Source organism: Harpia harpyja, chromosome 15 (assembly GCF_026419915.1).
Source record: "Harpia harpyja isolate bHarHar1 chromosome 15, bHarHar1 primary haplotype, whole genome shotgun sequence".
NCBI classification, from domain to species: Eukaryota; Metazoa; Chordata; class Aves; order Accipitriformes; family Accipitridae; genus Harpia; species Harpia harpyja.
Window position 1 is genome coordinate 26,931,289 of NC_068954.1, and position 72,089 is coordinate 27,003,377.

General features: G+C 38.7%; 1 protein-coding gene across 1 annotated transcript; it reads left to right on the top strand.

The window, feature by feature from the left end:
• The first annotated feature begins 2,417 nt into the window (after window positions 1–2,417).
• Window positions 2,418–48,591, top strand: TINAG (tubulointerstitial nephritis antigen). Its single transcript, XM_052809256.1, has 11 exons — window positions 2,418–2,902; window positions 7,210–7,273; window positions 8,311–8,400; window positions 9,812–9,926; window positions 16,456–16,579; window positions 18,779–18,929; window positions 26,136–26,316; window positions 26,776–26,821; window positions 31,838–31,943; window positions 47,253–47,298; window positions 48,372–48,591. The coding sequence occupies exons 1-11, from the start codon at window positions 2,533–2,535 to the stop codon at window positions 48,480–48,482; spliced, it is 1,404 nt and encodes a 467-aa protein (XP_052665216.1). The 5' UTR covers window positions 2,418–2,532; the 3' UTR covers window positions 48,483–48,591.
• The last annotated feature ends 23,498 nt before the right edge of the window (window positions 48,592–72,089 follow it).

The window sequence follows — 72,089 nt, forward strand, 5'->3', positions numbered from 1 at the left end:
AAATGTGTGGTGCTTTTTGAAGCTCAAGGGTAGACATCAGGTAATGCTGAAACAGGTACAAGTCAGATATTTTTGTATTTAACAGTGCAGACTAGAAGTAGGACTAGGACCCTAACTCAAAAGCTTAGCAGAGCTGTTATGCTTGGAATAGGTTAATCTTCAATAGAGAAAAAGGATCATGTTTAACTGTTTCTAAGTAGTTACAGGTAAGTCAATGCGTACTTTTGTACAGTGAATAGAGAGCTACTTTTGCTTACAAAGGAAACTACTGAAATAAAAATATTTTCTGGACCACAATAGAATAGATTCATGGGTTTTTTAAGGTTTGAACACATGTCAACAACTGGGAAAAATAGAATTTATCAAGTTTCAGCGCCATTTCTTGTGTCACAAAACAAAGCTGTTCAGAAACAAAAGTTACATTTTCGCATTCCTTTAAAAGAAATTTCATTCCTTTGTAAACTAGCTCACGTCATTTCCAAGGAAATCCCTCGCTTCTAGTTTATCATCAGCAAGTCTTTAAAGTTGAAAAATAAAATAAAAAAAACCCCACCAAGCAAACCCAAATGAAACCAGAGGCATGTAACTTAAAACACAGATATGCCTGTTCACTTAATCTGACTGGCTGATAATATTTATCATATATGGTAGCTTTTTTCTTTGTTATACTTCCAGAGCAAGGAGATAACTCTGTAAAAATATTTCCAAAGATCTATCATAACAAAGAAGATTTGCATTTTGCTAATGCCAGTGCAAATCAGGAGTAATTCTCTTGGAATTGATGGAACTGCGTAGACATAAGGAAAAGAACTGGATTATCATTTTTAGTGAACACTTCACCGGAATTTCCATGAACATGTCTTTTCTCATTTTCCTCATGTTACATTTGATGCATTATAGCATAAGTGACAGACTTAACGTTTTGCAGATTTTTGTCTTATAAACAAAACTTAATAAAAATACCACAGAGCAAATTTGAAGGCTAAGATTTATGTCCTTTTATGTGATGTACAGTGATTGCATGTTGCTGACCTCGGCCTTTCTATTAACTTCCACACAGAAGATTGCTTGCAACAGAGCAAAATAAAAATCGTGTGGTCTGATGCAATTTTCCCTCACCTGCAGTTCTTTAGCTATTCTGTGGACAGTGTGGGAGGCAGGTCTAATAAAAACACTGCGGTCAAGAAATTGTATTAAAGACTTGAACATTTGGATTACAAGCCCATATATATAAACATACACACATACACACATTTCCTCTTAATGTCTCTGCCATTCATGGCAATGCATCCAAACCAGCTGTACTGCCAGCGGTGCTTTCAAAAGTTGCTGCCCTTCGATGCTATGACTTCTTGTAGCACTGAACAGCCCAGCTGAAGTCACAAAGAGAATGATCCCCTTCATTCCCTAGAGAACAATCTGCCATCAACTTCTCCAGGTTCCTCTCATTTACTACAAACTGGAGACAGAAGAATGATTGGTTTTTACCTCTGCTTGTTCAGCTTTGGAGACTTAAACTGTCTTGTAACAGTTCAGATTTGAAACTATGATATTTTTTGCAATTTAGCCTTACATGCTATCTCTAATAGGAACTTCAGAGTTCTTTGCTGCTTTTTTCTGAATCTTTTAAGTTTTGGCAACTGTACCATATATATTTCTTCAGGTCTGCTGTTCAAAAACCTGGAGATCATAGATCAAGTAGTAAAGGCTGTTAGACTTATCTTTTAATATCTGCTCTGGTTTTCTTTGTGGTTTTATTAATACAACCATTTCCTTTTTAAATAGGAATGAGCACTCATCAGTGGGTATTTTTTACACCATTTGCAATGATTGCCAAGTTCATTTTGACTAAAGAAATGCAAACCTTAAAGGAATATCTTTGGGTAATAGTTTATACTGAATATCACCTGACTTTTTCAGAATTTGCCCACAGTAAAACAGTGCAAAATGAAACATATAAAGCTAAGCTAGATCACTAGAAACAAGACTGAAATGGAGGATGCAGGATAAGTTTACTGCAGTGATGTAGCCCTGCATATCAGAAAGGAAAATGTAGATGACATGCAATTCAAGTGTTACATAATTTCCAATCATATGAACATATTAGTTACAGGTAAATGAAGCCTGAAAGAAAGAGAGCTTCCTTCAACATCATGTACTCATTCCTCGCACTGTTTTGATTTTAGAAGTTAAAAGTATAGAACTAAAACATTGGACCATGTATATTCTGCATATTCTGAAACCCTTACTATAAACTTTCTCACTTGCAAAAGAATGGACCCAGCGTTTCATAATGATGACTACACAGTCATGGCTCTGAGTGTCTCTGTATCTTGGGCAAATAAATCAGTTTGCAACATGTCTGACTAATAATTAACACATACAGAGTTTTCCTAGAAAACTGTACTCTGCAGCCTTCTGTTCAGATTTCTTTCTGAATACTAACTGAAGGTATTACATCTACAGTAAATGAACATTTACTGATAAAGTGAAGCACAGAGAGCCTCAAAAAAGGCTGCTTGAGGCAGAAGAATGTGGCTCAGAAGTCAGATATTGCTCTTATATTGCATTGCAAGTGAAGTTTGGATGGCAAAGCAGCTTGACTCTAGAAGAAATTTCCCCCGAGGACTTTACTCTGTTGAAGATGGTGGTTCTGCAAAGTGGAACAGGCTAAAAAGGAGTCTGTATCAGGGAAGGTCCTGCAGGGTACGAGGCTGTTGTACAGGAAGAGATGATGCCTGCAGCTTTAACATCGTCTCCAAAGCAGCTATATGTTACTGTGACCAATTCTGTGCCTCAGGTTCTCCTGGCCCTGTAGACTGTTGTGCCGACTACTGGGATGTCTGTGACCACCCTGTTGAGCCCACCAGGTCAGATGAGCCTTGGCCACCTCCAACATCGGGTAGGTATAGAGAAAATGCTCAGTTAGTGCATCAAGATAAAATATACTTGGAAGTAAAATTACTGATTAATCTTTAGAGTGTATACATCCTAAAAATGTGACTGAAAACATAGTGGACAAAGACACTGAGTATGAAACTGGAGTAAGAATTACATTTGCTGTTATTCCTTTGTCTCTAGGGACATATTTTTAGCATTGGTTAGATCATATTTCTGTTGGACAGAATCTCTGTTTTACCTGAAACTTCTCAGAGATAACCTCATGGGGTCAAAAATAGTGTAATCTCAACAATTTCAATAGAGCTTCACAGATTAACATGAGATGAACAGCAAGCTCTAAATTTTTGTATCTATCAGTACAAATAAATCATCAAGAAAACTGAGGGTTATCCTGAATGATACTGTTCTGAGGTATTCTGCAACGGTTTTGATCCAGCAGAGCTTTCCTATGGGACACTTATTTTTCCTGTGACAGCTCAGGTGCAGGACTAGGTGAAGGGTTGTGGTTAGGACAAAGATTTCTGGCATATTTTAGTTTCTTACTAGTTAGTTTGAAGTGGAATTTCCTCCAGGACTACTCTAAACTCAGTGTATTTTTTTTAGAACTGAAGATTGCAAAAAAACTATCTACAGACAGCTGGTCTTCCCTTGGTTCCTGCAGAGGCCAAATCTCTGCTGGTGAGAAAAGTTTAGAATTGTGGATTTTAAGACTCTGTAGCTTCTTACTATTGGTAGACCAAATCTGGCTGAAAATGAGGAGACCATACCAAACTTTCAAAAGCCTAAAATCAACAAAAATACTGCCACGAATTTTTAAAATTAACTGTTTCTTTGCAATAACCCTGCTGCTTGCATTCCAGCACCCCGATCACAAGCTCTTCAGGAGGCTATGCTCTTAAGTCAGGCATGCAGCTAAAATCTGATAAGTGGAAGTGACAGAAATGCTGTAAAACAAATATGATTTTCCAAAGCGTTTCTAATAATCTAAACAAATGTTCTATGATTTATGTAAAGACATTTGTTTCATATGTATTTGGTGCAGTAGTACATATTATTTCCAACAGATCAGAGGGTTGTTGTCGTAAGCTCCACATAAACATTTAGCAGCATTTCTGCTCCAGAGCTGACAGCCTGCAGGTCTAGTCTGGCAAACTCTTTCTTGGAAAAGAATCACTACGAAACCTGCAGTAGTTTGCCATGTGGGCCCTGCCCATGTAGGTCTACCTCTAAAAGGTAAAAGTGTAACAGAAGGTTTAGATAAGGGAATAGGTGAGGGGTAATATTTTTACTGCCTTAATCAAATTTTTTTGTATGTGTGTTCACTGTTTTGTAACTCCTGGACTGTACATACCTGCCAGAGGTAGCAATTATGTTTATTCAAGCACCTTTATTTATCCTATAGGTGAGCTTATATCTTTGTTTTATATCTCATCTCAGAAGAAGATCCTGTTTCTCTGATCCTTAAATTGCTTCCTTGATGGAAAGTTTGCAGCTTTTTAAAATCTGCTTATTGGATATTTGTTATGTAAGTAATTTAGAGGGTAAAAGGAGAATAATAAACCAGCCAAAATACAGCAGGAAAAAAACCCCAAACCTCTAAAGGAACTTTACAGAACTGGAATGTCTGAGGAACAGGGAAGAGAGAATCTAATCAGAAGGAGAAAATGGAGAAACAAAAAGGACTGAATGTCTGAAGATTAATCAAACTATGAAACATTTTTAGAAATGACATAAGTATATTAGCTGACTTTTAGTAACTGAGACTACACTTCTGCATTTGGGTAAGAATTATTTAAGCACTAGAAGACTACATACGCCAAAGTACTTTTCACCTGGAAGATTTTGATCTTTTGGTTGCCTGTGGTTTTGCTCTCAGTGCTTCCTGAGTCATATTTCCTAAAATAAATGAATAAACTGAAGTGCTTTACATGAACTGGAATGAGCAGCAATAAAACTACTCAGTGCTTTATTTCTGGATTCCATTTATTCACTGACTTGGTGCATGGCAGCAGTAAGCTACACTGGGACTTCTTCCATGGGTGTGCACCATGCTGAGGGCCAGTCTTGATTTAACTATGTGGAACTGCTTTGACTTTACCTTTATGAACCCAGCATTCAGTATGTTTTGATGGCTTTCCTGTGTAGTTTCAGAGGAAACTGTGCATATTCCTGCCTTAGGTAACGAATAGAAGCTCTGGATTTTTTTAGTATTTTAATTTTAATTTTTGTTATTAGAATAACTGCTAGATTTTTATTTATTGATTATATTTGTTAGATATTTTATCTTTTTGTTCCAATTACTCTGATGGTACAAAAAGCCCTGTCAGAGTCAACACACTAGATCTCACCCTGGTGGTATAAAAGTGACATCCAGAGAGTTTGCTAATTGCTTTGACACTTACACAGTCAGGATCTGGCCTACAATTGAGTAAACCTGGAGACATTTCACTGATACTTATATCAATACTGGGGGCAAATGACTTAAGAGCTGTGGGGGTATAGGAACGCTTGACTTGGAGGGAAGTCCTTGTTTTTTAAATACTCTTCCTTCCAATCATGATTTTCACATCATATAATCCTATTCGTAAAGTCATCAGGCTGCAGCTTCAAATTAATTAATTTCCCACTTAATATATTCATATTCCAACCTAATATATTCAGGGCCAGACAATCTTGCTGTGTTCTCATGCAGACAGTGTCTTTTAGCTTAGATATATCTGCTCTCTGCCACTGATGCCTCAGGCAGCACTCCTGGCTAGACTAAAGGAACTGTATGGTTTGAATCTTCAATTCCCTAAGCATACATTATTAGAAAGCTGCTTCTGTACTTGCCCAGGTTTGCATTTTTTCTCAGGCCTGGGTGGTGAGGCCTGCCAGCGGAGCTCCGGTGAGGCTCTGTCCTGTCTCTTAGATGCTGCATCAATATTTCCTTCCCTTGATATATCTGAAATATCTTGCTTGGTGCCTCCTTCCAGCTACTGTCTGATGCTGACTTTGTGGCAAACTGTGACAAACTGTGACACTTAAGTAATTTGCTTTGGGTACTCTCTGAAAAATATCTTGGATCTTAGCAGAAGCTGTATGAGAGCAGACACATTGGGCCTCAGACTGCTTAGGTGGCATGTATCTCACCTACATCTGCACTAGCTAACATAGCCTGCTGTATGACTAACAGGGAAAGATAGGCACTTATAATTAATTCATCAGCTCGAGTCTACCGCTGCACTTCAGTATGAAATTAGCTATGGCTTAGAAGTGCATATGTCTCTCCTGCCAATAAAGGAGGTCTAGGCAGCCGAGGCATACGTGTGTATGTCTGGGCAGACAAACTCCAGCCCTTGCCATGAGAAGGGGATGGCCTTCCTTTTGGTGGGAAAAATGCAAGTCAACACTATATTAATATGAAACATGGTCTAAGCTTCTTGAACATGGAGAAGAAAGAACTTGGGGGTTCTGGCTCGAAACCCTTTCAGTGGGGGAAGGAACATGATCCCTGCCTGTAGGCTCACCAGTGGAGGAACAGTGAGAACAGGGTGGAAAACAAAGACCCATGCGGTGAACATACAATGTTTGTTATAGACTTGATCCAAAGCCCTCCACAGGCATTCTGGATCTTTCTTTTACTGGAGCTTTGACAATCAAGTGCACTGAAGAAACAGTTTATGTGGAAGATCTTAAAACACACATCAAGTCTTTCCTCAGTGACGTGTCATCAAAGAAAAAAATTAGGAGGCATGTATTTGTTTGGAAAATACACTCAATCAATTTAGGTTTTATACTGGGTTTTGGAGAATGATTCTATGATTCTAAACATCCATTTGCCTTGAAACATAATTGATCTGTCTCTTTTTCAGAGAGGAATGAAACTGGCAAGGAAAAAGAATATATTATAGTAGGTTTGGAATAGTTATTAGTTTTTTAAAGTCTATAACTGGAAAAACTTGTTTCTATTTTAATTGCCAATTAGAAAATTATTTTTATTAGAAATGTATTCTTTTTTTAACTGGAAAATAACTTTATTTGAAGCATTATATTTATTTACATGTAAGATAATCATTTTTCCGTGGGTGTTTTGAATCTGTTGCTGATTTTATTTACTATGAATGATAATGTACCTGGTAAAAAATTAAAATACATCAAACTGCCTTCATTACTTGGAAGAAACTGGAAATAGATGTTGCTGACTTTCAACTAAATAATTTATGCATACCACACACAACCAATTAATTCAATAGTAGCAAGAGTTTTGAGTTAATTCACTTAAAAAATGGTTATTTTTTTTCACACATCTATATGTTATGTTGGCAGGTTGTTATAAAGATGGCCGATATTACGGAGAAGGAACAATAATTAAAGACAACTGCAATTCCTGGTAATGTTTCAGAGAACAGCAAATTGAATTTTATTTAGCATATGTCATGAAATAGGAATTAAGGTAGTGAGCATCTTTAAATTCATATTAAACATGTAATCAAATCAAAACAGCTAGAAGAGTAGTGCTGTATTAAGGTATTGTAGAACTAGATCACAGCCAATTTAGAAGAATGGCAAGAGGTCAATGGGCTTTCTAATCAAGATATGAAAATGAGAGTATTAAAATCTCCTCCTCACTGGCCTAATTCTGTTCCTGCTCAGTCAATCTGCTGGCTCTGACCTGAGTCGAAATGGTTTCAGCCTAGACCTTGGCGTTGACCTGAATGCAGGCAAAACAAATATCATTAAAGTTTGGGGGATTATTTTAGAATGTCTTCCTCTTTTTCTTTGGCATAAGTGATGAGATCTTACATTATTTCATAAGAGAAGAATATATATTTGTATATTTATGTAGGAAAGGGATGAACTGTTTGAACATCCCTTTCTCTGCCTTGGGACAGGAGCAGACAGCACAGGCAGAGGAGCTCTGCTGCTGGCCCTGGCAGTCAACTGCCTGAGCCGTCTCCCTGTTTCGCTGCTCCAAAAACCAGCCCTGTACCTGCAGCCCCAGGGCAGCCTGGGGGTCTCTGGCAGCACCCAAACAGGGCTGGGGCCCTCACTGCCCTGACTTTAGCCCAGGGACCTTGGAGCAAGGTATTTACAGCCATGTGGCTCCTTTCTGGGTTTCCAGAGTGAAACTTCCTCAAAACATCTAATTTACAGGACATTGCCTTGCTTCCATGGTTTGGTCTCACAAAGGTGGAAGCAAAATTTTTCAAATATGACCTTTCCCACAAGCTGTAAACCTTCCCACTTTGTTCCAGTTAGGATTCATTAGGTAGTGAAGTAGTGAGAAGTAGCATTGTGTTTTCATAAATACTATGTGACATTTATATTGTTTATGCTTTTTTCCCCTCCATCTTCCTTCTGCTGTTCAGGTGCATATTTTTCCTTTGACAATTCATTTTCTGCTCAGTAATATTCTTGCCCTTTCAGCAAATGCTTCCAAAGTCTCTGGAAGTGTTCAAAAGAACTATGCCTTGTTCGCCAAGACTTAATTCAGTACATCAATTCTGGAGATTATGGGTGAGAACACTTTTATTTTAAGGTTTTGTTGTAAACCACTGTATTGCTCATTGTATGTATGTGCAAATTACAAGTTAATGCAGTCCTCCCTACCCCTTCCTTCCCCAATTACATTACAGCAATTTGACAGTAAATGTACATCTGTGAAATTTTCCTAAATGTCTGGCAGATTATAGCTTTAAATGGAAAGATATCAAAAGTTTCATGCTAGTAAGAGTTGACATTGTAAACATCTATCTAAAACATTCTCCAAATTTAGAACAATTTTTTGCTCATGAAACACTATTTGGATCATCTCTTATTCTTCACTTTATTTATTACTTGGGATAGATATTTAAAGTCATTTTTTCTCCTCCCTCAAGAGCATTGTTCCACATAACAGAACTCTAGGTAGCATTGGAAGAGGAGAGGATGGGCCAAATGGGGACCAAGATATCAGAACTTTGTGGGGCTCGGTGTTTTTCTTGCTACCAGTTCTCATTCCCTCCAGGTAGTGCAGCAGGATTAGGGACACCGGAGTACTGGAGCTGTGCCTTGGGAGCCTGCTGGCCATTTATGGACAGAGATACAGGGGTTGCGTCCCTAGGAGCTGAGGTGCTAAATTCACCAATGAAGCCCACACGGATTTCAAGCTGTGACTCAGTGCTGAAACATTTTTTACTTCCTGGGAGACATTCAAACCAACTGAGCTGGGATAGACAATTAAGTTAGGCACCTGGAGCCCTTCACCTCTGTCTTGTCAATGGTAAGCAGTAAGGTTTACCACAGGGTGGTTAAGCCCACCTGAGATGTGACTCAACTTCTGCAGGTGCTTTTTTTCTGTCCTGCATACAGTTTGCAGGGTTAATGCTACAATCTGAGTCTAGTCTACCTGAGAGTAGGGAGGGAATAATTAAAGAGCCATTGGGAGCCCTTTCTCTCAACCTGGCTGTTGGTATAAAACTCAGGAAGGTATCAGCTGGGCTTTCTGCTGGGTTCAACAGTGTCTTACTGCTGCTGCACCAGAGCTTGAAGGCAATATAACTCATTACATGAAGCTGTTAGTTCTCTGTGGGCATCTGAAGCATAATCTGAGCATAACTCAACACAGCAGTAATTATGACTGAACATCTTGTTTTCCAGTACTTTTCTGAAGCATTGCATGCTCATCTCCTGCAGGCTGACATGATGCTGACCTCAAATCACCACTTTTCATATACTGCTGTGTTGCTCCATCCTACACTCATTTGTAGTGGAAAATCCCATGCTAAATATTTTCTCATGCATATCAAATACAAGGTTTTGAAATGTAATTTGAAAGATTTCTTTCTGGATGTTATTGTTAGCGGTGCTCTTACAAAGGAGCAAGGTATTAATGTGAGTGGTATCTCTAACCTGGGTTTTGTTTGTTTGTTTTATGTCTGTGAGGAAGATGGAAAGCTGACAACTACAGTCAGTTCTGGGGAATGACAGTGGAAGAAGGTTTCAAAAAGCGCCTGGGCACCTTCCCTCCATCTAATTCCTTGCTGAATATGAGAGAAGCTCCAGTAAGTGTCATGTATAATTGTTAATTGTTTAAATAACTTTATCACATGGAAAAATAATTGTGGACAATTATAAGATTATGAGTCAGGGATTTAACACTAAATGCTTCCATGTTGAATATGAAGCTCCCAGAATAGCTCTCCAAGCCATAGAGCATGTGGTCCTATTGATGGAAATCAAACAAGGAGGAGCAAAAGCAAATGCTAACCATTGGGAAGCTGTGCACCAATATTGACTTATCATTGTAGATCACTGGTGTTTGAAATCTTTGCTTCTTCAGGATGGTTCCATACCATCCTCTCCATTCGCTAATCATTGCACACATAGCTGTAACCATAAAAAAAAAAAAAAATCTGGGCATAGTTCATTAAGGCTAACAGCTGAAACTAAACAGCAGTCTTTGAAAGAAGCTCTGAAAGCCCATAGGATAAAGTAATATAAAGATGCAGTAGGAGGCTGGGGTTTTGGCCAAATGGAAGGAAAAATGATGGGAAGCATGGGAAAATGAGATGGTTCTCTACTATCAGCTTTCTAAACCTCTTGGCCATGGCCATTTTCATGGCAGCCAAATTAAATTTCTTATCATACATTTATGCTCAAATTAGTTCTGCAGCAAAGCAAATATACTTTAAGTTATGCAGGTAGATTAAGCAATTAAAGAAGAAATGCATAGTTATTGAATCCAGAGTAGATTTTCCAATGCTTTGGATCAGTTACTTAGCTTCTCTCTTAGAAGACCTAAAATTATGGGAATCATAGACTGAAAAAAATAACTACCTTACCATAGTGAAATTAGAAAAATTGCAAGAATAAGTAGAGAGATCCTAGGATTGCAAATGACATTAAATATAACAGATTTTTATCTTTGGCTTCTATACAGTTCAGGCAAGTGATGCCATTTGATTATCTATTTGAAGTCAATCGTTGATGCTTGTTGTATATGTGTATGGCAGAAGGGTTTCTGTATTTCCGAAGGCCTCGTGGGGATAGCATTGCAGAGCTACCACTTGACAGGAAATTTGGGAAAGAGGGGGAGGGCCATGTGCCTCTGTAACAATTTTAACAATCCTGACCCTTGTGCTTAATGCAGACTGGTTCTTTGTCCCACACAAAGTCAGCTCCCTGCACCAGCGTGGCAAGGCATTGAGCTGTGGCCCAGGTTGGACAGCTTGCTCAAAATTACACTATAGAGGGTTGGTAAAACAATAAGTTGACAGAAATTAAGCTTTGGAGTTTTGTGTTGTATTATTTGCTACACTACTCTTCGCAGCCAAAGAAGGATCCATTTCAGTTGAAGATGGCAAGTCAAAATAAGACAGTGACATAAAAGAGTTTTGTGCAATATTTAGTAGGTATCATCTGCCACAAATTACCAGTGAACTGCATTGAAGCTCAAGAGAGTTGGGGTGGATTTGTTGTTGTTGTTGTTGGCTTTTTCCTTGAGGAATACAAGTGTGATACTTATATAGCAGAAGCAAAAAGTGGGTATCATGCACCTAGTTCAGAGACTGATGTCTACATTACTAGGTATCTAGCTAGCTGAGACAAATCCCACCTAGGAAAACAAGAAAGGGAAGGTTACAAGAAATTCTTTACAATATTTCCTCTTTTCCATAGAGTTTGGGGTAGCTGGTCACTCAGTGGTCCTGCATTATGTCCAGCCTATTGAATCATTGTTATTAAGCTTCCTGTAGCTTCTTTTGACTGCTACACTACTTACAGCCTTTGCTCCACTGATACATTTCTCAGGCATATTTTCTTTATCTGCTATCTTTTTATGAAATCTGTGAGCTACAACCCAACTGCCTTTGGCTCTGCTAGACACCTGAGGAGCTTCAATGCATTCTTCCCCAGAAATGTAGCTTTGCACATTCATGCATTTAGGCCCCAGGAAGTCTTACATGTTGCTGGAAGCACAAGCTTTGGACAGGATTCTAAGAAATCTTTCTCTCTACTTACAAAAGCTAAAAATATAAAATAATAATCTCTGTATGACTTTCTCCCCTTCTGGAGAATTCTTTGAGCTTGCAGAAAATTGCTCTGAATTGTACATGAGCCCATCTCCTACCTATGGTTTCTCTTCAGAATTATTAGAACTTTCTTGCTCTTACCCCTGTGGTTTCTGTCTTAGCTAGTCTTGATGTAAAAATATTTTTCTCTGAAGCTTCCTGCGAAGCTCCAAATCTCCCTGATTCTGTCCCCTTCTATAGTTTTCTAGAAGAACATAATCTCTTTAGTGTCCTTGTTCTGCCTCGGGAAATTTCCTATCATCAGCCACATTTTAATACTTCACAAAAACATTAAAAAAGAAGGTTTTCTTCACTCATAGCCAGTTCCATATCTACCATCACTGCATGATCCAGCAATTTCATAGCCTGGATTGGGCTCACCAGGGTTACATCGACAGATTCTTCCAATTGGCAAACCAACAGTAGTCATGGAGTTAACTTCCAGGAACTTTTTAAGATAAGTATCTTACCAGATTTTCAGAGACATTTGCCCCTGCTTTGACTTTCATGAATAATTTTCAGTCACTGATATTTTGTGAAGCATACTAACACATTTACGAAGTCCTAAGTGATAAAAAACGAATTTTCATGACAGTGTTTTCATTAAGCTTCACTTGTAACTAGGTGACAGCTCAGAAGAGAGTAAAAAGATATGAATGATGAAATTTAGAAATAATGAGTTTTTAATATTTTTCAGAGACATTCTCCAAACCTTAATGGCTTGACCTTTAAGTGGCTTTTTTGAGACTAATTCACCTGCAAGCCAGGCTACTAGTTACTTACTGTGGATAAATTGGCACTAATCAAATAGTCATGCATTCTCTGGGATTATTACTGCCTTTCCCATTTTGCAAGTGAGAAAACTGCAAGTCATTTGCCCAAAGTCATATATTTAGTTGACAAAAATGCTACAATTACTGTTCAGGAGTTTTTGTCTCTATCTTGTACTGACCTGATTAAAATCTGGTAGCTTTGCTAACATAGGAAGAAAACCATAGCTACCCATTCATTAAATACAATTTTTTTTTTTACTTTAAATAAAACCTTTTCTTCAGGATGCTACTGGTCTACTATTTAGGCAATAAATGACAGTTTCTGGTACCTAAGGGTGTGATGTTCTGATTATTTTCTACTGTCTTTTGGGATTGCTTGAGAGAAGCATTTTTGTGTAGAAGGGACTCCTTACACAATGGCATGGAAAAAAAGATTCAAGAACGTAAAGCCCTTCTGTGTTAACCACTTTACATCTACAGCAGAGTCTTAGTTCTCAGCAGTGTTGAAAAGTTTGGTTGTGGAGTAGAGGCTTTTTAGTTGTTTCTTTGACTGACATATGCAACTACAAATATAGCTTCATAACATTACTTCAAATTAAATGGTGTGACAGAGCTACATTTCATCTTAGGGAAAACACAAACTTATTGAAGTTGCTCATAGAGCTTTTAAAAGCTCTGCTATTAATAAAAGACTATACCTGCTCAATAAGGTGATGCTTATGTCTGGAAGGGTAGTTTAACATGATGGCACATTAGAATACCTAAAAGACAATGATACAGAACAAGAACTAAATCTGAACTGAGGATCCTCTGCTGCAGAGTATGGCTAGACCTGAACATAGACTGACAGCTAAATACACCACTAAAACTGTGGTGATGCCTGGCAAAGCTGAAGCTCCCAATAGTGTCAGATGTATTATCTGAGGAGACATTTTGAAAGTGTTTACTCACTGCAGGAAATAGTGCAATCATTCTTGAAGTTCTACGTAGCACAAAAATAACTGCCACGCCTTTAAGACACATTGTGATGCGAGGTGGTATTCTGTCAGTACATGTTCTGGCAAGAGGTACAATGCAATGATGGGGTTGGCACCTGCTGGCAACAAGGTGCTCACCTAAGTGCCATCTTACAAGAAAATGGAATACATAGTTTAGTAATAAGGCACCATTTTGGATTAAGTATCAAAGAACTCATAAAGACAATGTGAAGGTATATAAGGTACACCAGCTATTCCTCTGATATATGGCTTTTCATAGTAAAAAAGCTCAGCAGTTGTAGATCTCCCTCTTGCAAACTGAAGCTCATGCATGCCCATTTTGTCTTCACAAAGCAAGTGATGTCCAGAACCTTCTTCCTACATTAAAAAAAATATTGCTTTCCCTCCACATTTGCAAATTCAGTAATCTTCAGCCTTTTTTCTCTGATGAGCCATCTAGCTTTTCCAAAGAAGTCATAGCTGAAGTACAAGTATTCTTTTATATCCACTTACCTTCCTGCTTTGGCCAGACTGCTAGCTTCACTGCAGACAATACATATGAAGGTTTAAAAATAGTTTGCCAGTCATTTTACTGATTGCGTTGTGCTGTCTGATGCTGGTCTGTGGAGCATATGTTGGGAAACAATTGCCTAGACTTACTATTTGTCACAGAACAGCAGTGCTTCTCAATATCAGGGTAGCAATTTCTCAGACAAAAAGCTAGTGTTTCTGGCTACAGGTCAATCCCGCATTTTTAAATGACAAGGCTGAGGGTTAATGAGGGATTTGCTCTGGGATTTACAATATGAGGCTATTAAATACATTGGCAGTAGTTTAGGAATACATAAAGTAACACATTGTCTCAGACCAAAGATCTATTTAGAATTTTGCTTTTTTCAACTGCCTCATTTGTAGCATTATAAGTGGTCATTGCCCACATAAGTGTGCTAAACAACCTTTGCCAGATTTTGCTTGTTTACTGGTTGATAATGAGCAGTCTTATCGTGTAAAAGAAACACTATTTGTCTGGGATTTCGCCTGTATGATTTGTCTTCAAAGTGAATCTTGTGCTTGTGCTAGCTCATTAATAGTGAACATAATAATAATTTAGCAAGATATTCTTTAAATTAGTTGTTGCTTTCTGTGTGTCATTTGAGGTTGCAAGTCCCATGTATCTAACAAGCTTTTGAATAAGCAGACTTTTGAAAGTGATTAATCAAAATATTGAGATTAATATTTTAGCAAGATTTAAAAGATTACTGGCTTGTTATGGGCGGAGGTAAAACTTTCAAAAGCACTTCAGTGACTTAACAGCTTGCAGTATACTTTAATGGTATTTGGGACTCACAGCCTGCATCTAACACAGCGAACCTAGAAGCACTTGAGTGTTACTGAGTCTGGGCATATGCACAGACTGTATCAATCTGTCTGTTGGAGCTGTATCCCAATCTAATGTCAGATACAGACTGAGGTGAGAGCTTTTTTTTTCTTTACCCACTTCTCAGCCGTGGGTTTTCTGTGGGAAATCCAGGTGTACAAGCCGGATGGAAGCACCACTGTTTCCCAATGTATGCAACAAAGTGATCTGGATACAGCCAAAGTGGTAAAGTTTGGTTCCCCAAAGAGTCCTGAAATAGTTTGAAAGAGCTGGCCTCAAATATTTAAATCATCTTAGGAAAAGGTATGTAGTCTTATAAGTCACATAAGCAATTTAGAACAATGGTGCAGCCAGGACACCCAGAATTAGAAGACTAAGTAAATCAAAGTAAAATAAAGGAATTTGAACAAGATAGAAGCCATTGTGCTTCAGGGTATGAGCCTGCTTATAAGAAAGAAGCATCAGGGAATGTTTTGCTTAGGAACAGATTATCACCTTTTGTATGTTGTATTTTCCTCTGGAACACATGTTATCAACAATTGTTTGAGACAAACTGATAGACTCGATGGACTGATATTGCAATTCTTTGTGGCCATTCCTATTTCCCTGTGCAGCATAAACAATCATTCCATAAAGTTCAACAGTAAAAAAAAAGGGGTCAATTGTTTTGATATGTTGAACACAGAGCAGATTATTAGCAGTTGTACCAGATGGCTCTTGCATATGTGGATGTTTGTGCAAAGCTTGGTGGACATGAATTAAGGCTGAGACATGAAGATGCCAGAAATGGCTGTCCAAATGGCTTTAGTGAGCAGACCATAAATTCTCATCAACTCAACATCAGATTACAAAGCTGAAGGAAAATCACTGATTTTCACTCTGGAATGAGAGTTAAGTGCTGGAGATGATTGAAAAAACTGTGAAAAGACAAATCAATGATACACCGTACTGATGCTTCCCCCATGGTAACTACAATTTCCTACCTACAGCCATGTGTCAAGGAGAATAGGGTAACAGGTACCTAACTTCATTGCTATTTGTAGCAGGAGGCTTTTCTTTCAAAAAATGCCAGCTGGGTCATAATTAACATGTTTCATAGGAAACTGTTGTTTGAGATAAAAAGCAGAGAGAAACTGGACAGGTTGTTCAGGTTGGCAGTTGTGGAGCTCCGCTTTCCAGCTCAGCTAGTGGTGTGCTAGAACCCCCCTGCTCTCAGGGGGTCCACAGCACCCAGCCACAGGGTAACCACCACAGGGATGCTCGGGAAGCCACAGGTGCCAATGCTTTAGGCTTCCTCAATTTAACAATTAAGAATTTTAAAAACAAAATTAGGGTAAAATTTAAGACAAAATTAGGAATTGAAACATATACAGATCTCCTACATTTTGTTTTAGGGAAACTCACTTCCAGAAGAAAAATTTCCTGCATTTTTTGCAGCCACTTATGCATGGCCTGAGTGGATTCATGATCCTCTGGATCAACGAAACTGTGGAGCATCCTGGGCTTTTTCAACCGCAAGTAATATTCATTTTTATTCTCCTTTTAAAAATATCATTGATGTTAGATGCATGATGAAAATCTGTAGTGATTAGTAATGAAGCAATGTGAGTTTGCTGTTCACTTTTTATCAGCAAATAGGAACATTTAAAATTGCTACAGCTTTCCCTCTAAGTTGTCCCAAATTCTTAAAAAGTCAATCTAAGCTGTAGAGCTTTGATTGCTTTTCATAAGTTTGTGTAACATAGGGAGATTTCTTGGCAGCAGAAAGTAGAAAATGAATTCACTAATGCACTTTATCGTAACTGGTAGAGTAACTTTTAAAAAAATCTGCATCCCTTGCTTGCACAACTACATGCTTGACTTGAAAGCTTAAAAAAGTAGGCTTCATTTTTTTTATATGCATCTATACATTTGTGCATTTGCCATTGTCCAACCCTTGCTATTCAAGCAAATTAAGTATAATCTTTTCAATAATTTTATGAGAAGAAAACCCTGAAATTGCTCAGATATTTGTGGAAGAAACTATTTTCAAATTCTGTAAGCAAAGAAATGTCAGTAATGCAATTCAACCTCATGTGCTACAACCTCTGGTTTTATCAAAAATGGACACAAGTGTTTGTGTCACTTTCTCCAAAGAAGTTACAGCCATCAGTTATGTTCATTCTTATTATGCTGCAATAAATCTCAGTACATATTGGGATATATAAAGATAGAGGAAAAAATTATGCAATCAATCTTTATGACTTGATCCGGCCAGTGGGTCCTCATGGGTACAGGTTTCTGCAACTGCTTCTTTAAATCACAGCAGTAAGAGAAGGAAAGGAGCATTTAGGTCAGTTAATCCCAGCTCCCTGCCAAAGTCAGACTGAACACACTGTTACCAATATGTCTTGTCCAGTGTAGTTTTAAATGAGAAAACCAAGAGAGCTTCTAACAGCTCTCCTGACAGATTACTGCAGAGATGAACAGAGCTCACTGAGGGACTTTTCAGATATTCAGTCTAAATGTTCCCTTTCATAAGTGAATCTTTTGATTTTAATTCACACAATTATTTTCAAAGTTAAATTTTGAGATGTCTTCCCATGTTGTTTAAGTGCATCTAACATTTTCAATCTGAATTTTCAATCCTTCTTCGTAAGATCAATTGTTGCTCAATGAATAGACAAGCACTGCTGTATCATTTTTTCTTATCATTCCTGTAAGTATTCCAAAACTCTTCAGTAAAAAGCTTTTACACCTATGAAAATAAATTCATTATCATGTGACACCTCACAAAAAGCACAAAACACAGTCATTGTCAGCTGCCATCAGCAGATTCACTCTTCTGAAGTCTTGTCCAAAGTCCACTGAAGTTAGTGTTGATTTTGATGGGGCTTTAGATTTCAAGGGATGGGGTTTTTTTTATTTTCAGGTTCAAAAATGAAGGGCTAACAATAAAAAAAAATATATAATTTAAGCACAGGTAATGACTGAGATTGGAGCTTAATAATTGTTTCATCGTCACCCGTTAAAGAAAGCGGAAGTGGCTTAATTTCACCTACAACTTGGTAAACCTAGTCTGCTTTTAAATCAGTGCATAAATATATTAGTACTTAGAATTATGACTGACGGGGTTCAGACTTCTAAGGTGTCTATCTCAGAAGAAGAATTTTGTGTGATTAGGGAAGGAGGTCCAATGAATCCCACATTTACACATTAATATGAGCATTTCCAAATACTCTTTCCAGTAAAACCAATACCTTCAGTCTTGAATTTTCTTCTTCATAGGACTGTTCATTTTTGCTTTTCTTTTTTTCTCAAATTAAGGAAGGAAATGTAGAAAAGAAAGGAGATTTGGAGATTCAGCTGTAGAGAGGTGGGGGAGTATTTGCATCTTCTGCTGAAGTCAACCAGAGATGAGTATGCATTTACAAACATGGTAAAGACTATCACACTAAATTCTGTAAATGCCTCACCTGATGTTTAGATATGTGGGAATTTATGATAACCAGTAAGTCTATGGATTTGTAGTATTACAGCAAAGTTGCTCATGATGCTTTGCAGTTTCACAATCCTCTCTCTTGAAAGCCTGTACAGATTATATCTGTATTGTTTTGTAAAGATATCTGCACAGGCAGAAAATACTGAGGTTGTATTTCAGTCCCTCTTTCACAATAACCAGTGTGAAATTGTGAGTAATTATTTGTTTTTGATAATGGAAAATTTATTTCAAAACAGGTGTTGCGGCAGATAGAATAGCAATTCATTCTGAGGGTCAGATCACAGACAACCTTTCCGCTCAGAATTTGATCTCTTGTGATACCAGGAATCAACATGGATGTAATGGTGGAAGTATTGATGGTGCTTGGAGATATCTGAAAACACACGGGTAAATATTTTATCTAGATTATTTTAACTTGAACCAGTTGCTTAAGTTACAATGTTGCTTGTGTTACAATGATTATTTCTGACCTTTCAAAAAAGAGGCATTTAGCTCTGTCCTAGGTCAGATTAACTGTATTACCTCAACAAGACTATCACTCTTTCTCATTTACACCTTTAAATCACCTTCATGAAGCCCAGGACCTATGAAGCATTCACAATGAAATAAGCAAAGACTATTCTGAATGAGGGCTCTCAGTGAGAAAATGCTGCAACCACCTAGCTCCCATTTAAGCCTCATTAAATCTAGATGTTGTCATTAGCTGTAATACAACCAGGGAAAATGGTAGCCTCCCTACTAGTAAGACAAAAAAGAAAGGATTTTTTTATGTCAAAGACAATATCATAAGTGGACTCAAACCTTCTGTGGTTCTTGGGATACAGGCTTTTCATGTTAAACAACATTGAGTAAGCAGTCAGTTGCATGAGACAACATTTTGAATATTAAAAAGGATCAAATATTGTCTTTCTAAAAACCAATTGTTATCATCCCATCCAAAGCTTGTGCCAGAATGCACCACTGTAGCAAGGACTATACCTAGATCATCCTTCCTTCAGGTCAGACTAAGGAAAGTTAACAGCTCTCAAACTCTACATGAACAGCTAGAAGCTTTTTAAAATGACACATAATAATTTATAGAATCACAGAATGATTTAGGTTGGAATGAACTTTTGGAGGTCACCTAGGCCAACGTTCTGCTCAACGCATGACTAACTCTGAAATTAGATCAGGCTGCTCAGGCCATGTCCCTGGTCATATTTTTAGTATCTCCAAGGATGGAGGTTCCACAACCTTTCTTGCAGCAGGTCACTTTGTTTGACCACTCTCGTGGTCAAACATTTTTTTTCTTATATGTAATCAGCATTTTCCTTGGTACAACTTGTGATGGGTACCTTTCAGCTTTTCACTGTGCATCTCCAAGAAGAGTCTTTTTCTGTCTCCTCTATCACCTCTCCTTATGTAGTTGAAGACGGTAATTAGATCCCCTTCTAGCCTCCTTTTCTCTGGGCTGAACAAATCCAGCTGCCTCAGGCCCTCCTTGTGTATCGTATGCTTCAGCCTCCCAAGTGCCTTCCACTGGACTTGCTCAGTTTGTCAGTGTCTTTAATGGGGATCCCATAACTGAACGCAGTACTCCAGATGTAACCTCACAAGTGACGATTTGAGGGGAATAATAACTTTTCACACTGTCTTGGCTATGTTCTTGCTAACACAACCCAGTATTGATTGTCCATGTTTGCTGAGAGGGTCCACTGCTGGCTTTCAACTTTCTGCTCCTCATTCCTGTCCACATTCAACTTTCTGCTTATCAAGACCCCAGGTCCTTCTCTGTGAAACTGCTTTCTACACAGGCAGTGCCCTGCCAGTACTGCTGCATGGACAGTTCTGGCTCAGAGGCAGGATTTGACTTCTGCCTTTGTTGAACTTCATGAGGTTTCTGTCAGCTCATTTCTCTAGCCTGTTAACATTGCTCTGAATGGCAGTCCTGCATACTAACCACTCCCCACCAATTTGGCATCATCCACGAATTTACTGAGGGTGCCTTATGTCCCACTGTCAGAGTATTAATAGAGGTGCAAAACAGTGTTGCCACTGTGTTGACTCCTGAGGAATGCCACTAGTAAACAAACACTGGTCACTTTGATCTGTCAACCTTTCAGCATGCCAGTCCAGTTCAGTCACTGGCCTTGTAAGCAACTTATCTAGTCCAATAAACTAGCAGAAGAGCACAGGAGACCATGCTGAAAACATTGCTAAAGTCAAGGTAAATGATATCCACTGCTTTTCTTATTCTCCATGGAGCCAGTCATTTCATCATGGTCAGATCATCTCATCTTATCATCTCATCATGGTGAGGCATAATTTGCCATGGTAAATCTGTGCAGCTTGTTCCCAGTCAAATCCTTGAACTTCGTGTGCCTGGAAATGGCTTCCAGGAGAATTTGCAATAACCAGATTTCATATGCTGTATAATTACATTCCTCTGTTTCTCGCATTATCAGAAATTTTTTTGTACTTCCTTTTGTACTTCCTGTTCCATATAAAAATCTATTTCCTCTCTCACTTTCATACACTCTCATCCTTTACTCTGTCTTTGATACTGATACTTTGATACCTGATACTGACAGACAGAGAGATCTCAGGTGTGCTGTCTGTCAACTTTTAATTTTAGTTAAAAAACAGACAAACAAACAAACCAACCAACCATGGAAAGAGCAAAGAATGTCAGATGTGATGCATCAGATATCATAGCTGACATGGCAGCCTGGGGATCCAGGTGAAGACCAAAGCGCTGCCATTCACATGGACACAGTTTACAAAGTGATCATTCTGCTTTCTTCAAGCGTACCAAACTATTTCTGATCGGACAAGGATTTTGTATTGTTATGGGGAAAGTTTACATCGAGTGTTCCTCTGTCTTTCCGTGTCAGGGTTTAAACACTAAATCAGTTTTGATTTAGGTTTTGAGTGAGAGACCCTTTAGGTGAGTGATTACAGTGGGCAGTAATGGTTTCCACCCAGCAAAGGCCCCTCAGCATCTCACGGGGGTAAAAGAAAAAGTTTCATTCATGAAGAAATGAAAGTTACAGCTTAACATTTTGCACAACAGTTTTCTGTAACTAGAAGAACAGGCTCCTTTCAACAGGTAGCTTATGTTCTTAAGAAAGTAAATACAACTCTTTCTCACTGGACTGTTTGCTTGTCTACCATGTTAAGGACAGGAACACAAGAATTGCCAGTGTAGATAAGGTAGGAGATCCATTTTACTGAGTATTATCTCCACAATAGTTGGAGCAAGCTATATTTAGAGGAAAAGTCCTAAAGAATGCAGCAATAGGACAACCTCCTAGTCTTCTGTTCCTCTGACTGTTATCCCTGTATGGGCATAACTACCATGAACCCATAATAATAAGATTCTTCCTATACCAGAAAGCTGTATTTTTTTTTTACCTGAAGCAGTGTGGTTTGTGAGGCAGCCTGTTCTGCAGAGGCAGTTTAAGTATACGAGAGTTAGCTTATTTCTATAAGGAAAGCAAGGCAGGCTGAAGCTGTATAAGGCATTTTGTTATCAACCTAGCTGTACCCACACAGGAGCTTGTGCTGGTGTAAATGCAGTCGTGAGAAGATTGCTGCCTGACTGACCAGAGTACCAGTGTGAAAGTGTGCGCAGAGCAGGCTTTCTGACTGGTGTAAGCCTGGAAGCATAAAGACAGGGCACCTCAGCTCACCAGAGCACACCTGTGAACTGTCTTTTCGCCTCCAACATCCTAAGTACTTGCATTATTGCTCAGTCACCTGAGATGCCTCATGGTATTCACCAGCCTCTTGCAGCTGACTGTCTGAGTAAAAAATCTGCAGGGCAGTTGTGAGAACCATCACAAATTTTTGGAGACTCTTTGGATCTCCAATAAATCTCCACAGTCCAAGACTATTTTCTTAGTCATTCATCCAGCTTTCTTGTCCTCATGGAGCCAGCTCCAACATGTACAACATCACTGCACTCTTACAGACCTTTGCCTGCTACCTATTATCCCTGACCATTGACGCGCCATCAAAGTACCACACATGAAAATATCTCTACTTACCTATTTTTATAAACAACATTTCTAAATCCTGATTTTCTTTCCTCAAGTTCAAATGATATCTCAAATCCTCTTCCAACAGTTCCAGACACAAATAAACACCTTAAGGAAAATATCTAAATATCTGTGAGGACAGATACTGGAAGAACACAAGAATGGCTATGCTGGGTCTGAGCAAGGGCCCATCTAGCCCAATAGTTTGTCTCTGACAGTGGCCAAGAGCAAATAGTATCAAAAAAAGAAAAGGATTAATGTTTTTCTTCACTGGACTGATAACTGAATATTTTTTGTAGCTGAAACCCCATAATCCATAACCTTTTACCTTTGACAATGAAAAAAATGGAAATTTATGGCATAAAAGTCTGAAGTGTCTTTTGAATGAGCCCTGTTAAATAGTGCTTGCTTCCTCATACTTTCAGGTGACTTTTATTTTATGAGTCAGTATATTGCAATCATTTTTTTCATTATCTCCGTACCCTGCAATAGGGAGAAAGCACATTGATTTTCTGTGTGGGCTTGTAAATTTTCACAGCAGGTGTTCGATGCTGTTTTAAATCTCCTGGTTTTCTGATTTCTGAAGTGTACTTATCTCAGGTTTTTGATAGATTTTCAGGAAAATCAAGTGCTGGCCTAAACTATCCCCAGTGAAGTCAATGGAAGACTTCCATAAAGCTCAATGAGGTTTGGACAGTGCTGAGACCTGACTTTTCAGAATCACTGAGCACTCAATTAACAGTGAAATCTGCTATAAATGGAGCTGAATTGCTGTTTAACTCTCACTGTCTCTCTCTGTCTTCCTCCATTAATTAAAGAATAAATCTGTATTCTATTTCTAATTATTATTAATTTTAGGCATTTCAGTTACAAGCAATAATTTGGAGGAATCAATGTGGTTTGAAAACATCTATTTTATCTGCTAAGGGAAATTAAAAGCTTATAGTCTTTAAGAATGAGGAAGAAATATTTCATTTTCAGGTAGTAAAAAGGTTACACACTTGAAAGCAAATACTGCTTCTAATCAGGGCTTGATCTGTTTTGTACCTTGGGCTCCTAGCAATTGCAGGGTATGATAAGGATATTATTGTTATTAGTCTTGGCCAACTTGCTAATAACATTTTAGATTATGTTCTCATCTCGGAATTCAAACATATAAATACAATAAAACCACAAAAATTTTCATTGGATTGAACACATAAACATAACTTCAGATGAATTCTGCCAAGAGTGTATGAACACGCTGCAGACTTTTGCTGCTTCTCCCTGAATGCTGCTTGCTTCTAGTAGTATATTTGTATATGTATATGTATATGTACACATAAACACATTCACATTTATTTCTGTTTTTCTTCTGTGACTCTGCTGGCAATTTCTTCTCCTTGAAAAGTTTCTAATGTTTACTGTTGTGCTGATGCTTCAGCATGTCCAAACTCATGTTTCAGCAAAGTGCTGTTAAATTATGTTACTCATGACTGCAGAAACTATGGTTAGTGAAAAGATTCAAAAGTGACTCTTAGTTCAGAATGAGTCATCATGTCTGGATTACCACACAGTGCCAGTGTGCTCGTGTGTATTTGGTGCTTCACGTTTATTGCCATAGAATTAAGACCCATCCATGCAGAACCTGTGACAACTCCAGGGGGACAATCCAATGGAAAGGAGGGGAAAAAAAACCCCAAGCCAGGAATGAATCTCTCTGTTGTCTCCCTCTGAGGTGTTTCTAAGTACACCTGAGGAATAGGTGTCATACTATTCCTTACACTGGGTTGCAATCACCTACTCCTGCTATGCTTATGCTAGGTTGTGCTCTGAGGACTGTGTTTGCTCGCCTTACCTGCCTTGCAAGCCTGACTGCACTCAGCAGCAATCCTTTATTTCTTTTGGAAATCTGTGATCAGTGGTGACTAGAATGATTACGTATGTAGAGATAAATACAATTTATAAACATTATATATGTATACATATATAAACCAAAGGTTTCCTTCTACCCAACAATAGAAACAAAGCATAATAAATTTTAAAATGAGTAATAACAACCCAAGTATATTTAGCCTAAATACTTACCATTCCCCATTGGAAATCTGGGAATCCAGAATACCTCCAGACATTCAAAAGGGATTCAGAGGGGTTGCCAGTGAGTAGATTGAAGACCTAAGCAATAACAGCCTAACAACTTTAGATGCACAATCCCTTTTCATGTAGGCAGAATTATTGCTTTTTGCAGCTCCTGGGTGTGTTGGTCTAGTTTGGGCAGAAAGAATTTGGTAAGCAAAAGGACATTCTCCTCAGGGTCAATTTTTCTACTACCAAATGCTAATCAGAAAATGCCATGTCTTATTCAAAGTAGCTGAAGCATATATGTGCTCATCTTGTAAAAATCCTGAAAACTAAGTATACACAGGCAAACATAATTATCCTCCATATTGCATGGAAATACAGTTTTCAGTTCTTCAGATTCAGAAAGTTCAGTATAATTGGCGAGCTACTTAAATACATCTCTTTTTTATAGGACTGTCTATTTTAAAATATTATGCTTCAGTGATCTATTTAATTATGCTCTTTAAAAGAAACCATCTCATAGGCCTCCATGGTATTATCACAGAAACGTGTATATTGTTTTGGAAACATCTAGCAGCATAATGTAGAAAACTAGGAGGTCCCAATATCTCATAGAAAGGATAAAATAATAAGTGGAAGATTCAGTGTGCCTTTATTTGAGTATTTCAGATTGTTTGTAAGTGCATTTTAAATATATGCTGTGTTTCCTTCACTTTATTGAAGTAAAAAGGATGTTCAGTTAGTCAAACAGTCAAAACGGCTGAACAATTCAGGATCAGCTACTTGAAAGAAACAAACTTCATTGCTCCTTTCCATTCTTGGATGCAATGAGAGCTCTTAACCTGTGCTTCAAAGCACCACATTTACTCATATGCCAGAAGGACATCAATTATTTGTACTTAAACCTTTAAAAAATGAATATAAGACTTTTTGTCTCAACAAATGTTCACAAAAATGTGAGCAAATGTTCCCTTTACATTGTCAGAAAAATGGAAGGTCAGAGACTTTTTAGCTAAAAGAAATACAAAGACTGTAGCTTTTCACCAGCATTCCTGTAGAAAATGTAGATAAAACTAGAAAATGGTTCATTTCCCTTAAAAATTTTCTGCTGCAAATATGTCCATTTCACAAGCTATTTTTGCTAACTGGATCCTGTTGACAACATTGGAAATTTATTGATCTTATTCAGTGTGAACTTTCATGCATCATTAATGAGGTGAAGGTGCTAGGTGAGAAGTGTTGAAACACATTTTCTACCCTACCTCTCTTTGGAGAAGGGTGGGGAGAGGACTACTGCAACTGAAACTTAATCATAAACATCATGCATATGAATTGAAGCAAACACCTTCCAGCTGAAGATATGAGACATTCACACTTTTGAAGAATGAGGGACTCCTCTGTAAATTTACTTGAAATATGACAGTTGTAAAATACTTAAAAGCTTGAAATAAAACTGCAAACATGTTTAAGCAAGCTTCTTATCAACTTTTTTTTTTTTTTAATATCTGAACAGGGTTGTATCCTATGCTTGTTACCCATCATTTTGGAACAATCACCTGGAGCCATCAAGTGAAAATCACTGTTATGTATCAAGTGAATATGGAAAAAACTATACAAACAGGCTGTGTCCCAATGCTTTAGAAGAATCCAATCGGTTATACCGGTGTGCCTCTCACTACAGGGTCTCCTCAAAAGTAAGTTCATACTGTTCACCCATCATCTCACTCATTTTTCTCCTTTGGGGCTTGAAAATTATCTGGCATATGGAAATATGTTCACTTTACTTGAAGACTAGAGCTGTGAATTTTCCTTTATATTGCCCTTGTACTTTCACAAGAGTCTAAATTCTTTATGGTTTCTTAATTTTACATCATGTCTTTAAAGCTGCTGCTTTGTGGTCCTGCAGAAATTAGAGATGGAAAAGGAAGTATGCAGTCGTAACTGGGCATTACTGCTTCTTAAACATGTTTCTGAAGGTTTTGTTCATTTGGTAAACCAAATATTCTCTAGCAGAAATACAAGTACAATGGTGCATTTATACCATAGAGATATATACATGTACACAACAATAAATTAGTATGAGTTTTAATTTTATTTAATAGAATGTATTATCTTCCCTTGCCCTCTTTGCTGCTGCTCTCACCTCCTCTCAGGAAACCGATATAATGAAAGAAATCATGGACAAAGGACCAGTGCAAGGTATGGTAAGTTTGGAAGATGATAATATTATTATTGCAATAATTAAAGGGTGAAATGTACTTGTATCAAAATATTAGAAAACACAAACTGTATTCCACAGTGAATAAAACAGACATATGCACTGTAGTTCATCCAGGGGTGCTTGGTGGGCAAGTAGTGGCCCTAGAGGCAGCTGTACTGCATCAGAGTCCATAACGAGTAAAATGACCTTGACCTGAATTTGTTGAAAATTTGTGCAAAATCTCTGTGCTGGAAATGTGCCTTTTTCCCACAACAGTTCTTTGCTCATTGACGAAATAGCAATTTGGGGCTGTGCAGGAGGAGTTAAATGTTAGCAAAGCTCTGCTCTCTAGGGCTGGGATCGATTCCCCCACTGGCTGAGGCCAACCCACCAAGCCTGCTCTCCTCTGAAGGCAACGGTGCAGTATAAGGGCCCTCCAGCAAATCATTCAGTGCTGGAATACCCCCAGAACTTCCCCTTTTGGAGCCCAAATGCTGTTGTTGGTTTTAGAGGGCTAACAGTTTTGAATTCTTCTGCTGAACCCTGCAACGAAGATCCCTGACCTCTTAGAAAAATAAAGAGACTTCAGCAGGGAGTGACAGCAAAATGTTATTTAGCCTCAATACTGTCTGTTTGCAGTCATGGATGGTGCTGGCAGCACCTGAAAATGCAGGTTCCTGCTCACACCCCAGGCCAGTGTAACTGGAGAAGTTGAGGGATGTGGGTTTGGGGTGGTGGGGAAAGGTCATAGTGCAGGATGTCCACCCCTCTTGAATGGATGGCTGATGCAAAACCAAAGCATTCTAGTTTAGGGAATTCTGAATTTCTACTGCCCTCAATTATATAATGATTTATCATAACCTCCAATTTATTATTGAAATGGTCTTGATGATTAGATTTAATTCATTTCAGTGCATCATGGAGTTGAAATTACCTCTTAAAGCTCTTTATGTGGGCAGTTGCAATTAATGTGAAGCTCAGACTTAAAAAGATCAATATTATCAGTCTTTTTTGTTCTGGCCAAGTTTGTTTGCTCAAAGGAAATATTCTTTCCTACACTGCATTTGATCTAGAAGTGAACACAGTAACTTCTGCTGGTTTTAAGAAAATTTAAAAATTAAGATCCTCAAGATAAAATTTCAGACCTCCCTTTAATATTGTATTCGTAGTCCATGTATACACATTTTGCTGGATTAATCTGTGAGTACTAAATCTTCCACATGAAATAATCTATATTCAGCCATTTGTTAGCTTTTAATCACTCAATAATTCATACAAATTTTTGAAAGGTCAATGCTTTTTCAGAGAAAATGTCTGTATCAGGTTAAGGTAATGCTGTATGTGGAAAAATCAAGATCTAAAGAAGAGTATATAACCGAGAGTGTGCATCACTGAATGAAATCACTTTTCATTTTTTCTTTTTGCTATGAGATTTTTTTAAATGAGTCACAGTTATGACCCAATAATTTGTCACTGATTCTCTCCTCTATCTTCCTGTACTACAAACGCAATCAGGGCATAATTCTGATTTTAAAACCACATCATGTTGGTGTGGGTTTTTTTTTTCAAAACATCCTGCAAATGATCTTCAGCTACTGAAAGAGATTTTTCCATTACTCATTCACTTGTTGTTCCTCAAGAACTACAAAGTGCTTCTGTCCAGTCTTATCTAATATGCTAAGTAATGTTTAATGTCTGGAAAACATTCAAGATCCTTTCAAGACCATGATGTAGAAAGTCATCCACTTTTTGATGATGAATGTACTTGGATTTTTGGGCATATTCGAAGTTAAGAAAAATATGTATTTTTTAACAACTGTGAAACAGTAGGTGTAGGAAAGTAATTGAAAACTTTCTGTTATACAGCTTTCAAGTTTGAGTGACAGTTTCTCTCTGACATTTGTCATTGTTTTTTATGGTGCAGGAGCTGAGCAATTAGCACTTTCAGATGCAAACAATGAAACACCAGTTTTTTAAAAAATCCATTTTCAAATAAACATAGTAAAGTTTCATTAATGCTTTGAAAACATTCAAATGGACAATCTAATATTGCCCATTCATCTTTTATTTTTTAATGAACTTTAGCAAATACTCTGATAGTTACAGTGCTGATGTAGGAAAATAATCCTTTCTGTCACATTAGTCAGTCTCAGTCAAAAGAAAAGCTAACACATTGTTGGCAATACATCACAGTTTTGACCCCACAAAACTTCTAATTTCAGTTATCATGATCTTGGAAAAAAGAAGTATTTCATTTTCTGACACAAGAAAAAGATCTGGAGAAAGCACTAGGCTACATTAATGTACAGTACTACACTTTAGTTCCTTTTGTAGCAACTACTTTTAGTTTTTTGTATCTTTGTATGTCTTAGAGCCACAAATTCTTATTTAAGAATTTTATGCAGAGGAGTCCATAGTGGAATGAATCTTATAATTTGCTGCATTTATATGCATAGGTCTGACAGCTCAGCATGACTGAGGTAGCTCATGCATGAGCTATAGTCAACCTTACGAAAATTGCTCTCTCTTCTGATTCATTAATAATTAATCCATTCATTTTAGAAAATCCAAAGTCTCTTCTACATGGGAGGGAACAAAGTCAGCTGGTGGACTGTGATCATCTCATCCTGTCCAAGTCACAGTCCATATCAGGACAAAGTCACTGAATAAATAAAAATGTCTCAGTGCTTGATTTTGAATTATCATCTCTCTGTCCACCCTACATTTCATGTACCCAGCCCACTTAACGCCAAAGACTGTACCATCATTTAGCTCCTGATTGAAGGGTATATATATATATATACACACACATATACATATATATGCAAATATATACATACATACACACACACACACAAAATGTAGATATAGTATGTAATCATGGATAAAATTCTCTCACATGGGCTATTCTGGAAACACACGTCAAGATTTTCTATTTCATTTCAGTGGAAATGATTTAGGTATTTGGTTTCTTCACAGAGCCAAGAATATGTGTTTGATTTAGAGTTGCTGATAAAGAATAAATTGCTTTCTGAAACTGAACATATGGACCTTGATTTCAAAGAGTAATGTGATTTAGAAATGAAACTACCTTCTCCTGTCTCAGCCTGACAATAGCTGAGATCTTCTAACCTCAGACCTCCCATGGGAGAAGTGAATTTTGCAGTCCTTGCACTCCCCCTTGTTTCTTTGCCTCCCTTTGGCTGAGGTATCAAAACAAGAGCCAGGGAAGCCTCTACAGTAATTTTTTGAATGACTCATCCCCTTCACTTCTCCTCTGACACCCTTACCTGGACTAAGGCCAGTGGGAGTCTTCTTCCCCCTTTCTGTTCCTTTGTAACACTTCAAAACTCTCCCTCCGCAGGCACCCCTGCAGCTCAGAAACCTCGACAGCTGATATTTTACATAGAGTTAAACTCCTGGCTTTATGCACTGGTGAGCCTGGGGGCAGAGGGAGGGGGGAAACCTTTGCAGAGAGCTCTAATGGAGTCCTGAGCTTGCAGCTAGAAACTAAGAATAAAGTTTGTGCTATTTTCCACTTGGTCTGTTGCTGTCAGTATGTGCAAGCTCTGGTTCTGCAGGCAACTCAGCAGAAGCTGTAACATTATTCATTAAAAGCATTTACCTTTTTTTCTGATTTAACTGATATAGCTCTCCCCCAGACTTGCCACCTGGGTAGCATCATGGCTGCTTATTCCCTGTGTGTTGCTATCGGCATACATTTTTTATGTGAGCAACCTCATTAGCAAAGTATATTTTTAGCCAGGTTTCCTGGGCAAATGGGCTCATTTGACTATGTTTTGATCTGCTCTCTTTAATCCCCTAAAATTTGTGAATGTTTTCTGTTTTCAGCCAAGAGGCCAAGAGGTTGTAAAGATAGTTCATTTCCTTCAAGTTTATGAAAATATTCAAGTAGGAAAAAGAAATTTGAAAGTGTGCCAGACAGAAAAAACTGCAGCATGAGCTCACCTTACTCGATATCACAGAGCTATACCAGGCACATATGTTATAAATGCTCCAACCACATAAAAATGGTCAGTGAAACTTGCACTTTATGGGACACCCAAGGTGCAAGACTTTAGGAAACTGGATTTCACTAATTCTCATGTTCCAAGCTGTGTGGCAGTCTAAGACTGTTAAAATCATAAGCTAAAGGTAAGTTGGAGTTAAGCTTGCATTTAATACTTCTGATTCACTGGAATCTAAAGGTAATATAGACCTGGAAAATATTTTAATTTCTCTGGATCTGGTAACCCACCATATAGCAAAGCAAATGGTACTAAGGTGGCAGAACAAATGTCGAAAAGAAACCGAAAACATTCTTCTTAAAAAACAAGTGAATGGTGTTCCTAGGAAATAACAAATAGACCTAAAAAGCAAATTGTAATCTTCATTCTCTTACACAAAATTTCCAGTTCCTCAGCTCTTTGGCCTTACATTTTTATGGACACAGGGGGGTTTTTCCACACTTTTAGCTGAAAGTCAGGATGAACATACATACAATCTAGTTTTCCATAAGGAGATTGGTGTGTACTTAAATGAACTGTGAGTTTCAGAAAAAGGCATACATATCACTTCACCATATTTCACAGGATATACATTGCCTGTTAAATACTTTTCTTGAATATGCAGATGCTTGTCAGAACTGAGGGTTTTATACATGAACCTTGAGGAGATTTGTTTTAATGAGCTGGATTTCACTGGAATTGAGGAAGCGTATGTAAGCCTACACGAGGCAATATTTCTTCTTACTGTATTGGAAGAAGTCCATGATAGGGAGTTTCCATGACAGGGAATCTCAATTAATTTGACAAGAGACCTTTGAGAGAACTCTGTTAGAATAGTTCGCTCGCTTCACTCACAGCAGGGAACTTCTGAGCAATTAGTGAATATAGTGTAATTACAAAGTACACTTAGGCAGTCCAACACACAACAGGAATCTCACTGGTAAAATGCAAGGAGCAAACCAGAAACAATATTTCCTGACTGTGCTGATTTTTCCTATTGTTTTTTAGCTATAATGAAAGTGTATGAAGATTTTTTCCTTTACAAAGAAGGAATCTATAGACACTCCCAGAAAGCAGGATCTAAATGGAAAACTCATTCAGTCAAGCTCCTTGGGTGAGTAAAGTGTATTCTTTTACCCTTTTCCTCTACCAGTCATGAACGTAGTAAAATGTCAATACTAGTTTGGAACCCAAAAGTTTCACTGTCAGAGGTGGAGCACGATTAGCTCCCAACATAAGATTGTTGTTTCGTTTTCACATATCTGAGAATTTTAGAGAGCGTTGGAAAGAGGTATAGACCCATCGTCTTTTAAACTACTCTAACATTTGCTCTAAAACTTCAAATATACTGGTTTATAGAATAAAATGTTTTGCTGAGTATTCACAAATATTCCATGTACGCATCAAGTTGTGAACAAAACCGACACAAATTCCTCCAAACATGCCACCAAGCAGAATGCAAATAGAAACATAAAAATTGGTGGTGGCCTCCTAATTAACAAGTACAGCTTACTGGCACAGCAGTTTAGACTCTCTATGCCCCAAACAGAAATCAGCTGCTGCTGGGATGCTGCTGATTTTATTTGGGATGCACAAGGAATACACACTCAGGACTGGAACTGCTGCAGAAGAGTGTGTATAATACACTAGTGGATTTCCCTTCAAATGTAGACCAGTGCCACTATATTAAGATGACAACTATCTAATAATGCATACACTTGAATTACAGAACACACCACGGGGCTTTATTCTTTGACATGGAGGGAATATGCAAGGGTGAATTTATTAAATCATCGAGTGAGTAGTTACACAGAGAAATGACCGGAGAGTCTCAAACAAATATTTTATAGGTGATCTAGAACAGCAAATAAATAATGATTCAGGCCTGCGCTAAGAAGATACTGAAAGTATCTTCAATATGTAGTTCAAGAAAATAAAGTCACAAAATAAAATGCATTTTGTGTTTGTGATCTTAGTGAAGATATCCTTGTAAAGGACATGGAAATGCCTATGGTTGTGGAAACTGCTGGCTATGAATTACAAGAGTGTGCCTCATAATGGCACAGCAGCAAAGAGAAGCAACAGGCTTATGCAAGATCATCCTTGACCCTATACTGTTGCAAAAAGTACTGCCTCAGACTAGTAGAGGAAAAGCTCCTGAAGTATGTGAGTGTGAATGTTGTGAAGCAATGAAAGAGAGAAACTGGAATTTGGCATGGAAAAATAGAGGACTGAATTAGGAAAATATGTTTATGAAGGACAGCCGGTATGTATCGGTTTATAAGTACGCATTGAAGGTATATCTGAAGGGCCATGAGAAACCAATAAAATTAGACAGTGAAATTTGCAATGCAATTTGAATACCTCAGTTCAGGGATGAGCTGCTGTGAGGCCATGAGTGCAGGTGTTGGGAGGGCTATGAAGCATGCTTGGTGCAAGCATAAGGTGATGACAGCTACTCCCTCAGACATGCTGCCCCAAATATATGCTGAATAACCTACTGAGGTGAGTGATGAAGCCAGAATGGCACAGGGGGACAAAGTGATGGCTGAGGAGCGAGACAGAAGGAGGGCTATTAATGTGCTGAAGTGGATGCTGATTTAAATGGGAACTGATAAGCTGTGCAAGGAAAAGACAGCAGCCCTTAGGCAAGGAGCCACTTGTGAGCAAAAAACTGAGCACCTTGACTGAGACTGGCAGCTCCCTGCAGAGGATTATGTTGAATGGTCAGTGCAAAACACTGAGTAGGAGGAAAGCCAAGTAGTCTGATATACTGAAGAAGGACATGAGAATTGAAGGAAAAAGAAGAAAACTGTGGATGATGATATTTAAGAAACCTCTGCCTGGTTCAGAATTTAATATGTGGGAAATGCATTTACTTACTAACTTTCATTGAACATTGCTGAAGTATCCAATGGATCCAGCAATATAAAGAATTATCCATCCTTTCATTGTCTAATGCAGAAGTGTTCTGACCTCTGAGATTATGCCATATAAAAATATTTGCAGAGGTGTTTAACTGTAAAAATTGAATTCAAGTTTGACAAGTTGGAGGATGTTTGAGCCCACGGCTAGGTGTACTTGAGTTTCTAGCAATGATAAATCCAGTGAGAAAATGTGATTCTGCACCATGAAGTCTAAACCACTCTTTTGCATACATTTTAATGTCTTCAGGATTAAGCTATCACTTTTTCATATCATTCATTAGTTTGAATTAATTTGAACATAAAATATGTGGCCTGGGTGTAAGTTCTTTGCCACTCACATATAGCTTGGGTGGGGTTTTTTAAGCAAAGGATAATGCGAAGTCCTTGACCTAAATAAAAAACTCATAAAAATCTCATTAAAGTTGAACTTCAAATAAAAATATTGATGATTATTTGCATTCTGCTTAGCTGAGATGATTCCTGGACAGCGAAAAAGGAGCGGACACATGTTGACACATAGGGTAAAAAATGCAGTTTTCTGTGGGTTGATGTTTATTGTAGTCTGATTTTTTATTTATAACCCCTTCTATAAAAGAGATTCAATATTTGTAAAAGGCAGCCATAATAATGTATGACCATATTGAATTAATATTTGTAATCTCTCAGAAACATTTTTGAGAATGCCTTAAACTGCTTATGAATTTTATAACGTATAAGGTGACGGAGCCATAAAATGGAAATAAATTTTGGTGAAGCTTGTAAGACCTATTTGTACAAAAACTGAAATACACATATAAACTGCCTATTTGATCATTGGATCATAAGGATTTTAAATGCATTGACTGGCTTCCCTTGTTCTGCAACGTGAAATTGCTAGTTATTTTCTATCATTTGAAGGCTTCTTATTTATAAAATCAGCTCTGATAGGACTATAAGTCTATCTCCAGTGAGGTACTGTGTGACCTCAGGCTCCGAGCGGGAATGGGATAAGACAGACCATCATGGAAGCAGAATAGGAAAGTGTGGAACAGCCAGGCGGAGGGCATTGCAGGTAGCAGACCATTTGGGTTTGATCACGGTCTCTATGGATAGTGAAATAGGGCTTTCGGCAATCTGAAGGCAGGATGGACTGACCGCACTGACATCTAGAGACAGTAGGATCTTTCAATCAGTTTCTGTGTCTGTACGCCAGAGACAGGGAGGTAAGCAGAAAAGTAAGGCAGACTGGGATTCATAACAGCTCAGTTTTGATGTGTAAAAGCTAGATTCCTATGTCTCTGCTAGGCAGCCATGGTTGTCTTTATCTTCCATGGCTATTCATCTGCTCTATCCTAGGTATTTATCTTAAGGTGAGTTGAATTGCTTTGTTGGATCTTATTTCTCTTTGCTGACTATAAATGAACCTGTGGAGTAACATCAGACTTAATAGCTAGCATTAAAATGTCTAGGTTAGACTAGAGGAAACCCACTTGTAATGGCATCCTAAAGTAGCTTAAAAACAAAATGACTATATTACTGGTATATAATATCTATAGTAAGAAAGATAGTATCTTCAGAACGTCTTGCAGACAGAATGAAAACAAGCTAAAGAGGCACAATGAAACTGCAAATGGTAAGTGGGACTAGGGAAGACAAATTGGTCAAAGTCCAGTAATTTTCACTTTTTCAGCTGCACTCTGTTATTTTAAGAAGACTAATGACTGAAAAATAACATGTGAAACTGTCATCTTTATCTCAAGATCTCTTAATAATAAAAGTAGACTGAATTCACATCAAAGATTAACTTGGTAGCAGATTTATCTCTCAGATCTATACATTTAAGCTAGAGTTGCTGAACAAACCTGTCAAGTCTATTCTATAGTAGATTCTTGTAAAATTCGTGCATCTTTTTTTCTAATCTTCTTTTCCTTCTGCTCCTCTGGCTTTCTTAGTTCCACCTAGGAAAAAATGACAGAAGAGAAATGTAGTGTCTATAGGGAAAGAAAACATGAGGCAGATTTGTTAATGGTGTAAAGATGCCAAAGTCTGTTCAGCATAGAGGAAGTACATTGACTTAAATAGCTACAGTTCTAGATCAAATATATCTCTTTTCAAAGTTAGGCATAGTGAAGTAAAGTATCCATCATTAATGTCTGCAGCCTGTTCAGACAAATCTTGTCTCAGACTCTTTCCTCTGCATCACTTCAGTATCAGTGCCAAGCTACAATATCTGATCCATACCTTCACTCAAAAAGCTGCATCTGCTGATCCCGTGACACTCTAAAATTCAGAAAGGCCCCAAAAGCCCAAGTCTTTGGCTACAATCAAAACTGTGGACTGTCATTTTAAGGCTTGGAGAGGGCATGAATAATTTTATTAAAAGCCTTAGATACTGTTTCATGATCAAGATAGATTTTCAGATGTTTGGAAGATGCTCAGAATGACAAAGAACTTTCATAAGAGGACACTGAGAGATGTACATTAAGTGGAAACACATTTCCCCTCTATTTTTATCAGTGATTCACTGGAAGCTTTAAATTCAATGGTGCGGCAGATTAAATGGCATTGAAATATCTATGCCATGAAAAAACATTGGTTGAATGTTTCTTAACAGAAAAAGCCATAGTAATGGAGATAAAATTGACACGTGAGGCAAAAACTTACATTTTAGCATTGAGGGGATAACCAGACAGAGCAACAGCACTCTAAGATTTAATACACAATTAAATTACTCACCTGTGCAAAGTCCAAAGGCTTAAAAAAGATACCAGTGACTACTGTTGGTGACATCTCAGGTTTTGGCTTTGAAGACACTGTTTTTCTCTTCATTTTTCTCTTCACTTGTTCTCGCTTGAGCTTAGACTCAGAGAATAACAGAATAACAACAATCAAGCAACATTTTAAACCACCAAAAGTCATGACTCAAATTATTTTCTTCATGACTAAGAAAACCTTGGGTTGAGTTCCCTTTTTCTTTCATGGGAAAAAGAATCTACTTTATTATTGTCAGACAATCAACATCAGATATTATAGTTTTAAAATTAAACAGCAACACCCAAAAATACTTTACAGCAAAGAGAAATACATTAGAAGATCATGGGGAAAAGATACACAGTGTCTGATGATTCATGCAGTTAAATCCACGAGACTGTCTCCCATATAATTAATTATGGTAGATTTGTGGGAATGATTTAACTATTGACTCAGTGATAATTTGACTCTTCTCTCAAGCTGAAAAGTCCAGGCAAAACCATAGTTTCAAATTCCAGCAACCATTTTCTAAGAAGTTTTGTCTCGCGGAGAACACTAGTCAGTGACCCTAACCTTCTTCTTATTAATAAAAGATTAAGAACTAAACTTTTGTCTAATTGAGTAGATAAAAATCCTAGTCGTTGAAAGGTACTAGGATTTTGTGTTACAGCACTAAGAATAGGACATAACCTGAAATAGTTATACCTTTTTTGTCTGGTAGAATTATGTCAGTTATACGACCAAGTTCAGGGAAGAAAGTGAGATGAAGTTTTAGGCCGCATGTATTTCTGTCCCACTCTCTTTTTGTCTGGAGAAGGAGATACTGTGAGCCTCTTACGAAAGCAGAACTTTTGTATTAAAATAAACCAGGTCAAGATGAGAGGGACCAAGTAATCTTTGTATCCTGTTGCTGTGTATATATAGTCTATGGGAAGACAGTATTTTTGCCCAAGAGATTTCATTGTTTGGCCAGTGTGGTGACAGCAAATTCTCAATGACTATATAGAAAACGTAGCATTAGAGAGACAAGTGAGTCCAGTTAGTGCTGATTGTGGTCAGCACTTAGGTGAGATGAATTATCTTCAGGAGGTATTTCTCTCTTGATAGTAGAGAGTGGGTTTTTTCCTAATCCAAATGTCTCAGTTGCCTGAAATTGAATTGGATTAATTTGGACTTCACCAAGTCTTGTTTGATCACCAGCTTTTTTTTCAGAGATGGAAAGGGTCAGAAATACCTCATTAAATATGTAACTGTGGAAGTCCCATGGTTTATGTGCCCTGGTAGCCAAGAGGACAAACCGCATCCTGGGGTGCATCAAACCAGCTGGTCCAAAGAGGTGGTTATCCCACTGTATTCAACATCAGTGCAGCCTCACCTGGAGTACTGTGTGCAGTTCTGGGCCCCACGATTTCAGAAGGATGTGAAGGTCCTCGAATGCCTCCAGAGGAGGGCAACAAAGCTGGTGAGAGGGCTGGAAGGCATGTCCTGTGAGGAGCAGCTAAGGACTTTGGGCTTGTCTAGTTTGGAGAAAAGGAGGCAGAGGGGCGACCTCGTTGCTCTCTACAGCTTCCTGAGGAGGGGACGTGGAGAGGGAGGTGCTGAGCTCTTCTCCCTGGTATCCCAAAGGATGCGTGGGAATGGTTCAAAGCTGCGCCAGGGGAGGGTTAGACTGGACATTAGGAAGCTGTAGGATTCAATTATATGGAACTTAGTGACTGAGCCTGAAAGTAGGTGAAAGGTCAGGGGTACACAAGAGCATTCCAAACGCCTTTAGAAGGCCTTGAACAGAATAAACAAGAAGACAAAAAAAGAAAGATACCAATTAGAGGAACACAGGTGCGCATTCCACGATAAAGGGAACTTAGCACAAAGAACCTCAATTCAGCAGTTTGTCTTGACCAATTAGACTGAGACAAGTTTCACATGTTTTAGTTGGTATAACCAATTATGTCCTATGTTTATGCGTGTGTACAGAGTTAGTATAACCAATTATGTCTTATGTTTATGTGCATGGACACTATATGCTTGCATACAGCAACCAATCAGAGCTTTTAAGGAACTTAGAGAATTGTATAAGAATGATCTCAATAAACTGGCAACTTTGATCATCATATTGGTGTCCTATCATCCGTCCCCACATAAAATTTCTCTACAGGAAGCATTTCTTTACTGAGAGCTTGGTCAGACACTGGAACAGGTTTCCTAGAGAGGTGGTCGATGCCCCAAGCCTGTCAGTGTTTAAGAGGCATTTGGACAATGCCCTTAATAATTTGTTTTAACTTTTGGCCAGCCCTGAATTAGTCAGGCAGTTGGACTAGATGATTGTTGTAGGTCCCTTCCAACTGAAATTTTCTATTCTAAGTTTATGTTGTAGTTGTATTGCAGGTTATATACGGTTTTCTGGTTGTTTTATTTGACCTGAAGATCCTTGTGAATGCAGAAGTTAACAGAAATGAAAATACTTGAAAAAACAAGAAAAGTAGGAAAAAAAATAACAAAGCAAAATATGAGTAAAGACCAGAACCTTAAAAACAGAATACATACATTTCTTTTATACATCCTCTATGTATGCTGGTTTTTAACAAATTCATTGCTTCTGTTTGTGAAAAAAGGATGTGACACAATCCTATCTTCAATGCACTCCCACTCTAGAAAGACAGGGAGGAGCCATTGTAAACAAACAAACCAACCTGAGACAAATCTTAGCTTTATTCCTGTAAATCTGGGAGTTTTGACAGTGATGTCAGTGATTCCAACATTCAACCTACAAACTGTGTAACTTGGAAACTGCAACTGTGAGTTGAACTGGTTGAAAAAAAAATTGCAGGAGTGATTTAAAATTGTATTTTGCTGTTTGTGTATTTTTGATCAGTAGATGGGGGGGACTGCCAGTATGTGAGAAGAATCTGTTCTAGATATAAATTGTTGAATGGCAGAAGTTAGAAAGATGATGCAGAATGCCGATTCTTAGAGCTTTGGTATTCAGTAAGCAGTTTAACTCCTTGGTTAACGCAAAGCACTGACTTCTGCCAACATCGACAGATCTGCAGGAATTAATAGCTTGAGATTTGAGACCTATCATTCTTCTTTACTCTTAAGGCCTTATTTCTCTTCAGTTGACATCTTCAGTCTTAAGGAGTCAGGTTGTATAATATTATTTAGCACAGTCTTCAGTTGTATTTGCTGTATTTCCTGTTAACAGCATTTTACCTACAAAGCTGAATGTAAGCATGCTAGAATCTAGTTTCTGTTCTCCTGCAAAACACCTCAGTTTTGAAGCCACTGCTGATAACCCTTTTTGTTGTGTTAGGTTGTATTTCTAGCTTTTTTACTGTTTTATTCAATGATATTTAATTATCAACTAATATGTTTTTTTCTGAAAATTTTCTTTATAGTTCTCTTGTGAAGTCCACCTTCATTGTAGTGATACAGTTTCTTGAAAAAGAAACTAGGAGATGTTTAAACAAAACCAATTTCCATTCTGTGGAAGAATAGTGAAACAGTCTCCATATTCTCGTTTTTTAACTGTCAGGCAGTGTTGTGCATTCACGTCCTACTCCTACAGTGTTAGTATCAAGGGAAAGTTATTACTGAAAAGGACAGCTAAGGTAGCTCTACTACATAAAACTGGACACAAAATTATGAAAATCCTTTTATGGAAGCACACAAGTACTCATCCTTTTATCTGAAAGAGCACCTGAATTCTCGTTACAAAGTCAGTTGGAGCTGGTTTCCCTTGAGTAAATGGAAATACCTTGCTTACTTTTTCTCCTGAAGAGGACTGAATGCAGTTTGGTGAAATTACTTCTTTTTATTCAAGGTTATTTTTGATTGAAGATCATGGTGGTTTCTTTTGGAAAAGCTAAGTGGTGTATTTCTTACAGAATATTTTTGTCAGACAGAAGAAAACTCCCTTTTTAAAGTAATTTTTGGTAATTGATAGGCAGAGCTTCTCCTTAATGCTTCCTTAAAATCTTTTCTTCTTCTTCTTCTTCTTCTTCATCTTCTTAATAAAAACGGAAATTTTGGAGGGGGTAAGGCTGAAAGCTTTTCCTAAAAATACCAAAGGTGGGGACATTAGTGGTCTAAAGCTTTGTAAAAATAGCCCCAATAGATTCCCCGTCTCTGTGAGTAATGAGGTCCAGGATCTGTTTGCTTTTGAAATGTCATTTATTTGGAGTAAATATCAAGCTGGAATAATCACAAAAGCAAGAGACAAAAAAGTGCTATTAGATTATTTTGATCATGTTCCAGAAAATGTAATATTGTTCTCTAATGGACGTTGCCCCAAAATGTGTCAACTCACTTTTAAGTCTCTGTCATTTCCACTTGGGAAATAATTCCACTGGGATTTAAATTACTTCATTTCTGGGATATTTTTTCTTAATGTTTTCTTTCCTGAACTTCTTCCCCCTATTCTATCTATACACTAATATATGACACTTAATTTTCTCTTTCTGCTTGGTGTTTGAGCCCTACACAGATGTAGGTTGTTAGCGTCTATATATTTTGACTTACGCTTTTCTCAATTTGTCACACAAATACCTTTTACTGTTGCTCTTTTTATTCCTAGCAGTGACTTCTCAGATTTAGTGTAGGACTCCAGTCATACACTGTATAATTCTTTACTTAAAACATGCATGATCTTGCCTACTTTTATTCCCAGCTTCTTAGGTTTTCTTTCTAATGTTGTTAACATACCTATAGCAGACTCCATGTCTAATTTGCTGCTCACCATCACATCTATTAGCTTCCAAGCACTTGGCTTCCCTGGAGACACTGGAAATCTCTGACTACCTTCAACGAGGTTGGGATTTCATTACTTAGGAACACGTAGTTTGGATAGGTCTGCTTTAGGAAAAATTGATAATGACTGCATTGGCTACATGAACTACAGGATCTCAGGAACAAGAACTGCCAGAGAAAGAAAAAGAACTGTAGGAGGAGATATAATATTGACTGTATTAAAGAAATTATATCAGCTAACAAGTCTGAAAGTGTTGCAGTTTTTTAAGAAGTAGTGACAATCATTTATTAATTCCTGTTGATTTTAACTTACAGTCAAAATATTGATACCTCTCAGACTCATGAATAGATTCTCATTTCTTTTCTTTAAAGATTACTTTCTAAAAGCAGTTAATGGCAAGAGGACTTGCTCTTCTACTAAATCATTTTCACTTACAATGAACCCCCCCCAGCACAAGGGGGTTCTGTTCCATGATTAAGACTCAACAGCATGGCTGTTTTACAGGAAAAAAATTAACTACAGTGTCATTTTCCCTTCCAATCTGTTGGTCCCTAAACTAGCTCTTGCTCCAAGCCATGAGGGAAGAAAAAATACATCCCAGATTAGCTTAACAACCTTTTCAGCACAGTGCATTCCCGATTTAATTTTGTTCAACCAAACTGTAGCATCTATGATTTTGTGCTATATTGTGAAAAACTGATACATATCAGAACTGTAATTTCCATGTTGTTTATTATGATAATTTGACCCTCTTCTCTAAATTCTTTGATCTTATCCCTGATGGTTTAAGATGGACAGAATCCAAGTCCTTCAGTCTTTAATGTCTTAATTCTCCTCATCATTTATTCTGAAATCACGTATTGTAGTTGCATAGTTCTAGAAGCTGATACATACTATTTTCTGTTGATTCCCATTCTAACACTTTGTTCACTGTATATTTCCTACTAATTTTCCATCTTCTCCTTTGCTCATCTCACGCTTCAGTAGGCAATTAATTATGTCAGGATTCAATTTGAGATTCAGGCAGGTGTGATGTGCTAGATATGCAAATTCTCATCACAGAGATGGTGATCTAGTCAACAAAGTCAGTGGAGACTGAAGGGCAATGCAGCTGCAACTGCTCATGGATCCATTAGTTGCCCCCACACAAATATTTGGTGCTACCAGAAGTGGGAAAAGCTTCCCACCTGGCTGCATCTCCAAAAGGACATGGATGTCTCATAGGTCCTCTGTCACATCTGTCAGAAACATGTGGATGTCTCAGGCACCTTAAGGCATCTCAAATAGTGCTAGACACCTGCATTTAGGCAAGTGAATGGATCCCAATATACTGCCTTTGCTACTGTGGGACACATCCATTTTGATATCTTAATCTTGAACTAAATCCCACAGTGTTTTACTGTCAGGAAAAAGGCAAACTCTAATTCCAGTTCTGACAGTAACATTTACATCAAGGATAATAATACCAATCTACTGCTTAAATCTCAGAAGAGACCAGTAAAACAGTAGTACACTGTATTAACTACATTTTTGAAAATATTGTAAAGGAACTATTATGTATTCTGTTTTTCCACAGTATACCGAGTGCAAAAATTTGCATTCATTAATAATACCCTTGTACTACTGGTGCCCTTCATAATCTGCACAGATCTTTCACTTTTCTGGGACAGAAGTGGGTGGCATGGGTTTCACTTTTAAACCCCAATGGCTTATGTAGCTCCTTCAGGATTATACTTCTTAGTTACTCATTTTTTTAATTTATTTTGGTTTTGAAGATTTTGAGGGACCAATCAACACTTTCTCTGAGCTGCTACTCTCCAGGAAAAATGATCTGGAATGTTATCAATAATATATCAGGTTCCTTTTTACTCCTATAGTGTCTTCCATGAGGGCTCCTTTTAAATTTATTAGTGAATAAACTTTTGCATCTAATGTCTATTTTAAAATATGAAATAAAAAAAGAAGTCAAATCTCAGAGATTACCCAGATTCAGGAAAAGATATTTGTACAGAGACCTGTCTATATAGGAAAACATACAGGATGTGAACTCCATCAAAACAAGACCGTTTCCTGAATTCTTGCAATAAGATGCTGTCCAGTTTCCATTGAGCCTAGCAGATGGCTAAGAGTTTTAGAAGGTTAAGATTTCCTCTAAATTTGTTTTCAGATTACTAAATATTATCAGAGCATTTTAACAAATTCCTCTCAGTCAGTCTTTATTCATATTTCAAGGAGTAGTACTTACAGCAGCAAGTAAAACAGCAGTTAAAATTCAAGCTGAATTTAATACCATTTATTTATATCATATATTTCTTTATAACTCAGAAAATTTACCCTCAGATGCCTGGCTTAGCAACAGAAAGGATATTTAGAGATTTGTTTTCTCTGAGGAATCTAAATTTAAGCTTAAAGTGGAAGCTGTGCTTGGATGCCATAACATGTTTGATAGGTGCAACTAAGGGATATAATTCAGAATGAATTTATTCCATCAGTAAGGCTGAAATCATGAAAACTACTGAAGTATAACTTTATAGGCAGGAAAAGGGAAAAAGACAAATTGCAAAGATCAAATCTAATACTTATGTTGAGAAATCTGTTTTAGAAAATATGTCCTACTTTCCTAAAGATTCCACTGCAGAAACATTTTCCACTTCGGATTTTTTTGAAAGAATTGCTTCCTCTTTAGAAGGTACATTAGTATGAATGAGCCAAGAAAACCCCAGAAATGCTCTTGATGGAGCTGGCATTCATTCCCAGAGGCAAGATGTCAAATCAAACTGGCATGTGGCTACAAACACTGCATCATTGAACAATATATAAAGAGCATGGTTCCCAGAACAACAGCTGTTTCCATTACAGCTGAGTGCTTTTTCAGACCGAGAGAAGTACATTAGCCAGGGAGAAATGAGAATTGGTGAATCTCAGCCAGTCTTTGGAACAAGCCTGAACAAACCATGTGAAGTTTTAGGAAAGGCTTGGAAACAGGCCTGGGACCTCATGCCATAGTTGCTGCCAGTAAAGGTCAGCATCTTACGGAGATGACAATCCATTCCACCTTTCCTGCTAAGTCCTCCTCCTGATTCATGCACTAACCCCAAGACTGGGTTTGATCAGTAAACAGTAAATCAACCTTATTTTTTGCTCTTTAGACTGCAGCCGTTAAAAAAAATTGGCAAAATCACTTGCCCCATCACAATCTATTAGTATACTTAGTTATTTAACTGTTACACAAAATCTATACATTGAATACAAAATTTAATAATTCCTAGAACTGGAGACTAACTGAGGCTGGAAGTTGTTTCATCCAACTGTCCGCACCCTAAATTGGGAGGGCCATCTTAGATCAAGTTGCTTACCTTCTTAGGTCAAGTTGCTTAGATCATTGAATACTTTAGATTAGAAGGGATCTCTGAAGGTCATCTCGTTTAATTCCCCAGCTCAAAGTAGAGCCATCTTCATAGCTAATGTTCATGGGGCTACTCATGTTGAGTTTTGGATATCTCTGAGGACAGATATTCCACAACCTCTCACTTCAGTAGTGCCTAAACACTCTTGTAAAATACTTTTTTCCCTTATGTCCAGTTGCAATTTCCCTTGCTGAAACTGTGACTGTCATCTTCTGACCATTGGCTGTGCATGTATCAGGAGAGTCTGCTCTATCTTCTCTATATCTACCCTTTGTAAAGCAGAATACAACAAATAGATCTCCCCTGAGCCACCTCTCCCCAGGCTGAACAAAGCCAGCTCCCTCAGCCTTTCCCTGGACATCATGTGCTCCAGACCCCAAACACCTCAATAGACTCTTGCTGGTCTTGTTCCAGCCTGTTAATGTCTTTCCTGTATGGGGAAGCCCAAAACTGGGCACAGTGCTCCAGACGCAGAATGGCAGGTCCTGAATAAAGGGGATTAGTCACTTTTCTTGACCTGCTGGCTGCACTCTTGTATACTTTGATTTAATGTATTTTAATTTAGAGTACTTGAATGAATGCCCATGGGCATGGATTACTGAGTAAGCAGCTCTTCTTTCTAAACTGTAAGTTAAAATGCATGTGTTGAGTACCTCTGTCTGTATCTGACTGTGATGGAACAAAACCTAAGAAGTTAAATTCACGGATATGTTACAGTCAAGGATAAAAAAGGATTCTTTTCAATTTTAGTTTCTAAGTTTTCTTCCATTTAGAAACATTTCTGAGAATCAATAAATTCCTATCAGTGTATGAAACTAGGAGCTGAATTTTTTTTTTTTTAGAAAATAACAAATGTTTGGAAAATATTTAATCACAGAAAGGTGAATCTGCAGGAACTGGTCATCATCCTGCTCAGACAAATGGGAGAGACAATGTGTAGTACTGAATGCAGGAATACATATATATAAATTCAAGGCAGTTTTCTTCTGTCTTTAAGACTTATGTAAATATTGGACTTTCACACTGCAGCTGATGTAATTTTTTTAGTAAAATGGTCACGAGGAAAGAAGTAAATCTGAATCTGATATGAAATCAGAGAGCCTATTATATTTTTTTTAAAATTTATGATCATGACAGACTGTATCAGAAATATGTTTGGCAAAGAAAAGGCAAAGATAATTAATAATCCCTGAACTTTCATGTGATAATTCAAAGAAAAAGCATCATGAGGCCTTTTTAAAAAACAACAATTACATTCAATGGTCATTATGACCAACATTGTTTTTATGATTCCTTGCATTTAATGAGCAGTAGCTACAATTTGTGTTTGCAACTGTAATCCAGACTTCACCTCTCTCCTAGTCACCAATTTGTCTTGCTTTTTTTTTCCTTTGGCTGGAAGTGCAAGTATTCCACATACATTAGGGTTCACTGTGAACCAAAGAGAGCTGATGCCACTGTGGCTGTTCAAATTTTGTTACAAAGACGACACAAAAATCTTAATTTCCCCATTCACAGTGTGGGATTTCTTATCATATTTTTTGCTGCTTGCCTTTCAAAGTGAATGGAGCACTGCAAATACAGCTCAAACACATGGCATTGGTGGGATATACACCAATAAACACCCTGTCAATAACATTCTGTATATTCTAGGATTAACTTTATACTGTGGAAAAAACTGTGAAAGTTCACATCCTTGGTTTTCAGTTTATTTGTGCCCTCTTATAGGCACCCAAGCATCATGACCTGTGAATAGTAACTAGACAAGCATTCATTGTGTAAATGCAAAACAAGACAGAGCACTTGAAGCAATCAGTAGACATACCATGTGTACCTAGCTACCTAAGGTGTGCAGTGCAGCTTTTGCTCATTGAACTACATCCAGACAATGGCCTTGGAACTTCTTATGCCCCATATATACACAAAGTGAGGCTTAAGAACTCAGAGCACTGTGCAGTTCAGCTACAACTACACATTTGTGAAAGTCCTATCATCTGGCAGGTGGGGACAATCTCTTGTGTGGTTTCATGGATATTGCCACAACATTTAGCATGTCCTCAAAGATGTCAAAGAAACATCAAGTAAGTTTACAGGTCATCCCCCACACCGTGCAGTAAACTGGATTATGTTGTCAACAATTTAATTTGAGCTGAGAAAAGCTGGGAAGATTTTCAGTCCCAACTCACCAGCTATTTTTGTAAAGGTGTTGGATGAGATCTTTAACAAAAATGTTCCTAGGGATCTTCCACTGAATGGAAGAAATGTGTTCACTTTAATTTCAGTATTCCTACACAGTTCAGTTCAGTTCAGCTGGCAAGTTCTTCAAGCGGAGAGATTCTGTCAATGAAAACAGGTTTTTGCAATGACAAACTAAAACTACACTCGCGTTAAGTTTTTGTAGTCCTAACAGCAATTTGGCTTGTGGCTAAAAGGATGCTTATCTTTATTTTCATCATCATCAGAGTCTGTTGTTTAAACATGGAGATGTTTATTCTGATACTGGTATTAGGACAACTAACTAAGACAAGCTTTTCTTTTCTGGTTGCTCATTTAAAACTACAAAATGTGAACATATGCATCAAAAGTCTCACTAGTACCATCTCTTGTAACAGGTGGGGAGCATTAGCTGACAAAAATGGACAGAAACAGAAGTTCTGGGTAAGTGAATCCTTAGCACTGTGTTTTGAGGCAGAAGAAAAAATCTCTACAACACAGATTATCTAAAACCAACTTCTTTCCTTTCATTCAGTCTCTCTCTGTCTATTTTTTTCTTTCACCTTAAAGTCTCCTGCATAATTCTATTCCCTTTCTGGCAACTTTTACCATGCTGACTCTTGAACTATAGCATCATCTACCTCAATTTCAAAGCCTGTTTCATCCTATCTCCCACCTATCTCCGTGTTTTTTCCTACACTGTTTTTTCTGTCTCAAATCTTACTTAAATTCTTAAACGTTATTCAGATTTCCCATGAAGGCTCACTTCTTTTTGAGGTCTGCAAATGAGACTCAATAAAAGTAATCAATATTATTTGTTAAAACATTTGGAAAACACAAGCTATCTATTTAAACAGTGTTGGCAAATGCTATACAGCTATCAGAAAAAAAAATTAAACATTGGCTTTCAGCCATTTAGAGTAAGTCAGATTTTACCACTTTGATTATGATTAACAGCTCATCTTATTATTCCTGTGTTCAGCAGAAGGTAATTTGGAGTTTACATAGCTGATGGCAGGGCTTATGGTAGATAGTTTCACTGACATCTAGGGCAAAACTTCCAGCGACTTCATTAGAAACTAAATTGCTCAATATGTCAATAGCTACCTGAATAAAACCTAATTTATTAAAAGTCAGCTTTTTGGTATCTTGGGTATCTCTTTAACAGGTTAGTTGTAATTGGAATTTTGGCCATTGTTGTTTCCATGACCACTTTCTCCAACCAATAGTTGAATTATCCAATGATTTCTGCTTCAATTTGTCAAACTACCTTGTAGAAATAGTATTCCATTTTTATTAACCCTGGTTTTGGAACTAAAATTTTGATCAAAACAAAAAGGAACAAATGATTAGAAATCAGGAAAAGGTGCATTCTGATTCTCAGTGCACTAAATTTGAGAAATTCTGTTTCTTAAAAAGGAAACTAACATAAAAGATTCATTTTGCATTCTACACCTTGCATTTTTAAATACTACTTTAAAATTGATATTCTTTTCCTCTTTGTTTTTTTTCCTTAGATTGCTGCAAATTCCTGGGGAAAATCTTGGGGAGAAAATGGTTATTTTAGGATTCTACGTGGACAAAATGAGTGTGATATTGAGAAGTTGATTTTAACTACTTTGGGATAGCCATAGTCTTCTACTCTAATTGTATTGTACCATACCTGCTTTATGTATCTTTTCTTTCCATTGTTGCATATTGAGTCTTTCTAGAGAAATAAAAATGTCCTCTCTGTAAGTTACCTTTCTTTCTGTTATGGCTCATTAGGGCTTCCTGATTTGAACACACTGCAGCCATCACAACACTCTCAGATCTCAACCGGTACAAACACTCCTTTATACTAATAGCAATTTGTGTCCAGGACTACTGAAAACCTTGGTGTCTCACAGAGCAGCGAGTTCCATCCTCTCTTATTTACATCTCACCACTAATTTGTTATATTGCTAATGGTTGATTCAACAGTGCCTGAAATAAATGGAATCACATTTCTAGTATTAATCTCTTTACAATACATACTCTGGTCACAGATCACTTTTTAGAAATATTTTGTGCTTTTCCACACAGAATTGGCTCATACAGCTCATGGTCATACTGGACAAAAAATTCCAAAGAAATGCGAGTAGAGTTCTGATCCTGTTGCAGAATAATTATTTCCTCTCCTAGCTTAGATAAATTGTATCCATGTATCATTATCTCTTCCAGGAAATTAATTTTTTACTAGTAGATCCCACAAAGTTGATGCATTTAGAGTAACACAAAAATTGCTTTCAGTGAAACAGCATATTCCTGTTCCCACAACCACAATTAAAAATGTACAATTTTAATAATTTGTTTAAATAAAGGAAAATAAAGAAGAAAATGTAATTTCTCTTCAAATAAGTCTAGACTAGGCTAATTCCTGAACTGCTTGCCTTCCACTCACTGTTCAACCTGGGAACAGGCATGTGCCACCATTCCCAAAAGCCTGTTTCCAATGGATAAAGACGGAAAAGACATTCTGTTGTTTGTCTGCACTGACATATCTGTAGTCCAGGCATAGTTCCTGGTGTTGGCCAGCATGATCATTAGTGCAGACAAGACACGCAGAGCCCCTTTCACTCCTAACACCGCCATAGCTGCTTCTGTCTGAAGAAGCAGCCTACTGACATGCATCTCCATCCTATCAGCATTGCCAAAAATCTTGACAATCTTGAGGACTATTTTGCTTATTTGTTAATTAAAATACAGATATTGCAACTATTGCTATAAGAAGAAATTAACTACTTTCTACCCTTTTAGTTTCAGTTAATCCAAAGGCCAGATGCCAACAGGAATCATCAGTCATAAAATTATCTGTGAAAGAAACAACCCTGGCATGTTAAATAGGTGGGGGAAAAAAGCTGCCATGAAATTCCAGTGAACAAAGAATTTCCAGTGACACCTTCAGTGACTTTAATAGGCTATGCTTCATTCTTTCTATAAAATTAAGAACTTGACGTCTAATGTCATCAGCAAAAAAGTAATAGCTTTTCCTTCAAGAACTTTTCATGGTGGTGGTATACAACAGCTGTCCTTGCCACTGAAATTATGTCTCTTAAACTAAACTTGAGTCACAATTCATGTTGCATCACTACTGAAAGAGCTATTATTAAAATGTTAGTATCATACTGCTGCACAACAAGCTCTTCTGTGGCCTCTAGTGTCATTCTGACTAAACTGAATTTAGACACAAAAACCTTTATCACTTGAAATTTATAGCAAATTGTAACACAAGCAATTTTAGAAGACCTAAGTGCTCTGAGAGAAGTAGTAACTTTTCCACGTTTAGTGAGCTAAAACAGGACTTGCAAAGAAAGTGTACTGAGCCATCTACACAGCTAATTCCCAACCTCTTGGTATGTATTGATTCCATAAATGTCAAGATTTCAAAAGAGTAGAGATTAGCTCTGAAGGGAATGATACTGTAAAAACATATCCAGTCAACGCTGGAGATTTTTGTTTCATTCAACTTCAAGTTGGTTTGCACTGCTGTCGCTCTTACTTTTGTTAGTGGTTGTTGTTACTCCTGATTCGCTTGTGAGATCTTTCTAGGATCTGGGCTGTCACATTAAATTTCTTCAGTGATGAGAAAGCTCAAAACTACTCTCCTAGATCTTTACCTGAACAAATTGTCATCTTGGCTTGAATAAAACACCGTATGCAAGTGAAACAAATCCAACCATGTCGAAGCAATTTAATGGTTTGCAAAGTGATACTGCTCTACTCACCTTCTGGGGTTAACCTTTGGTGCTCTGAGTGATGTATGTGCTCAGCACCCTCTCCATACCCTCTCAGTATCACAAAGCTGCTGTCTGTGGAAATGCCACAGTACCTGGAACTTAACAGGCAGGCAAATGCATCTGCACCTCGAAGCCAATTTGCTCTTTGAAAAGAACCTTGATGCTGAGGCAGCTCTTCTGCTGCTATTCAGAGCACAAGGGTCTCCTGCCAGTGCAGGTCTTCTTACTGACAGTGATCAAGAGACAGTGGGGCCTGGGAGCCACCATTGGCTCTGCCTCATGCAGACTACCTGGAGGCAGATTTTAAATGTCAGAAGGGCTTTAAGCTCTTCTGGTCCACTATTTGGTGGGAGTATGAGGAAACTTGCTCTTCATTAAGATGCCACCTCTCTCATTTCTCTCTTTTTTTTTTTTTGGCCTCTCCGTCACTAATGCTGAGCCATGCCTGCTAGCTTGGACTAAGTGTCACCTAGCCTGGAGCTTTTTCCTGTATGAATAGAAAGGAACAATATGTGGCTCAAGTTAATTCAATAGAGAGCTCATCAGCTTTAAATCACTAGTATTACTAATGCTCTGTGGGAACTGCAGAAAGGGGCAGTACCAGGAAGAGAAGGCAATGCAGGAATAGCCTTTGTGTTTGTGACATGGTGTAAATTTCCTTTGGCATAAAACCAGGAAGGTAATATTTTTATGGCAAGCAAAAAAAAAAAAATACCCACTCAGATTACACATTACAATATTTCTTGTCAGCAACATGCTATATGAAGTTTTGATTAGTTGTCAGTCTAACTGTGAAACTTTAAAACTGGGTATAGAAATAGCTAGAAGAATATATGTCTTGGGACCTGGTACCTGACGGCATTCATAACTAATGGAAAACTCCCTGTCTAAATTCCTATGTATTTAGAAACAGTTTCAGATAGAACTCTGAACAGAAATACCTATGAACTTTGGGAGAGTTTGAATCTTCCAAATATTAACTGAACAGAACAGGCTCCTTTTGCAATTTATATTGATCATCCTTCAGGGCTTTCCCACAATCAGATCCTAAATGTTACTGACAGTGTCTAATACATGAACATTGTTAATGCCCTTTGAGATGGCTTTAAGTGGAAATTCATTTTAAAATTGAAACACCTAACAAGCCAATAAAGGAACCCAGCTATTTTCACACTATTGTTACCCTTTTTTCTATCCTATTGTTATAGAAACATGGCCCATCTGCTAAATGAGAGCAAATCACACCTTGAAGATTGGCTTCCTATTCCATGGAAAGCGCTATCAAGCCTGGTAATACTCTCTGAGTAAATAATTTTGTTTGCATAGGGATGCCTGGCAAGTATTGAATTCCTGAAGGCAATTGCTCTGCTGAGGGGTCTGAGTCACAGGCAGACTTGTGAGTCACAGGGAGCTGCCTCTACACCTGGCTCCAGTCAGAGATTTTGGTGGGGCTGAGAAGCACAGAAAGCTCCTTTCCTACCTCACTAGCAATCACTGCACACAACTTGGCAAGACCAGGTTTCTCCAGCTCTGGAGTTTGCTTATCATCATTAAGAAGTCTGAAAAATTGATGACACTTGCCAAAATAGGGATTTTCATTTCATGTTATTATTTCAGAATCATGCATAATGAAAATGCTTTTACACAGACATACAATAGCATTACAAACGACGTGTTTTGGGGGAATGCAACCTAAAGCAAGCAGAAAGGGAAATCCAAGGGACATAAGGAACTTGCATCTGGAGCAGGGACAAGACAAGCCCTGAGAGGCATGACAAGGGGACTATTTTCATGTAGCTTCAGGGATCAAGGAAAGTTGCTAGACTGAGAGCAAGCCTGAAGGAGCTACACTTCTAGGAACCAGAGATAGAGGGAGATTTGCCTGTCAATCTTTTCAGCTTAATGTTTTACTAGAGACGTGACAGGAGCGTGTACCTGGGCACTTAATGCTGCACCTACCATTTGGTAACTGTTTCCTGTACAAACAACTGGCTTACACCTTTGCACCCATTCCTTATTGCAAGGATTAAGCCTTTAGCAGGATGGAGAGTGTGTCTTTGCCTGAGTTAACAGCAAACTGTGAGAAACTGTGCTGGTTTTGGCTGGGGTAGCGTAAATTTTCTTCATAGTAGCTAGTATGGGGCTATGGTTTGGATTTGTGCTGAAAACAGTGTTGACAATTCTGAGATGTTTTCACTATTGCTGAGCAGTGCTTACCCAGAGTCAAGGCCTTTTCTGCTTCTCACCCCACCCCACCAGGGAGCAGGCTGGGGGTGCACAAGGAGTTGGGAGGGGACACAGCTGGGACAGCTGACCCCAACTGACCAAAGGGATATCCCAGACCATAGGACGGCATGCTCAGTACATAAAGCTGGGGGAAGAAGAAGGAAGTGGAGATGGTGAACACCTGGCTGCCCATGGGAGGTGGTGAATGAATTCCTTGTTTCGCTTTGCTTGTGTGAGCGGCTTTTGCTTTACCTGTTAAACTGTCTTTATGTCAACCCATGAGTTTTCTCACTTTTACCTGTCTGATTCTCTCCCCTACCCTGCTGTGGGGGGAGTGAGCGAGTGGCTTTGTGGGGCTTAGCTGCTGGCTGGGGTTAAACCATGGCAGTAACATTGCCATATTCTAAAGCGCTCCTACATCCCTTCAGCCAAGATATACCCATATCCCGTTACTGTGTTTATTTCCAGACAGATTCAATGTGGGGACTCCCAGCTACTAAAATTTTCTTGATCTTTAACTCCTGGTCCCAAGTGTTCAGCAATCACTCAGAGCCAAGGAGGTTGGCAGAAGTCAGTGAGGGAGGGCTGTATAGCGGGAAACTCTGCTTCATATAGCAGCAACTGGTTGTTAGGGCATATTAAAGGCAGAATGAATGCAATGAAAGGAATAGATTTTCACCTTTCTTTATAACAGTGTATCTGTCAATATGCAGAACGTATTACTGACATCAGTGAATGTTATTACTTCATCTATAACACTTTACTTCTGTGTCTGGAAATCTTGATCGTGTAGCAGCATGACACAAAGCTGTTCCCGGAGAAGGCAGCTGAAGGAGAAGCCCGAGGCAGGAGGTCAGACTCTGCTCACCAATTAAATCCTCAGTGCTTTGAAGTTTTTGGGGGCACTTGAAGCCACGGACTGCCTCAGGCTGTGTATGAAACAATTTAGGGTTATCTGAGGTTTCACTTAGCTGTGCCAACAGTGACAGCCACATAAACATATAGATAGGAACTCATGAATTTAAACTACTGCATTAATCTAAGCATAACTGCATTTCCTTTGCAAAACTCTGAAGACTATCCTCTTTTCTTTTTCTCTGCAGCAAAACCAGCATAAAAGCACCGATTTAGTGCATTACATCTATCAAATCATGATACACAGCACAATGCTTTATCAAAGACAAATTTCTAGAAAACTTTTATATAAAAGACAAATATTTAGCCCTAGTGTGCTGTACCATCATAGTGAGAAGGACTCAGCTGATGGTCCAAATTCATTGCCAATAGTGCTATTGAATGTAACGGCAATACTGTTCTCAGTGGGATGGCATAAATTAGCCAACAGGGCTTTCTGTTCATCAAGAAACTTGCAAGCAGGGAAACTGGACAATCAAGGTTCTAGAACCTGCATATATCTTCTTTTTTACTCTACACAAGCAGTTTTTATAAAGTAGTCTGTACTCCTAGCTGGCACGATCACAGCCTGTGGAAAAATATATTAAAAATGTGTGACTTCAGTAGAAGCCAAATTGCTGAAGTTTGTGAAAGTCTTGACATTAGGAGAAAGGAAAAAAGGGTAGAAGGAGAGGGAAGGAGAGAAGTGGTTTAGTAATTCTTTCTGTTTTCCACCAAGTCCGGAAGAGAAACTAATTGTACTTTTGTCTTGGAAACAAAACTCAGCAAATTTTGCTGGGTTTCAGCTCACTCTAAAACAAAAATGAAGCCATACTTAAAGACTTTTCAGCAAGTCTGGGCCAAGCTTTAAGAAAGCCCAAAGCAAGAGTATGTTTCTACTGGAAGCCGTATTACACATCATCTTGTAATGGTTCTACTCCACCCAGCCTGGCTTGGAACTCACCCCGTTTCACTCTGATTTCCTTGTTGGAAAACTGTCCAAAACCAAAATGAACTGTGACAGGAGATTAACACAGCTGCACTGAAGGAGGGCATCAGGATTTAAAAAAAAAAGTGTGTTTGATGTCCAGTGAATAGATCCTGCCAAGTTTCATACAACACTGCTACAGACAAAAATACTAGAGCACCATAGGGGAGGCTGCCCTAGTGGCATTTTCAAGGTAAATAATCGCATAATGATTCATCCAATAAAGAAGGCCAGATAGAGGGGAAAAAGTTACAACTAATCACTCATTTTTCCAAACCCCGAAGAATTAATTATTCCATTAAACAGAAAAACTTCCTGCTTTTGAGTGAAGTTTGGATGAACAGACTGCATTTCACTAATTGGCTAGTTTTAATGTGGATTTTCATTCACTGTTCTGATGCTTCTCTGCCTTCTCATGGTGTGTTGCCTCTTAATGTGTTTGCATTTCTGTATTACCTTGGTCATTACTGACATGCTCATGTTTGGGACAGTGAAGCTGATATTTAAATAAGGTTGCAGGCAAGCCATCTGTGTACGCTTGAAATATTGTGCTCCTGTAAGTTTCCATGGTGTTTCAGAAAAGCTGCTGGAATTTACTTCAGGAGAGCAGAAGAACAAGAAATTTAATAGAATTTCTGGGTACTGAATTTTCTCAATGGACAGACCACCCAAATGGCAATAGCTGAGAGGGAAAGAATATAAATGGGCATAACAGCAGTTTTCATATCACCTATCAGTCTGATTCTGTTCCACTCTTCTTTTGGCGTGAGCCTCTGCTAGCTTCCCTTCTATGCATGGCAATGCATGCTCAGTCCTTGCTGGGGTACTCTGCTCACTCAATATATAGCTCCAACAGCAGAGGCTTTTAACCAGCAGGACTTACCTTAAAAAAGAGGTAAACTATTAGTCATTGGAAGAGAAAATCTTGAGAAATTGGGCACACTTAGGTAAAGACGTTAAGAAAAGCCTTTGGTTTAAGCCTGGAAGTCCACGCTCATGTTGGGAAAACAAGATGCTTGAATAGTTCAGATTGATGCCCCAGGACAGCACGTGTGGCCTGTAAGTAGCCTTAAAATTTCCACTGCGTGAGATACTCTGAGTTTTCACACCCACAAGCACAGCTCTAGGAAGAGCTAAAGGCTGTTTGGGATGTGTGTGCTGCAGAGAACAAACAGGGATCACACTAATTGGCATGGCAATAGCTACAGTACGTGTGTGTATCTGTGCATTCATGGATCTGTGTGTCTGGACAAACACAGTGAGAATTTCTTCTTCATAGCACTGTCTTGGGTCTAGAGCTGTTCTGAAGGAGAGCTAAATCCCAGTGACAAGTAATTCTGGTAGTCAGGGTGTTCAGAACTGGATAAATCTCAGGGAAGAGGATAAAATTTTCATTCTAAAGGCAGGTTGCTCAGTTAGTCTAAAGACCATGAAGATATCTGTAGAGAACAGGTGAATTTGCTTTGCTGAGAACACTGACTAGACAAGATAGGACTGTATAATCACTTCTTCCTGTAATGTCCTTTTTTTTTTAAAAAAGGACTCATTATACATGAATTAATCTGCAACCAGAGGCCAAGAACTTTACCTTTTCTTACCACAGGGACAGCTCTGTAAAAGTATCACACCATTCGGTATCAGTGGTGATGCTCTCTTTCACACAGGAGAACAGGAAGGAAAGGGGAAAGAAATCATTCATATACTCTCTGTTCATGTGTGTTCTTTAATACAAAGATCTGAACTCTTGTGGTGTCATAATGAGAGAGATTTGCACAGGTTTATTTTATTCATCAGCTTCCTTCCCCCTCTGCAAATGCATGCAGAAACCCAGAGGAGCAGTGTTGGTGTACTGAGTGTGCACACAGATGATTGTCTGCCTAGGTTTTAATGAGACTGATGGCCTGACAGCAGACTTAGCTGAGCTGGGAAAAAACATTGCTTTTTCTTGTTATTTATTTTGAAAGTCTCCCTCTTTCTTCGAGCCCCTGAAACACTTTTGCTCAGTGCTGCTCAGTGCTCACTGTGTTCTGAAGAGATTCAGTTGTATTGCCCATAGAAGCATTCAGGATGCTGTCAAGACGTGGCCTTAGAGCAGTGCCAGTCTGGGTGATAGTAGTCGTCTTTATTCAGAGGGGTCAAACTCTGTATCAGAACCAGGTGTAATAATCTCTGTAGGCCTGTGTGTATCTGCACATGTGAAACCTATCTCCAGGGGAATGCTGTAAAGATGTGTTTATATGATCAAGGAAGTTAATGCCTTTATTTATGCCTTTTTGGGGAAAAAAAATTTTCTTCACCTTTATATTTTATTTCCAATAGAGCAGAATATAGCAAATTTCCATATGTATGTAGTATTTTTCAATTATGATGCAACTCCTAAGAAAACACAGTACCACTATAACAGTATGGCACAAGTAGTGTTAAATTATAATTGCTGAAAAATAAAACTGTTCCTGACTCTTCACTGAACAAATGTCCTTTAGTGTCTGCTTATCCTTTCAGTTTTGCTGAACAGTGGTTATTTGTATATAAGAAATCTATAATCTTTGCATAAGGTCATTATTGAATGTGTTTCTTACTGGTAGCAGGTAAAAAATATTGCAAAGAGTACTACTTTTGCCCGTGGAAAAAGCCTGAAGACCTGGATATGTTCTTGTGATGGGTTGACCCTGGCTGGATGCTAGGTGCCCACCAAAGCCACTCTATCACTCCCCTCCTCAGCTGGACAGGGGAGAGAAAATACAACAAAGGGCTTGTGGGTTGAGATAAGGACAGGAGAGATCACTCACCAATTACCACCATGAGCAAAACAGACTCAACCTGGGGAAAATTAACTCAATTTATTACAAATCAACCAGAGTAGGGTAATGAGAAATAAAACCAAATCTCAGAACACCTTCCCTCCACCCCTCCCTTCTTCCCAGGCACAACTTCACTCCTGGATTCTCTACCTCTAACCCTGCAGCGGCGCAGGGGGACAGGGAATGGGGTTTATGGTCAGTTCATCACACGTTATTTCTGCTGCTTCATCCTCCTCAGGGGTAGGACTCATCACACTCTTCCCCTGCTCCAGTGTGGGGTCCCTCCCATGGGAGACAGTCCTCCATGAACTTCTCCAATGTGGGTCCTTCCCACGGGCTGCAGTTCTTCATGAACTGCTCCAGTGTGGGTCCCTTCCATGGGCTGCAGTCCTTCAGGAGCACACTGCTCCAGCGTGGGCCCCCCACGGGGTCACAAGTCCTGCCAGAAAACCTCCTCCAGTGTGGGCTCCTCTCTCCATGGGGCCACAGGCCCTGCTCCAGTGTGGGCTTCCCACGGGGTCACAGACTCCTCCGGGCACCCGCCTGCTCTGGCATTGGGTGCTCCCCAGGCTGCAGGTGGAGATCTGCTCCACTGTGGACCTCCCTGGGCTGCAGGGGGACAGCCTGCCTCACCATGGTCTTCCCCACGGGCTGCAGGGGAATCTCTGCTCCAGCACCTGGAGCACCTCCTCCCCCTCCTTCTGCACTGACCTGGGGGTCTGCAGGGTTGTTTCTCTTACATGTCCTCACTCCTCTCTCCAGCTGCAGTTTCTGTGCGTCCCGCAACTTTTTTTCCTTCTTAAATATGTTCTCCCAGAGGCACTACCACTGTCGCTGATGGGCTCGGCCTTGGCCGGCGGTGGGTCCGTCTTAGAGCCGGCTGGCATTGGCTCTATCAGACACAGGGGAAGCTTCCAGCAGCTTCTTACAGAAGCCACCCCTGTAACCCCCCCGCTACCAAACCCTAGCCACACAAACCCAATACAATTGTCTTTTATATTACTTTTAAAGAAATCCTCCCTTCCCAAATAAATTCTGTCCCACTGCAGTCCATGTGGGTTTTTCCCCTTCTTTAAGTGAAGCAGGCTTCTCTGGGTATTGGTCTGCCTCCCTCGGGCTGACCTGCCCACCTGTAATCCACTCCCCACCCCCCCAGGATTAGGTAATTGGACAGAATTGCCAGAGATGCAGTAAAACTTTGGACCATTCAAAGAGTGAGGTAAGCAAGGAATCAGCAATTTCTTTCTGTTAATTTGATTTTTTCCTGGTTTCCGCCGGAATAAAGTTAATTTTCTTCTTAGTAGCTGCTATAGTGCTGTGTTTTGGATTTAGGATGAGGATAATGTTGATAACACACTGATGTTTTAGTTGGTGCTAAGCAGTGTTTGTACTAAGTCAAGGATTTTTCAGCTTTTCATATTGCCTGCCAGTGGAGGCTGGGAGTGCACAAGAAACTGGGAGGGGACACAGCCAGGACAGCTGACCCCAACTGGCCAAAGGGCTATTCCATACTATATGACATCACGCCCAGTATATAAACTGGGGGCAGTTGGCCTGGGGGCACTGCAGCTCGGGGATTGGCTAGGCATCGGTTAGTGGGTGGTGAGCAATTGTATTGTGCATCACTTTTTTTGTATATTCTATTATTATTAGTAGTAGTAGTAGTATTTTCACTTCTTCTGTCCTATTAAACTGTCTTTATCTCAATGCACGAGTTTTACTTTTTTTTTCCCAGTTCTCTCCCCCATCCCACTTTGCCAGGGGCAGGCAGCAAGCAAGTGGCTGCATGGTGCTTAGTTGCTGGCTGGGGTTAAACCACGACAGCTTTTCACAGCTGGTGTTCACCCAGAGGAGGATGAAGCACTGCTTTTGCTCAGGGCCTGAGCCAGGATGACCTGGCCCTAGCTGGAGTGCCCCTTTGAGGTATAAGTGCTGGCCCCCCATTTCATGTGTTTTGCACTGATCTAAGCTCCAGGTCTGTTGTGTTAAAACACTCCTTTTGGAGTTTGAGGGTTGGTGCATCTGGCAGTGTAGACAGAGCTAACAGACCCAGAGGCATCTGAAACCGTATATCACATTGGTCAGAAAGTCGTTGTTTATTCAAATATACTTTCGAACCTCCTGCTTTCAAGATACAGAGAAATGATCTGTGAGTTATTGTCTTTTTTCACAATGCTGTTTCTATTGCTGCTGTATTCAGAAACAAATGGGCTGTCTGTAGTATAACATAGTTATCATTGATACATTCAATACCAGACATGCAGGTAAGGTTTTTTGAAAGTGCTTAAGAAAGCTGTGAGTCAAATTGTATTGATGCACAGGGAAGTTGGGTGAATTATTTCTGGGTGCTTATGAAAAGCCCACTTAGGGGTATTAGAAAACTAATTTACGTTCATAAAACTCCACTCTTTGCAGACACAATGTGACTTGCAAGAGCATCTTAATGGAGTCTAGCTAGAACCGAAAATCAATATTTCATTTCTCTTAAAGAGAGCCTTTGCTTTCTAAAAGGTACAAAAAATAGTGCCTAGAATAAGGAAGTAAGAGATTCTGCCTGATAAGGTCATGCAATCCTTTATCCACTAGAATTACCGCATGATACCACTCATTTCCTTTACTTTGCACTTTACACTGTGCTTTCTTTGGATATGAACAAATTGATACATGATTTCCAGCTCATAATTAAGCACCTGATTTATATTTAGAGGTACACAATTTTGTGTATGAATTTATGTACGGGTTCTTGTATTGATGGTGGAAATGTACACAGGGTTGCTTCAAGGTCAGCTAGGTGAGTTCACCTCCCAGATCTCCTGTGATCCACCAGAACAAGGGTCTTCTGCAGAAGATGGCAGGCAACTATGTGTTTTGCATTCACACACAGAGGCGTATGTAGGACTGGTTAAAATAAGGGACAGTAAAGGAAAAGTGACCAATGCTTTGAACAGTATTGTGCACTGAAATACATGGAGGCATTTATACAAGTCCTTGTGGATTATGTATCGTTCCTGTTTGCCACCTGCACACAGAGCACACGCTTTCTCTTTATTCCTACTTTGACTTTGCTAGGCATAGTAAATCGATGTCTTAGATTCTTCCACCTCTTTACTAGTGCTCTTTACTTGCCACATACATACTTGAAATTATGATTGTGCCTGCTATTACAAATTCTTGTCCTCAGAAGGACTCAGATTGATTTCAACATACATGCAGTGTACATTCATCTAAGCTGTGTGAGGCTGGGAGAGAAAGTGAACATGTGTGCAGAACCCATAGAAATTCATAAGGTCCCGACTGAGATCTAAGAGGTTGGAATCATTCAATATATGAGCCTGAAGCAAAAATAAATGGCTTAAGATTACAACCATTCAGAAAAAATCCTTTCATGCAGGATTTCTTTTTCCAGGTGAAATGAAACTTCCCACAAAACTAATTGTATGGAATAAGTTAAAAAAAAGAGTAATGTTTTTTGAGCCTAGTATAGCCCTTTGTTCCCTTTGCAGTTTCTTATGTTAAAACCCACACATGCAATTGCCACAATGGTAACAGGACACAGGGATTTAAATTCCTTTTTGTTTTTTTCAACAGATAAAGCTCCTTATTATAGAGAAGTATAGAGAGTCCTTCAAAAGGGCTAATAGAGGCTTACTGAATATCAGCAAACATTGTATGCAGTGATGTCTTTCCCAAAACTACTTATAGCTACATTTCCATTCTCTTTAGACTCCACAGAGGCACAGGCACTAGGTTTCAAGCTGGGATTTCTATTTTTAGAAAGGCAGTAAGTTTCATTAGCAGTTTCTCCAGGCTGGCTGTAATTCTGTCTGAGCTGAGTGGAACTGAAAGAATGAAGTAGTCTCATTCATTAGTTTCTTTAGATGTGCATTGTTTCAAATGGCACTGGTTTGCTGGGCTTTATTTAGCTTGACTGTAGCTTGCACTCAATCTACTGGTAATGGGAAGACAATAATCAATGTCATGTTTCAAAGTAAAAGCAGCATTCACCCATTGCATTCTTTAGCAGAAGTGCCTTGCTAAATCCTACAGTTAAATAATTGTAAGTCAGCCCTCAAAGAATCGAGAGATTGATGTAAATCATAAATAAATTTAAAAATGGCGGGGTTTTGTCAGTTTCAAGGACTTTTGGTTTACATATGGACCACATCTTCAAACCCTTTCTCTGTAGCTGTGAGCTTTGCAATCCCTTTAAAAATGGTAAAATTAATCTGAAACTCTCCTGTGTTCACTTGATATCAGGAACATAAAATACTTGCTAAGTCTCTAGGATGTGAAATTTAAAATTAAAAAAAAATATATCACTATCTAATAAAGATGTGTGCATTTATTATATGCATATTTTTTCCTCAGATTCAGGAAACATAGTATTCTGAATGTTAGTGAATTTGGCGTGTTTGTTAGGAAATATTGTAGTATGCTGTGGCAATTTTAAGTTGACTCCTGTCAACAGTTATTGACATTTCCACTTGTTCTAGTATTAAAAGATTGAATAAACAGGAATTTATTTTTTAAGTGCTTCCCTATTTTGAGTGGTGTCACACGACCCTTTCTCCAAGACCAATTAAAGGTGACACCCTGCTATTAGGAGATCTCATATGCTTGTACTTAGCGGAAGACTTCTTACTGGAATAGAAAAGGTCTTTTTTAATCACCGTGATCATATCTCGCTCACACTTTCTTATAAAAATATAATAATCACTTAGAGTTGGGAGTTTCATTCCCATCTCATTGTAATAAAATTATCCTGTGACAGCTGACTTTAGATGGCAAGCTGAGTTACATTTCAATTTAGAAGCTAAATATAAAGTTCAGTTATCAACCTGAAAATCTTAGAGTTCATCTCTGTCAATGCTCTTTGTGTCACCCTGAGGAAGCTTCTGCATTTTTCTGCACTTTGGTTTCCCATGTACAGAAAGAAATTGTTATTCTTCTACCTCCTGATGCACAAATACATCCCAGGTTATAATCCTGGCTTATAATAACAGTCAGGGTTTATCTGACAGCAGTAATATAGGTCTGAATGATTCTGCTGCCATCCAACTGAGCATAATTTTTCTCACTATTCTTACTTTGAACAAAGTAGAAAAAAGTATGGTAACTTGTATAAATCCAACAGCTCTGACATCTAGTAAAGAGAGTTGTTTCTTGTTTAATATATATTTTAGTATTAAACATTTGAAACTTGATTTTTGTCTTACATCAAGCTCTTAAAATTCATACTTATGAAAGATTCAACAGAATTAATGAAACAGGGGATTGCCAAAAGCCACTAAGTGACACATTAAGGTGTATATCCTTTAACTTTCAAAATTCTTAGTTAGGAACATAAATTGAAAGTCCTGAAACATGAGAACATGTTTCATGAGAACAGCTGTACTGGGTCAGACAGATTTTGTCTCTGATAATGGCAATATTATGTGCCTGGGAGGAATATCTAGTGATATATATATTTTTAGGTATATATATTTTTGAGACTTTATTGACTGATATTTTTGGATGTAGAGTTAACTAAGTATTCAATAATCCCAAGTGAATTTCTTCATTCTGACTAATTAAATGTACCAGATTACGAAATGCCAGTTATATAACATTCAGAATATCTTGAAGATATTTAAAAGTATTGATGGATTAATCTTCATAAGGTGCAGAAACATGAATGTTATTTTAAAAATGGAGGAAAAAGTGAAGAAAAGTGACTCACATCCTGTCACGCAGAGGTTCAGTAGAACATAGATGTTTCTGTTGTATTGATACAGGAGAGTACCCGGTCAGTAGAACACCCCTGGAATTGATCTGCAATTAGAAGAAAAATAGTCAGCCCTTATCATGGATCTTTAAACTTTACCATTATTAGTGTTGTGTTTTCTTAAATAGTTCTTACTTCACTAAGACACCATTCTCCTGTTGCTGATTTTTACCCTGGTTTCCTAAGGAGTCAGTTTGACTCTTTACTTAATAACTTATTGCCAGCTGCAGCTTAATTCAATGGTAGAAGACTCACAGATGTTTTCATGAAATATGTAGGAACTTAATCCAGAGACGCAGGTGCAGGCAGACCTTATTTATCTCCCTGCTAGGGTTGAAGCACCCCTTATTACACAATGGATACGCCACACTGCGGGGAAGCTGTTAAAAATGCCTCAAGATCTTTCACTGAGAATTTGCTGGACCTCACGCATACTTTAAGAACGAGAAATTTAAGGCCCCCCCAAAAAGATCCAAAGAAATTAAATGTCCTTAATTCTATTGTTCACACCCAGTCCACCTGCACAGATATTTTTGCAGTTTTCTGAAGTGGCTAAGACAGAACTCACCGAGGTGCTACCTGGCATGCTAGCATTTGCATTTAAATAATAAATCATGGTGTAGTAATTCTGTGGACAGAAGCCTGTTGCTGGGTTAAGCCCAACTAGCTGTCTTGTTCTCTCTCATTCTACTGTTTCAATCACTTCTCAACCTACCAGTCAGGCATTTGCAGAAAAATCCCAGAGGTTTTAGTAACCTGAACAAAGTTATGTTCAGTAGACTTCTCTCAGATGTCATTTGCTTTTTCAAGCCATGCACAGCTTTAGTCACAGTCTCCCTTTTGAAAGCTCCGTTAATCCATTTCCATATCTTATCCATCCATATCTCTTCTTGCTGTTTTTTTTCCCCAGCCTTCATTAGTTCAGAATTCACCACATACCTGCGCATCGTGCTCTGCTAAGAAAGTCCAATTGTGCAGTAAAAAAGTGCACCACTGAATTGAACTGCTGATTGCACTATAAGGTATAGTGTTTATTAAAGTTCATTCCTGTGTTACAATAACTAATCTAGTGAGGCAGTTTCTAGATGAGTAACAACACGTGCTGCTCATGCTATAAGCTGTTTACCCACCTTCCTTCTAAGAGGAAGTGTTGATAAAGACCGTTCAGGTGTGAGGTTTTCAAGTTGTGTAAGGCAGATGTGTGTTTCTATGTGGTCACCGGTCAATGTGACTGGTGCACTTACTAGTGTGCATCAGCAGTGCTGCTGCTTCTTCATAAACAGTTGCCTCAAGTCTGTGAAAATTATTTGCATTTAGTTCTTTGTAGTTCTTCTGGCATCTGAACAGTAGTTAGAGCTGTACCACGTGAGTGCAAAACCAGCAGGTGTTTCTCTTCCAGTCTATATCTGGAAGAAGCTTTCAGGGTGTTTCAGAAGTGTTTGTTTTTTCTCACAGACATGACCAAGTGACATTTCTAGTCACTGCATTTCATTCTTTCTTGTTCGGTGAAGTCTGACTTGTGCGGTTGCATCTGTTGCAAATTTCCTAGGGATCCCAAATATTCAAGTGTCCACCCCTCTCTTGCTGTGTGCCAAGGAACTCTCCAGGCTAGTGACAGTGAGCAGAAGACTCTTCTCTTACACAGCACCCTGTTGCAAAGAGCTCCTAAGCTAACCTGAGCATCCTGGCAACCTTGGGTGCCCTGAAGAGTACTACTGGGTAAAGTGAGAACCCTTGCCTTTTGATTATCTTAAAATCAGTGTCCTGCAAGCCAGTTTATGGCAAGTATAAAGGATGTAGTTGCAAAAATTAAATACAGGCAGCTGCTAGGAGTGTGGGAGAGATGGTAGCACTCCTTTCCTCTGCTCCGCTGGTGGCTCCCATTCCCAGGGCAGGGAGAAAGTGGGCTGCTGCATGCTCTGAAGGCATGTTCTGTGTGCCCAGCCAGGCTGGGCAGCCCTGCTCTGCCCACCTCCAGAAAGAGCAAAGGTCTGTCCTCTTTGAGGTGCCCAGCCAGTAACATGATTAAATGCTGTCCTTGTTGGGATTTGACTAGAGGGCTAAGGGTTGAACACTCCTAATTGTATTAAAAGCACAACAAGAAGAAACTTTTGCTCTCTCTCTTCTCACACTGGGGAATATGGCTTTGATACAGACGATATTCCTCCCCTTTCCAGTCATGAGTAAAATAAAAGATAAATGTTTTCATGGGGCATCTTCTTCCCCCCTCCCTGCTGTACAGCAACAATTACATTATTTCTTTAGAAAGGCTGTATTTGACAACCAGTTTTTAAAATATGTATTTCTAAATATAGCTATAACTTACAAAATTAATAAAAGAAAGTATGCTAAGGAGGGATCATTCCATATATACTGTTCTTTATGCTTCTTCCTAACGCACCTGTACTAATTCCTACCAGAGACAAGATACTGCACTAGGCAATCTGTCAGGTCCATTAAGAACATAAAAAAAAGCATATGGGATAGTTAATTGATCCTCCATTATGCTTTTCCTGTGGCTAACAGAAACACATGCATTTACCCTAAGCACTCTTTTCTTTTTATACTTATTAAAGCTGCATTATTCTTTTGAATAAAATGCGAGTGGGAAAACTTCATTGGCTTGGATTATGCCATCTTCTGCAGAATGAAACACAAGTCAAATTATGTCAGTGAATAATAGTCTAAAGGTTTTGAACAAATGTGGAACATTATTCTTCTTAATTTAAAGAAATGCATGAAGCCCTTTGTTTCGGTAATGAAATTGCCATCAGGACAAACACATTAGATGCACAGAAACAGAATTCACATTAAAAAAGCAGTAGCTGCCTGCATGCTATTAAGATAAGGAAACAATATGTTTCCAGCTGAGTGACCATACTTCCTTGTGATCCATTAGGCAAGCAGAACTTACAGCTCATTCCAGCATACATGTAATTCCAGTAAAAAAACCAAAACATGATGTCAAAACTGGGGAGTCACAGATGGCCTTAGCCCAGCACAAGAACAAACTCGAATGGGACTGACAGTAATAGAGAATATTGCTTTAGACCTCAAGGATGTTTAGTTCAAGTAAAAGTCTTTCTGAGAACATCTGGGATGGCAGTATGATTCATTAGTTACACCATACAGGCACTGTGCTGTACATCATGAGAAATGTTATCCAGCTTTCAGAACCACAATCTGGTCTGAGCTAAAAAGACAGAACTGAGCAGCTGGGAGTATGTGCTGGAGACCCAGGAATAAATGCTGGATTTGAAACTATAAGATACCTGTAAAGTGCACAAATCTCAGTGGAAAAGCAATGCAGGAAATGAGTATTTCCTATAATGACACTAGTTACCCAAAGTAGACTACTGGTATTAACTGTGTGCTCTTTTTTTTTTTTTGATGGAATTTTGCTCAGAATCACAGAAAATAAGCTGGGAATCAGAAAGTCCATCTCATTTTTCCTCCCCCATTTGAGGCAAGACTGGCTGTATCTACACTATTCCTGACAGATCCCTGGTGAGTTCTTAAAACCTGCAAAGGAAGATGTTGCACATTATTCCTGAGCAATCTACTCTGGTACTTACCTGTCTTTTCCATTAGAGGCTTTTCCACCTGCCTGACGTACAGGTCCATTGCTGCAATTCTAGTCCATACTAATTGTCTCATTCACAGTAGACATGAAAAAGTTTATTCCCTTCCTTTTTTTCAGCAGCTTTTTAAGCTTGTCATCGTTTCCCCACAGTTTTCTTTTCACTTGACAAACCAAATCACATTTTCATGTTTCCACATTTCCTGTCTCTCTGGTAATTCCTATGGGCTCATCTTTTTGATGTGCAACTGTTGGAAAATAACAGAAGATTGGTGAGGAGGATTGTAAACACATTCAAGTGACTTGCAGCTGGGATGTCAAAAAACACATATATCATACTAATTGTGGCTTGGCCTTGTGTGTTGGACAAGTAGAACATCAGTGTTTAGATAACATAGGCCTGTGATAGACTGAGGCACCTATCGAACATGCTTGAGATTCCTGCCCTGCTATGGGAAAGATCAAAGCACAGTGGTAAACTACGCCTACGCGAATCCCTGAAATACAGGCACAAACAGCAGGTTCAGTGATCCTCTAGCATGGACCGAGGTCTGCGGTGCCTGCATCCCCGCTTGTGTGCCTCTGCCCAGGTGCTGCTTCGGGGACCCCCAGTTGGCGAGGTAATGAAAATAAATTTACTCTTTGCATTTCATCCGTGGGTTTATGGTTGTTCCTGCATCCTGCCTGTGCCGGCTCACACATTCACAATTGGAAACAGTAGTCCTGGGAAGGCCATACCAGTGCTGAGTAGAGCAGAATGATTACTTCCTGTGGCTCCCTTTAAACAGTTCAGTTTTTATCTTTCAGTATTTCAGTAACACTATTTAATTATTATTTGTTTGTTGACAATCATTACCCAAATTCTTATTTGCACTGATACTACGTGCTGTTGATTGCTATGTGTAACTGATTTTTTGATTGTCACCATTTCCTGTCTAGGACTGGTATTTATTATTCTTTTTTTTTTTTTTCTTTTTCCGACAGTTTCTTCCATTTGTCAAGATGTTTCATTCTCATCTTCCTCTTAGAGTAAGCTTACAGCCCCTCACCCCTTCTTGCACATTTAATGCATAGTCTTTTGTTCAGATCCCTAATGAAAATATTTAAGATTATGGAACCCACAAAATCCTCCTATCGTACTTCATTCATCCTTTAACATTCGACCTCCTGAAAAATTTTTCTCCAATTGCCTATCCATTTTGTGTTAAGCTATTCATGAGTGTACATTTGGAGGAAGTCAAGTGAATATCCTGTTGGACAGGGTCAAAAGTCCTATTCAATTCAAAATATCTGCTTTCACCTAACTACCAGGTTTGTTGTCATGTCATAGAAATTGAATTGATTCAACAGGATTTCTTTTCGACAAACCCATACTGACTATTGCTTATCATTTTGGTATCTTCTAGATGATAAGTGACTTTTTCAGGGTTTTTTTCTCTAATATTTCTTTGAGAATTGAAGTTACATTGATTTCAGTAGCTTTTAGGCCTATCTTATTTTTTGGTCTCTTTTTTTCTCTGGGAATAAAACATTGCATGATGTTATGATTACTGTCTCCCATACTGCCAGCTTTCGAAAGCTGTTTAGAACTGAAGAGGCTACTACTCTTCGGGTGCTGTCTTAACTTCCTGGATCTAAAGATGTTTAGACATATCCCGCTTGCCTCTTGTATAGTCTTGTTCTCTTTCTTCAGTGGATTGGGAGTCATAAACCTGCCATTAACATCAAAGCCTATCTGTCAGATGGTTGTGTTAATATTTTTTTCTTTTTGTTCTTTTCTAAAGGCTTCTTCCACTTGATCTTGCTATTTTAGAGGCCAGCAATAGACCATACCTGACAGCAATACTATTGTTTTTTTTCCTTCTGTCATTGTGCAGAAGTCTAATGAGTCTAATTATCATTATAGTTTGGACTTAAGGAAAGTGCATATGCCCTTGATATACAAAATTCTATCAATGTGATCAACTGAGTGATAGCTTTGGTGCAGCAATAATGTTGATTACATATACACATTTTTGTTTCTTCCTGTTTGTTTGCCATTCTTCTTTTTTCAGTGTAGGTACATCTAAAATGTTCAGTAGATTGATTGACCTGTTTGTTCCCCTTACCATACTTCATCAGTTTTTCAGGGTTTGACATGAGCTGCCATCAGTCCTCATCTGATGCTCTCCTCATCTGGTGAGAAAATCCAGGCCTGAGATCTTTTTGTCTGCCTTTTGTGTGAGAAAGATTTAAATCCTACTGAACAGTTTCCTTCTTGGGACACTAGCATATGATGAAGGGAAAAAATACCCCCAACTTTCCCAAGCAGCCACTACCTCTGCAGCTATGTTTTTATGGCTCTGTCCCTATGTGGCTGTTGTGCTGGGCTAGAGCAATGGAAGATCCTTGTCACACCCAGATCCTTGACTCTCTTCCTTCAGGCTCAGAGCCTGTTGTCACCTCTGCTCAGGTGTCATCCATGCCACAACGGGGCAGTCAGAGTGAGCCTTGCTGACCCTCGGTAATTCTTCATACTGTCATGGTATGAGCTCAAAATTTCATATTGGGGGGCTAATATATGCTTCTTTATTACAACGGTATAGATTACTGCATTAAAGTAAGTGAAGTAAATTTTGTTTTTGAGAACAAAACAATGAAAACAAAATGTAACAGAACCTACGGTCTGGGTATATTCAACTCCTCATTGTAAAATAAGAGTTTAATATACACAGCACATCTGCTTTTTTTTTTTTTTTGATGTTGTAACTGATTTAACACAGAATATATCCAAGGGAAATGCATAGTAGAATTAACAAGAGCTAGTTGTAACTGATGAAGAATACAATGTAAAAAATTCAGTGATATTACGGCATGCAGAAAATATGCTTCAGTATTGGAAATAGAGGTCACTGCAGTAACAATTTCAAACAAGCTAACATATGCCTGAAAACCTCTGGGATCTGTCATGCTTTCATTGATGCCAAGGTCAAAGATAAGGGCTATGCTCAGCAGGCATACATTAAAAGTACAAATTACTGCAGCCACTTATTGTAGTGGGTTCTGAATAACTACCACCATCACTGGGATATAGGTCAAAACAATTATCATTTTGAGCCCCTCAGACAGCTGGTATGTTACTAAGTATGTCTTAGATATCTAAAAGCCAGACTTTAAAAGCGTGCCTAGGACTTAGAGGAAAAACAAGCAAGGAATACGAATCAGTGAATTAGTGGTTAGAGTTCTTAGATGGTAAGGTTGAGTCTTGCACACAGGGCAAGCTCCCACAGTTATTACTATTTCTTGTTTCTCATCCACTGCTAATGTGAAATGTATCCAAAGGAGAGGATCAGGGCTCCTTTCTTCCTGCTCCCTCTCCCTGGTATCACTGCCACCCATGTTGAAGGCTCTCCAGGACAGGATCTGCAGTTGGGAGCAGAGATGTCTAACTGCAGTAACTTCTTGAGGTTTGCCATAGGCCACTGAGTGCTCTCACCCCTCTTCGTCCAGGGACCCCAACCAGAGGGATGAAATATGCACATCTTCTTCCTATGAAAAGCCTACATGCTTCCACTCCAGGAGAGCCAGGTAGCTAGAAGTTAGGTATTGCAAAGTGTTTGTGCCTGAATCCTGAGCTTAATAGGGAGGGAAATACATCAGTACAGAAGCTGTCTAAGCACTGCAGGTAGTTGAAAAGCATTGGTTTGTTATAAGCTCTAAAGGTAACATCTCAATTTTACAAGTAATGCTAATCAGGAAACCATTAGGGGAAAGGCCTGAATTGTTATTAAAAATCACTGAAGGATAAGCAATTGAATTTGATCTACTGAAATCAAAAGAAGACCTCTAACTAACTATAGGGCTTTGATGCAAGCCCTTACAATGGCTACAAGCTGTGGCAAATACTTTGTGTCTTCCCAAAACGCAGAGGCACAGCAAGGACTTTTCTCAGATATCATGCAGAAGAATAAAGGAAGCAAGCAGTAACGTGCACAAGGGACCAAGACCAATACAGGTTTTCAGTTGAATTTGGAGCTAGGCTCCAAAACTCATCCTGAAAATGTCTTTTTCAGCTGCTACTGGACACTGAAGGTACCTAGGTAAGACAGACACTTTGACTTCAGTGGTCAAACCAAACTGCCGAGCTCTTTAACTAACCACCAGAAGGTCTGTTTCTGGTCACTTGTGCCTTTGTTAACAGGAGTGAGGGGTTGGGTGCCCAGATCCCACACCTCACCCTGCTCTGGAGCTGTAAAGAAGGGGCTCTCCACTGCGGCCCACCAGGTCACCAGTCTCTGAGGTGCTGCCAGAGCCTACCCTGTTGCACACATGCATAGGACTGGCATTCACATGCAATTGAGTGGTATCTCGACCTGGGGAGGGAAAGTCAGCCTGGCTTTAAGAGAAAGGTATGACTTTCTGTCCTAACAGTTTGGACAGTCATTCAAGAAACAAGCAGCCCCAAAACCCAGTCCCCATTCCCACAATTTTATATATCTTATCTGGTGACTTTTTCAGTCGCTGGGCAGTGGAATAGTTTCAAGAGGAGCAGAAGAGTATAGCATCCATCTTCTGCTAAAGCCTGATGACAAAAGAGATGGAAAATAGTGGCTAGTTTCCTTGTTAGTATGTAGATTATAAGTTTCCTGCATCCTTCATAAGTTCTAAATATACAGTCTAAGTAAGTGTGTTAGAGCTGGTCCCTCCTTTTTTTCTTCTTTATTTTTTTGAGAGAGGCATTTATCTTAGCACGAGACTTCTGCACATGAGTGCAGGAAAACATCTTCCTTATTGGACTTAACTAAGTTTTCAGTATTTCTTTTGGGCTCTTGCTTTCTCTTCTCCATTCAGCTTGTCTTCTGTCTGGAGGTATCTTTGTTTTCCCATTCACTGAATAGAGAGCTTATGTCCCAGTTTAGCATTCTATACCAAACACCTAAAAAGAAATTCAAAAACATTTGTCATTTTAGGCCATGGCAGAAAATGCTTCTAAATGGCTAAGAGGAGTTGATTATCTGGTTGATATTTTTGTTGTCCAAAAAACCCAAACTCTCAGCCCATTCTGAGAAACAGTTTTCTATTTTTATTGCATCCTTAATGGCATTTCATTGTCTAAGAAGACTGAGGAGATTATATTGCACTCAAAAATAATTACTTGATTTTCTGTCCTAAGATGTGTCTCTCATGTTGGCATCTAAGCAGTAAATAATAGCACAAAACCGAACATTATCTGATGACCTATTGC

Bases quoted from the DNA above. Each gene is read 5' to 3' on its own strand.
- TINAG (XM_052809256.1), top strand. From the start codon at position 2,533: ATGTGGCTCAGAAGTCAGATATTGCTCTTATATTGCATTGCAAGTGAA. The intron at 7,274-8,310 runs GTAATGTTTCAG...TTGCCCTTTCAG, and splicing joins AAAGACAACTGCAATTCCTG to CAAATGCTTCCAAAGTCTCT. The intron at 16,580-18,778 runs GTAATATTCATT...ATTTCAAAACAG, and splicing joins CTGGGCTTTTTCAACCGCAA to GTGTTGCGGCAGATAGAATA.